This window comes from Ostrea edulis, chromosome 8 (genome assembly GCF_947568905.1).
Source record: "Ostrea edulis chromosome 8, xbOstEdul1.1, whole genome shotgun sequence".
In the NCBI taxonomy this organism is placed as follows: domain Eukaryota; kingdom Metazoa; phylum Mollusca; class Bivalvia; order Ostreida; family Ostreidae; genus Ostrea; species Ostrea edulis.
In genome coordinates, this window is record NC_079171.1 from 9015188 (window position 1) to 9087276 (window position 72089).

Here is a 72089-nt window from a genome sequence, read left to right on the forward strand (position 1 = left end):
TTGAATAGATGGCTGGGCGGTCTAGCGCGCTGTTCGCATGCTGCTAGGAGATATGGTTCCGCAGGTCGTGAGCCCAAGACTAATTAAAAAGAGTAACTACTCAATTTTACATCAAATCATGATACTATGCGCAAGTGTTTACTTACATTGATTTTTATTATTTATATTATCAATGTTTTATTATCATTATTATTACCCATGAATGACTCCCCAAACCTGAATTTGAAAAAGAAAAGCAAAAATACTTTACTTACTTAGTTTTATAAAAGTTTTTAATACAAAACGCTTGCTCAAATGATGAAGATACAAAATAACTGAAACTTTTAACCCGAATGGCTTTCCATACTTTCTTTTTTAACAACCGTAATTCCCCTTGTAAATTGACACTAATTCTTTAAGATTTCATTTATAATTGATTATTCATAACTTCTAAAGTAAATATTGTGTTTTATAATTAAAATTAATTCAGTAGAGGGTCAAACAAAATATTTTGAAGCTTTATTCGCGAAAGTTCCCCGGGAATGGAAGTCGGCAAAGAATATGAGATGCTGAGCAATATTGTATGTATATAGAAGGTCTTAAAATCACCTTTTTAATACAACTGTTTAGCTGTTTAATCGTGTTTTTTATTACATGCACTTTAGATCGTCGTGTATAACTTTATTCCGATGACTTTCACAGTTAAGTTACTCCCCTTTACGTGTACGGCGTGCCGTAAACACCACAAAATATCGATGGTTTACTAAAATATTTAAGTCAAAATTTTAAATATTTCCCATTGTCCGATTTTGTCCGATTTTTTGTATGTTGTTAATCACGCTTTTGTTTATTAAATTCCGTCGAGTTTGTTTCTGTTGCAATTACTTTGAGGTGATTTGCTAGATTGACTAGACTAATTGATCAAGTTGATACTAATGGCAAATGAAATTCTCTGACCTAAAATCTATAAGAGGCGCTCACCCATTCCTCGATTTCTTTTCTTTTTTTACGAAACCTCCGTCCCGGGGATCGGATTTTTCAGGAATTCAATACAAGGTATTGACAGCTTTCACATTTCGTCTTCCGGCTATATATAGTGAATATTGGTACTGGTAAATTGAAATTACTCTCTCTCTCTCTCTCTCTCTCTCTCTCTCTCTCTCTCTCTCTCTCTCTGGGGGATTTTTTGTATTTTTAGGTGTTTTAATATTTTATTTTCATTTTTCATTCCATGTGGGCCTATCTGTTCTCTTTCATACTTCTCCATCATGTCTAAGTTTTGAAGGGGCGTTAGCTGCGAGGGTAATGACAACCATTTTTTTTTCCTTTCAAAATCTCTCAATGGCATAGGAATATAATATCAATGAATAAAATAACATTTATTTTGTACAAAAAAAAAAGAAGAGAAACCTAATGCAACGACGTCAGATAACCCCTTTTAGTGTAAAGAAATGTGTAAGTAAGAACAGGGCCGTAAATTACATGGAGGCGGAGGAGGCAGCTGCCTCCTCCAACTTTTGAGCCAAAAAAAATTAAAATTTAAAGTTCATTAGAATTTATGTTGTTTCCAATAACTAAGAACATGATACCTCCCTTAAAAAGCATTCCAAATCTTTCTTTTAGAATGAGTTAGTCAAGTAACATCTTAGAAGGCCCTAGAATCAAGGATTTTGCACGAAACGTGTTCAGTGTGCACAAAATGTGCTCAGCGTCTGGGCGGCCCCCAGACCCCCGCCTAATTTCCTGCCTCCTCCAAATTGAAGATTAATTTACGGCCCTGTAAGAATCATAAACTTGTAAGACAATAATTATTTAATCACCAAAATCACATATTCATGTGCTTGTTTTGAGGGGGAAAAGTGTTTGAAATAATTATAAAATATAGTCCAGTCATTCTAGCCAAAAATAAAGCGTATAACCTCAAACTAATTGCAACAGAAATGTTTTTGTTTGACAAGGGATGCTCTGGCGTATATAAAAAAAATCGAGAGTACAAAACAAAGGGGAAAAGTGTATTTTGGGGGCAAAATCGTATATGTTGATAAAAAATCACCGAAAACCGGGATTTATCATTTATCTTCACACATGAAAGAAATAAAAGAAACACAATTGCTATAATCATCGGGAACGGTGTTAAGATTCACAAACTATTTTATTCATACCAAAATTTCAAATGAATGATTTTTTATGAGGCGTAAAGCCTTATTTTGGAAGAAAATCGATGAAAATGAGAAGAGTTAATGTGAAACTCGTAAACATTGATTCTGTCACAAAATGAGATACTATTTATATGAGACAGTTAAAGAAGTGATAATTAATTCATAAAAAATATTTAACAGTTTGAGATTTTAAAATCATGTGTGTACCAGTGGCGAATTTAAGGGGGCGCAGCCCCCCCCCCCCTTTAAATTTTCAAAATAAAGGTAAATCATGTTTTTTTTTCTTTAGAAAATTGTAAACGATAAAAGAAGCAATAATTTCTTCCACTCTCGAAGAAATAAATGACAAAATGTTTTGATTTATTTAATTACTTTTATTGGGAGAACTTGCATCCCCCCAACAAAAAACCTTGAAACTTGCGTCATTTTATGAATTTCACTTTTATCCTAAATGACAGAAAATAGTAAAAATAACTACCTAAGAAACATATTTTAAGCCCTATAAAATTTGTAAAATCCATGCAGGAGTTCAAGGCGGCCCCCAGACCCCCTGCCTCATAAACTCCCCCCCCCCCCCCCTCACTGCCTAACCGCAATTACTGGATCCGCCCCTGTGTATGATCCCGTAATCGTGTTTGCTCTGTTCGTTTGTTTGTCAGTCCGCAAAATGTTTAACTTTGGCCATAACATTTAAATGTAAATGAAAGTTTTTTTAATATTTAATATGTGTATTTTTGTGACAAAATCTTTTAGATAGTACCAAACATTTTGACATTTTAACGTTGATGATTGACCTACTTTTTGTGACCTTGGAAAAAAACTTTCTTAGGGTGTTGGATTTTGCTTACGAGTTAGAAAATTCACGCTACATGTTTAGTGATAAATTGAATCGGGTGCATCAAATTAGCCGGGACGAGGGTATTGTTTTTTACCATCCCTCATTTCTTTCTCTACAAATATCTATAAGTTTCTTTGAGAAATCTACAGTTCGGATAGAAAAGCCATTAACATCACGTTTCCTATCAGAGAATTTGCACAAAATATACAGTTTTTGTCGAAGTAAAAAGTAGGTGTTGTTTACGGAAGCATATTAGGGCCGCAGCAGTATCTTTTTTAAGTTTGTTATAACAGATTAATAATTTGTTATAACAGATTATTAATTTGTTATAACAGATTATTAATTTGTTATAACAAATTACTAATTTGTTATAACAAATTACTAATCTGTTATAACAAATTACTAATCTGTTATAACAAATTATTAATCTGTTATAACAAATTACTAATCTGTTATAACAAATTATTAATCTGTTATAACAAATTACTAATCTGTTATAACAAATTATTAATCTGTTGTAACAGATTACTAATCTGTTATAACAAATTATTAATCTGTTATAACAGATTACTAATCTGTTATAACAAAGTATTAATCTGTTATAACAAATTACTAATCTGTTATAACAAATTACTAATCTGTTATAACAAATTATCAATCTGTTATAACAAATTATCAATTTGTTATTTCAAGTTACTAAATTGCTATTTAAAATCATTAATTCAACAAGAGGCCCACATGCTTTATTGGTAACCTGAGCATTAGTTAAAAGTGTCACTACTGCAAAAGGCTATTGAATCGATACTAATTTTCCTGGTTGCATATCTGAGCTACATACAGGGCCGTAAATTACATGGAGGCGGAGGAGGCAGCTGCCTCCTCCAACTTTTGAGCCAAAAAAAAAATAAAAATCAAAATTTAAAGTTCATTAGAATTTATGTTGTTTCCAATAACTAAGAACATGATACCTCCCTTAAAAAGCATTCCAAATCTTTCTTTTAGAATAAGTTAGTCAAGTAACATCTTAGAAGGCCCTAGAATCAAGGATTTTGCACGAAACGCCCCGCATAATTTCCTGTCTCCTCCAAATTGAAGGTTAATTTACGGCCCTGACATATAATGTAAATTCTATTCATATTATATTTAGCTTTTGCAGATTAGCTCAGACTCAGGCCATCTTTAAGGCCCATGAATCTCTTGTTTTGCTTTATTGCCACTTTAGTTATACTGTGAATAATTGTAACTTAAAAAGCCTTCTAATACATGGTGCTAGATCTTATATTGAGCACATAACTTTCAGTTTGCAGGAAACCCATTTTGAAAATGTATGCCTGTTGGAAAGCGGTAAATGTAGTACGACCGAAAGCCGAAAGTCCCGAATAACGATTTTTGCATTATTTCTCTCTTAATAGTTGATAGAATGACATCAAACTTATTGTGATAACTGTTTGACATATTAAACAAGAATCGTATAACTTTTTCTGGGAATTCTATAAAGAAGATATTGAACCAGAGTTTTCGGATACCAAAAAGCGGTCAATCTAGTACGTTTTATAAATGTCGAAACCTGAACACGGTCGCCGATCTTGTGATCTACCGAAAGTCTGCGTTTTAGCATTATAGACAATATTGAATCAGACTGAGTTCTAGATATCTAAGGTAACTTAAATAAATCGCAATTGCATATGTGGTGCATTTATATGCGCATTTTTATGGAGCGCCAAATTAACATAAACTCAAATAATTGAAGATATCTTCAATTATTTAAAGATATCATCAATTCAATTATTGCTCTCTTTAATTGAATTAATGCGCGCATTAAATCATTTATTGCTCTCATCAAATGAAATAATGCGTGCTTCAATTCAATTATTGCTCTCATCATTTGAATTAATGCGCGCATCAATTGAATTAATGAGAGCAAAAATTGATTTAATGCGCGCATTAATTCAATTATTTCTCTCTTCAATTCAATTGATGAGAGCATCAATTTAGTAGAAATATTGCTCGCAATAATTAATTTAGAGCTCGGTATAAATAATTTGATGATCTCTTTAATTCAATTGAAGATATCTTTAATTATTTACGATGCTTTTGTATAAGGAATTAATGCGCGCATAAATTGTTTTAAAGAGAGCAACAATTCAATTAAAGAGATCATTAATTCAATTGTGGATATGTTGAATTGAAGATATCGTTAATTATATAGTTGCTCTCTCTAAAAGAATTATTGCTCTCTTCAAATGAATTAAAGATATCATTAATTCAATTGAAGAGAGCAATAATTGAATTAATGCACGCATTAAATCAATTTTTGCTCTCATCAAATGCATGAATGCGCGCATCAATTTAATTATTGCTCTCATCAATCGATTTAATGCGCACATTATATCAATTATTGCTCTCTTCAATTGAATTGTAGCGCGCATCAATTCAATTGTTGATATCATTAATTCATTTGAAGAGATCATTAATTCAATTAAAGCGCGCATCAATTCACCTGAAGAATTAATGCTATCATCAATTCATTTAATGCGCGCAATAATTCAGAATTGAAGATATCATTAATTATTTGAAGAGATCTTTAATTAAATTGTTGCGCACATCAAATGAATTGATGCTATCTTCAAATAATTGAAGATATCTTCAATTATTTGAGTTTATGTTAATTTGGCGCTCCATACATTTTATTGTGTCACCCTACATATTTTGTAATTATACATGTGTAGTACACGCAATCTTTTGCCATGCCAAGAAATTCCTAGCAAAATCTCCGGTATAGAAAAACCGTTATAAATCAGTGACCGCAATTAAGAGATAAGCGACGGCTACTATTAATCAGCATGTAATATGGTCCTATTGAAGCCAACGAATTCAGACCGGACGGGATTTCTTGGCAAGAATATTTCAATCCATTTTGATATATACACTATAAAAAGTGTGCTTCTTTTTAAACTTCGGTTATTGAAGCATATTCGTTATTGAACTAATTGAATAATTTTATAATTCAATTATTATTTTGATGTAGCGTAGGTTACTAATGCTTACGAAGTGTGATTTAAAGTAATTATAGGTAATTTATATGTAATTTATCGAAGAGAAATGACAAATTTTAACATTATCATTCCATCATCAAGACGATTAAAGACTGTACTATCATAATTCCCTTTTCTTTCTTAATCAAAATGACAAAATATTGTAAAAGCACACTTTTGGGGTTACATTATTTACTTTAGGGAGGATAGTTTCTTTACTTTCGCAGTTTTGATTTTTATTCAAAATAACATGACTGGGTGAATGGGGAACATTCGCGTGGCCAGAGCTGGGCAACAGAATCAATGTTTAATGTCATAATCATGACTAATTACCGACAGACATCCTCAACTATCGTTTTTCGCGTACGCTGTTTAGGTACGAATTTACCAAACTAAGGGGACCTACACTTGTTCCGATTAAAACAATATCACGATTACAAAATACAGCAGTTTTTATTATTCTGTGTTGGAAACATAAAACGTAGTCTTAATCAATATTTTTTGCATGAATAGGATTACTTAGAACCCAGTATTTACAAGGGGCTGTGGAAATCGGTCAGTGTCTTCGACTGTGTTTGGGTTCCGACATTTATAAAACGTACTAGATTTACCGCTTTTTGGCAGGTGAAAACTCTGGTTTGGTACTTTTGTAGAAGAATTCTCAGAAAAAGTTTATGTTTTTGATGTACCTAGGTTACAAACAGTAACCTCTGCAAATTATGTGTTATTAAATGCAGCATTAAGAGAGAAATCTCGAAAAAATCGCTATCCGGGACTTTCGGGTTTCGGCCGTACTACATTTATCGCTTACCATGCATGTTCTTGATTGAAAAGTTTTTACACCGGTGGTATTTCACATTTTTTCTTTAAAAATATTTATGAATAAATATACCTCCCCTTCCCAGAAAGGGGACATATTGTTTTAGTGTGAATTCTTCATCTTCTTCCGTTTCTCATACTAAGTTTGCCCGGGCCATAGCTTTCTTGTCTTTTCCTTTGATATGTGGAGACTATGGAGAAAATTCCACGATTGTCTATTATGATCTCTTGTCGTTGATATTGATGATCTGTTAAATTCGTTATAACAGATTAATAATTTGTTATAACTGATTAGTAATTGTTATTACAAATTAATAATCTGTTAAAACAAATTACTAATTTTTTATAATAAACTAAAAAAAGATACTGCTAATATGCTTCCGTAGTTGTTGAGCGAAGACCGCGACTTGATCATTCATGATTAAGACTTGTAGATTTAAACACCAAATTTCCTTTTTTAAAAGAAATATCATTGTGTTGGGGTTAGTGTAGTCACGGCGACACTTATTTTATAATATTTTGTAATATGTGCAGATACAATGCATGTTTGTATCAATCATTGGGAGTGATAAAACAATGTAACTGTAGAAACGTGTTTTATTAAGGAGGTTCGCTACACCAGAGAAATTTGATGTGGATGAAAAGTGGAGGATATGTACAACAATATTTTGAAGTTGAACATTTTCAAATTTACTTAATTTTGTCAAAAAATGCACTTCTAGTAGAAAGTAATTTGGAAAAAAAAATTAAAACCCCTGCTGGACTCGAACCTGCGACCTACAGTTCAGCAGTCGGTATTCAAACCTACTGAACTAGTCGGCTAGGTTTTGAAAAGGAAAAGTAAAATATTGCTGATATCGATTTTTTCATCCATGTTTTTACAAGAAGTCAGCCATTATGACGATGTAGAGTACGACCTTAAGGTTACTCTTTCTGATTTTAATATATAAAAAATCATCGTAAAAACTAACCCACGCCAGTGCCGTCTTGCAGTACTTTGATTCAAAATGCAGTAGATCTGGGTGTGTGTGTGGGGGGGGGGGGGGGGGGGGGGGGGGGGGGTAGCGATCCAACTTATCTAGGGGTAGTGATCCATTTATTTCAGTATATCCTATCTGAATGTGTTTGGCTTTTCTATTCAGATATTTGTCTTTGATAGGTTGTGTTGTACCCTCCCCCTAGCTTTTTATGCAGTCGCAAAATAAAACCCCTGCGGTTTCATAGCCTGGTTCCCGAGGCCTTCCGATGTGGAAGCATAGACTTGCACATTGTATCGGAAAATATCGGGAACCAGGCGAGTGCAGTTTCATAGTTATAGAGTTATCTTTCTTGACGAATCAGACGACAGATGCACGAGCGGCACAAAAATGGACGCTGGAAGTTGTGAAGTTGGCTAAAGTGGCCACCACTCAGGTAGTCTATATAATAACGCAATGTAAAGAATTGATTTACAGACATATTTTTAAACTGTAATGAAAAAAAAGTACATTCTGATCCACTCACTGCTATAAAATGCGATGTTGGCGGTCGAACGCAGTTAGATAGAATCACAGGAGTCGGCAATTTTATCAATAAAGTAGAAATATATGAGAAATGAGCTGAGCTTCGCGAGCTACGCTCGCGAAGCTCAGTGGTAGTATTCATGCCCATTTCTCATATATTTCTACTTTATTGATAAAATTGCGGACTCCTGTGATGGGACGAAGCCCCCCGGAAGCTCCTGGATTTTACAGATTTCATAGGGCTTGAAATATATCTCCTATTTAGTCTTTTGTATATTTTCTGTTATTTTTTATGAGGTGAAATGAAAAAAAATTACTCAAATTTTAAGGGTTTTTGGAAAAAAAGAGTTCTCCCCAAAAAGTAATTCAAGAAATCAATATATTTTGTCATTTATTTCTCCGAAAGTGGAAGAAGTTATTGCTTCCCCCTATATCCTCCGCTTCGCTGTTACACATGTGCACACTGTTACACATGTACACACACTGCACTGTTACATATGTACATACACTAATATACATGTACACACACTGTTACACATGTACACAGTTACACATGTACACACACTGTTACACATGTACACACACTGTTACACATGTACACACACTGTTACACATATATACATACACTGTTACACATGTACACACTGTTACATATGTACACACACTGTTACACATGTACACACACTGTTACACATATATACATACACTGTTTACACATGTACACACACTGTTACACATGTACATACACTGTTATACATGTACACACACTGTTACACAGGTACACACTGTTACACATATATACATACACTGCTACACATGTACACACACTGTTACACATATACACACACTGTTACACATGTACACACACTGTTACACAGGTACACACTGTTACACATGTACACACACTGTTACACATGTACACACACTGTTACACATGTACATACACTGTTATACATGTACACACACTGTTACACAGGTACACACTGTTACACATATATACATACACTGCTACACATGTACACACACTGTTACACATATACACACACTGTTACACATGTACACACACTGTTACACAGGTACACACTGTTACACATGTACACACACTGTTACACATGTACACACACTGTTACACATGTACATACACTGTTATACATGTACACACACTGTTACACAGGTACACACTGTTACACATATATACATACACTGCTACACATGTACACACACTGTTACACATATACACACACTGTTACACATGTACACACACTGTTACACAGGTACACACTGTTACACATGTACACACACTGTTACACATGTACACACACTGTTACACATGTACACACTGTTACACATGTACACTGTTACACATGTACACACACTGTTACACATATACATACACTGTTACACATGTACACACACTGTTACACATGTACACACACTATTACACATGTACACGCACTGTTATACATATACACACAGTTACACATGTACACACACATATACGTGTAACGCGTGTCAAATGAACACCTTAACTTCCCACCTGCAACTGAACACTTCTACAGTTATTGGTATTTTAGTACGAAAATTTACTATTTGGTACTAAAAACAACATAGAAGAGATTGCTGCGGTCAAAATTTGTGAAATATCGTTTTATTCACTCCTTGAATTTTTGCTTATCAAGTGAACACTTTCCTTTACACACGGTCAATTGAACACTTTCCTTTACACACAGGCAATTGAACACTTTCCTTTACACACGGGCAATTGAACACTTTCCTTTACACACGGGCAATTGAACACTTTCCTTTACACACGGTCAATTGAACACTTTCCTTTACACACAGGCAATTAAACACTCTGGCACACACGGGCAAATGAACACTCTGACACACACGTGTAACTGAACACTCTGACGCACATGGCCAATTAAATACTCTGATACACGCAGCCAGTTAAACACTCTGATACACACGGGCAATCAAACACTCTGAAACATCCAAACAATCATTATCACCACGCTAAATAAATAAGGCCAAATCTCTAAAGCTTACAAAAAAGCGTGAAACGATGACATAAATCGAAATTGGGATGTGATAGACAGGGAATCCACACATTTCGTTGAAATTATCGCCGCAAGAAAATAAAAAAAAAGGGGGGGGGGGTAGTATTGATTGGATGATTGATTATATATTTTACGTCCCGTCGAGAATATTTTATTCATATTGAGACGTAACCAGCTTTAAGCGGAGTACCACGAATTTAGACCTATCCAATGTATCCATAGGGTTCAGGGTCGTAGCAGTGAGGGTTCTTTGAAATATCGTGCCAACACCTACTACATGTACGACAAGGGATATACGTTTATAAGGTCACATCCAAAAGATCCGTGATTCTCACTTCTAAATGTCGAGCGTTTGGCGAAGGAGCAATTAACACTACCAATTTTAACGTCTTAGGTTTGACGCCTGAACAATTCTTGAACTCACGACCTCCCGGTTACGAAGCGAACGCTCTACCATTGAGCTACCGCGACCGGTCGGGGGGAGGGGTAGTAGTGTCCATAATGATGACTTTTAATGTAATAATAACTTATGATAATCATCATTATTATATATATATATACTTCTATGATTATAGACTCCCTCGTTTGCCAATGCATGCTGTACGGGCCAGACTCTGTAGTAATTCGACCAAAAAGTATGATAAATAAAATCAAAATTCTGTAATACAGTGCCTAAAGGATCTAAAACAAGTATTAATAATTATATACATTTTTTGTATCACTTTAAGTTTTTTGTTGACTTTTGACATGAATAAAAATTAGATATCTTTGTAAAGAAATGTTACGCGATATCTTAATTCCACTCTAAAAGGGAACATTTTCATGAACATTCTGTTTATATATGTAACTACATAGATGTGACCTTACAGAAAACTTTAATCAAACGTTGCAAAAACCATAAATTCTTTGAAAATCCGGTTTATAACACCAGTTTATATAACATAACTTCAGAATCAGGATTTGTTCCCGGTTCCTTTATATACTGTTACAAAAATATCTACATGTTTATGATATGTACATGCACATTATGTCAATTTTGACTATCATCTCACCTTGAAATATGAGGACAAAATTGTAATAGAGAACCCCCAAAAATCACGATTTTGCTTCATCTTAGATATTTTTGTTTAGAGATTTCGTGCCTTTGGCACTCATTACGCCCTTCCCTAAACGTGTTGGACACCCCCCCCCCCCACCCCCTCATTAACCACGTCTGAAACACACCGACAATTGAACCTGGTACATTGCGCATAACTTGAACTATTATAACGAAAGGTAAAATTCAAGTTACATATTTGTAAGTTTTATTGATGAACTTAGTTCAGTCTCGAAAGGCAAGTAGAGATTTAAAACATTCCCTGAACATTGGCAATTCGCGCCTTCGAATGAGAAATAATCTCCCTCATAAAAGTGATTTGGACCCCCACTCCTTTCCCTGCCGATCTGAGGACAGAGATGACCAATTGCAAATTCAAGGGAATATATTACCTTCTGTTTTTGTTCAAAAACTGGACGTGTCCTCTCATGACCTTTATAATACAAATTCACCAGGTTGATTTTTAAAATCTTATTAATGTTTTACATAAGCTCAAATTGAAGTCCAATAATATACGCGCATCAAATCAATTATCGCTCTCATTAATTCAATTGATGCGCACATCCATGTGGTGGAAATATTGCTCGCAAAAATTAATTTAGAGCTCTGTATGAATGACTTGATTATCTCCTTTAATTCAATGGAGGATCTTTTTAATTATATATACAAGGCTATTTCATAAGCAATTAATGCGCGCATCATTTTTATTTAAAAGAGCAACAATTCAATTAAAGAAATCATTCAATTGTGGATATCTTGAATTGAAGATTATATCTCAATTAGATAATCTCTCTAAAATAATTATTCCACGCATCAATTTAATTAATGATATCATTAATTCAATAGAAGAGAGCAATAATTCAATTATTATGCACATTAAGTGATGTTAGCATTAATGAATTATTGCTCTCTTCAGTTGAATTATAGCATGCATTAATTCTATTGTTGGTATCATTAAATTATAATTCATTTGAGGAGAGTAACAATTAAATTATTGCGTGCATCAATTCAGCAGAATAAATAATGATATCAATAATTCAATTCATGCTCGCAATATATATATAATGCAGAATTGAAGATATTAATTATTTGAAGAGATCTTTGATTGCAATGTTGCGTGCATGAAATGAATTGATAATATCTTCAAATAATTAAAGATATCTTCAAATATTTGAGTTTGTTAATTTGGCGCTCCATAGATCTAAAACTATTCCTAGTGGATTCTGGTGCTTTCTGACTCGAGACATCATAACAGCTCTTGCCACAAATGAATCTCGCCATACAAGTGATAAAAACACACTTGAATATGTTGCAGAAAAATAAAGATCAGGTGGGTCGCATATACCTATAGCCACCTCTCTTTTAATTTCTTCATAGGATTCATATACTTAAAGGGATTTTTCTCCTTGAAAAGGTGATATTTAAAAATATGTCACTTTTTAAGGAATTTTATAATCCCCCAATAGTATGTACCGGGGTAATTTCTAAATTGTTTGGTGAAAATGTTGACAAATAAGAATCAGTCACTGGTTATTCATGTGGAATTTAGCTATCTCATATGAATAAACTCTTGATTATTTTACTACAATGTACCATATTAACCAATTTCGGAAATAATTCCTTATTTGTCTTAAATTTTGATTTGATATAAAGAGCAAACTGAAATGATAAACCAAAGTTCACATTGAACACCAGTGAGGCAATTGTATACAAATATCAAATTCATATATTACAGAATTCATTAAGATATTTGAATTATTCTAATCTTTTAATGTTCCATGGTAGCAATGAAAACAGCAGGTCTTTTATTCTCAGTCATATATTTTATTATATTACAGGAGATGTTATATGTACAATTAGTATATATATATATACATTATATATGTAGTTGCATGTGCCAAAAAAATGTATACATATATGACTAATTCAACCACAGACATATCAATAAATTTGCATTTAATACATTGAATGTAATCCTTTGATTAAATAATCAACACAGATGCATCCATATGATAATACATGTATTTGTAAAAGAAAAAAAAAAGAGTTTCATTTCTCATACAAATGATATCTGTACAAATATCAAAATCAACAAGAGGCCCAGGGGCCACATCGCTCACCTGAGTCACCTTGGCCCTGCTGTTTTGATTTTTAAATGCTTTTTTATCAATCTTTATTCTCATGAATAATGTGACCCAAACCTACCTCTAAAGAACACAACATTACTAAAATGAAATCATATAACACAAAGATATGACAAGCATGATATTGCTGTTCTGGATAAGACCAAGGTATGAAGTCATAGGTCTTGGTATGATATGAAAGACTTTGCCATAAGTAATCTATATACAATACAATAGTCCTGGATATACTTAATAAGTTATACTTTCTTAAAAGTAGGTCAAACTCAGAGTTCAGGGTCACAAGGTCAAAGAACATAATATGATTGATTGTTTTAGCTGTTTTCCGCCACACTCAACAATTTTTCAGTTATCTGGTGGTGCTCAGTTTTTATTGGTGGAAGAGAGAACCCAGATACAATGTACCTGGGAAGAGACCACTGAGGCCAAAAATAAAAATATGTTTGTTTCCCCTCGCCCCGACCGGGTCAAAAAAAAGGGCCCGGGTCAAAAGTTTTTTTGCCAAAAAATTGCGATGGTTTTTTTTTTTATTTCCGTAAAAAAATATCGTGTCCGCTCCGTGTCGGTTCTAGACGTTATTTCTGCTTTTTTCGGAAGTTACCGGGATTTATCGATACTTGAAAAAATGGGTGACAGAATAGCGTTATCGTCTACTGTAAAGATAAAATACAAACACACATCTAAAGTTGTGCCCATAATAGTCAACAGACTCTACAGTTTCTCCAAACACTGTACATGGAATGAGGTTTTGAATGATTTGACAGCGGACGGCGACCATAACATAGACAAGTTGGACGAAGTAACTGTCACCGTGTCGGACAAACTTGCCAACGGTGTAACTTTTGAGCCAGATTTTGAAGAACAGATACAAGTGGTTCACAACTTTGATAAAAAATTGAAATATGTACAATTTGACGTGATAAGAGACTTAGAACCAAATAACAATGTACCAAAAGGTCAAAATCCTCCTACATGTCCTACAGCTTTCGATGTTTTGATGAGAAAGTCCAGCACACTGACAAAGCTCCCTCAAAAGATTGATGAAGCCTCTCCCAGATTTACAGGTAATTTATATGCATTATTATATTTCTATCAAGTAGGTTTGAGATGGTGTATGGCTCATGTCTTAAAGTTATAAATGAGTCTGTCCCACACCATTTCATTTCTTTCTTCAATGTTCCCAAACTTTTGGTCTGGGGAAATTTATGGTAGGGGGTGTAAAAACGGTAAATTCCTAGGGGAAGTGCTGCCCAAATTTTTTTCAACATTGGACAAACATAAACAACAATAGGAAAATGGGCAGTCAGACTTGGTACTGGCACTGATGCATGTATCTCATGAAAACAGACCAAAACTGCTAGGCTATATGAAATGAAAGACAATATTATAATTTTCACACAGTGGTAACAAATATGTCTGACAGTTGTGCTAAATTAGATCCTAATATCTTTCATGACTTGCATTAATATTTCAATATTTTTGCTTAATTTGTCCTCCAATATTCTAACATTTACACCTCTCCCTGGATTTAAGGTTTTGTTTAACATTACAATCTAGGTTGTCTTGTTCTACATTCAATGAATATATTTTAATTAGCATTTGATATCTAATCTTTTTCAGGGTTGTGAAAACAGAATGCTTGTTGCCCAGAATGTGAGATCTACAATAAAATGCACTGAATGTGACAAACCTAGATGCATTTATTCTAAGCTGAAGTTGAACCCTCGAGATTTAAGAGCCTTGAAGCACACAACAGATAAATATGACTACACTTGCGGGGCAATTTTAGCACCAGAAGGTTTGTATATTTATTGACAATATTGTGATTAAATGACACTAAATAAGACTGGCATTTCTGACAGAACCAAAGCACAAGTATGTTCATTTGTTTATCATCATGATGATCAATATCATAAACAATGGATACATGAACTAAGATGAATATTCACTGTTCAAATCTTTTTAATCAAATGACAAAATGTCAGAAGAACAGAAATTGGATTTGTGTGTTTGTCCACATTCAATCTGTATCCTTGCATTGTTAAAAAATTTAAATGCTTTTTGTAGGCCTTATATACATGTGCAGGATAAAACATGTTTGCATCTACCATGCATATTCCCCTTTTTCACTCTCCAAAAGGACATTCAGTATTAAATGCACAATCTGTGGAAATTATGTTTTTGGCAGCCTTTATATTTACAGTCATTGAATGATAACATCTTTATAATATTTGTATCATTGAAGTAATGGAAGTAGGGATGAATCTTTGAATTTAACCTTGGGTAATCTGAAAAAGAAAATAAAGAGCACAAAAACATTAAAATCAATTTTTTTCTCTGACAAGTGTTTTTTTTGGTCACTTTCAGGGGATGTTCTACATGGAAAAGTTTTCACAAGACTCCAGCTTGCATGTACCAGTCACATTGAATTTGCATACTACAGCTCGGATGTTGGCCGCAAAGACATATGTGCATATTGTGTTGCAACAGAGATCCAAAAGGACAAGGACTTGTGCAAAAACTTTAAAGTTGTGCTGCCAGTTTGTGACTTGTGTCGTTCCAAAAAATTGGAAGTCCCAAAGAGAAATCCAATTAAGAAATAGTTAATTCTAGTCTGACAATCAGTTAATTCTAGTCTGATATTCATCCTCTCTAAGTCATTCTTTTTAACATGTTGTTTATGATTTTTGTTTCTACTTGTTTCTAGTCAAGAATAAATGTTTTTTGTTTATTTTCATTTATTTCTTTAAATAATGTTTTTTAAAGAAATGTCGGAGTAAAGAAAACAGAAATTACACATCCAGAGCATTCATATTAGCATACAGATTCAACGCCAGCAAGCCATTCCAGGATTTTAATACATAAAACATTGAAGCTCAACCAATCCTCAACATAGTAGTATAAATGTTCTCTTCTCCAGATGTTAAGCATTGAAGACAATCAGTGCCCTGTTTGACAGATCTGCTTTTTTTCCGACAATACATATAAAATTATATGAATTTAAAAAAAAAAAAATATCACCTGCCTGCCTGGTCAGTTTCAAAAACTAGACCCGGGGGAGGGGAAACAAACATTCTTTTAATTGTGGCCTGACCTTCCGAGAGTAAACTGGGAAACTTTCTCACTTACCGGTGCAAGCAGGATTCGAACCCACGCCAACCACTGAAGAGACATTATTTGTCGAAATGCGCATCTGGTGCATCAAAATTGGTACCGTATAAGTTTTACCTTAAACACAATGTAGTTCAGGACACACTGAATAGGTCAGATTTGTTTTGCCATAAAAATTGTATATTCAAGATATGAAAGCTCTAGCTTAAATAGTTCAAGAGATATCTTTAAAGATTTTTCCTTTAAATATATCAGCATATAAAACTTTGATCCCCTATTGTTACCACACCATACCTCCCGGGAAATGATTTTAACAAACTTGAATATGCACTATGTCAGGAAGGTTTAATGTAAATTTGTGTGCTTCATACTAAATTTGAAAAGAATTCTGTTATTCGAATCGTAGATTGATCGCTGTTCGTTATCTTCACCTTTCAGTTATAGAATTTAGTTAAAAATATTCAATTGTTAACATCGACGGACTACAACGGATGCAGACCAATAGCAATATGTCATCTGAGTTTACTCAAGTGACCTAAAATTGTATAATTTTTCTAAAGCTTTTGAAAATTGATAATGCTATTAAAGCCTAGTCTGATGCCTTACACTCCATTTCAATAGTTAAGCGTAAAAAACAGACTGGAGTGGATGTGGACCAAACTTAAGAAAGCTGTGAGATTAGTTCAATATTCAAACCTACAGTTTTTGAATAATAAGTATTTAACCCAACTGGGATGATTTCATCCAAAATATTTCACTAAAAATATTTGTGGGGATATTAGTTCACACAGACATTATGTTTCAAAATGAGTACGAGTATGGAAATGAACTGGGGTTCAAATTGACTGGCTACGTATACCTAACATGGCTACATCAACAAAGAAAATCACTTGAAGCTGTGAGTTTTTAGGTTATATGTGGGTTTAAGGAATATTTGAAAGTATGCTTGGAAACAAGTATAGTGGGAAAATATGTTAGGAATTATTTAATATTAAATTTATGAGACAACGATGCAGGAATGCAGTGATAGAGGGACTTAACCATGCACTTTTTTTCTGTGCCGTAAATTGAAGATTTTTAATAAGGGGTTCATCTGAAGCTCTAGCGCTCTGACTTGCCCCAATATCTTCTCAAAGAGCTACGATTTTGGGTTTAGTTCTGCATCTAGTTTTTTAGGAGAAGATTTTAAAAAGATTTTCCTTGTATATATTTCACATATAAAACTTAGATCCCCTATTGTGACCCCACTCTACCCCTGTGAGCCATGACCTTTAACAAACTTGAGTCTGTACTATATATGAATGTAAAACTTTGATCCTCGATTGTGACCTCACCCTACCCCCGGATACCATGATTGCACAAAACAGGAACCTTTTATGTGAATTCAACTTTCCTGGTCCAGTGGTTCTTGAAAAGGTTTTTTAAATGACCCCACCCTATTTTTGCATATCCTTTATCTATTGATGATGCATACCAAGTTTGATTGAAACTGGCCCAGTGGTTCACTCTGGAGAAGAAAATGGAAATGTGAAAAGTTTACAGAGAGACAGACGACAGGCAAAGGTGATCAGAAAAGCTCATTTGAGCCTTTGGCTCAGGTGAGCTAAAAAAGTATATAAACATGTTCAATGTTAAACCTGTTTGTTGTATTGCTTAACAGCTCCATTGCCAGCATCTACCCTTACTGAGCTTACAGTGTCAGACCTTGATATCATCATCACTCATTTTGACTATCCAGGCCAAATTAATATTTTTGCAAGATTGAGGCCTGGCTGTCCTGTCGAGGTTGAAGTTTGTACTTCCACACTTGGCGACCCAGTGGATTGATCCTATCCAATCCTCTAAACTCTAGGTCTCGTTTTAGGATCTCATCCCATGTCAGCTTTGGTCTACCTGTGAAGTTCTTTTCTGTTGATCATGATGCATAACATTCTGACAAATCTGCAAAAATATTTAGAGAAGTGATTAGTAAAAGGTCTTCGTAAAAGGTAGCAAGAAATGTACAATTAGATCAAAATCATAATTTCTATTTCTACAAAGTAAGTGTTTATCAAATGATCAGCTGTAAATATTAATTCACATATCAATTATCATTTTTAAAGATTCAAAGTGATACAGATATCATAAACATTTTATGACAAATATATCATAACTTCAGATTGTTTTTATGAAAAACAAATGTATCCCCAGCTCCCCAAATTGGAAGTGCTCCAAATGAAACCTCCAACCCCTTAATGTACTGCATGGTATGGAAGATAAAGCATGAGCAGGAACATAGACATTATGAACTCCAATAATTAAGCCACATAGGAGAAGGGTTCACAAACTATTTTACACCCTCCACCCCTACAATCCACTATATTAGGGACAACATTTGGATCTTTGATCTGTCCCTGCAATATGCACATCGCAAATGGCATTGAAGTATTCTACAAAATTTCAAGTCTACCGGATAAGCCGTATAGGAGAAGTATTCACAAGCTATTTTAACATCCTCCACACCTCTTAGATCTACTATTAACTTTTAGAAAAATAATTGGACCCTCCTGTCCCGACAATATGCACATCTACAAATGGCAATGAAGCATTGTACAAAGTTTCAAATCTATCCAATAAGCCATATAGGAGGAGAAGTGTTGACAAGGTATTTTACATCCTCCACCCCTCTTAGATCTACTATTAACTTTTAGGAAAATAATTGGATCCTTCCGTCCCACCAATATACACATCTACAAATGGCAATGAAGCATTGTACAAAGTTTCAAGTCTATCCGATAAGCCATATAGGAGAAGTGTTCACAAGATTTTGTGGCAGACGGACAGAAAGTACAAAAACAATATGTCTCCCCTGAAAGAGGGGACACATATTTACAGTACTGCAGCAATATTTTCACTGTATTTCAGTTGGAGGCTGTCAAAATACAAATTATCAATATACTCTTAAGGTGCAAATCAAAACTTGTATATATATATATATACCTTTTCTCAATACATTTTAATGAGTTTTATTTCATCTCTAGTGGACTCTCTTTAGGACTGGCTCATTTTGCTGGGAATATGGGCATCTAGCTATCCTGGTGCCATGCTCTTTTTAATGAATATTGTATTTTCTAGGTTATGTCAAAGCCACTTTTTCTCTTTGATGCAAAATTATGTTTGACTGAAATTAAAGTGAAGGTTATTTAACAAGAAATCTAGTAGACACATTCAAGCAATACCTGTTCCCTACCACTACTAACTATATATTTATTCAACATATGTTCAAATTCAATGGAACCACTGGATTTCATATACTATTTTGTCAAAATGCACAGTATTAATGAAGAGGGTGTTACAACTTACATATACCAGATAAGACGTATCATCAATGTTCTACCTAATATATTAATATCTGCTCTAGAACCTGATTTTCATGCACCCATGTTATGATGGATTGTATTATGGTATTTATCAAGCTCTTTCATCTGTCTGTTAGCTTTTTTAAAAATTCAAAATCTTAGTTTATCAATCCTTATACCCACTCAAGTGATCTAATCAGTAATTAAAAAAACTGAAAATCTTTTTGAACATCATATCTAGCAAAGATACTTACATACATATGTAACTTTAAAATGATACTTATGCCTTGTTCAAACAGCGGTTTTAATGCATATTTTGAATTAAAATTTTCAAACTTTAATGCGCATCAAATATACTTCGTAGAATAGATATAGGCCCCTGCATAATGACAAATTTGGGTCACATGCATCATACCCCTGGTTAGCTATAGATTTATATTTATGCTAATTTTGATTGAAAAACTAATTTTAAAAAACTTAATTGATCGCTAAAAATAGTGAACATTAAGTAATTAGAAAATGCCAGATGTAGATCTGTGCTCTGCAGAGACATACTGGGTCATATATGCATAAAGAAGAAAAAAACTATAAAAACAATTCTCTTTGATCCACTGTAAATTGTAGGAAAATATTCGATCCCTGGGTCAGAAGAACGTGAACAACATTAAATGATACTGAAGTATTGTACACAATGGCCTTCATTTTTGCAGTTACTGCCATTACATCGGAAGTAGGGGGCGTGCTTACTGATGGGGTCCCCCCCCAATTGTGGCCCCATCCTACCCCTGGGGGCCATGATTTGAACAAACTTGAATCTGCACTATGTCAGATAGTTTTCATGTAAAAATCAGTTTTTCTGGCTCAGTGGTTCTTGAGAAGATGTTTAAAGATTTTTCATATATATTTGTATGTAAAACTTTGATCCCCTATTGTGGCCCCATCCAACCCCTGGGGCCCATGATTTGAACAAACTTGAATCTGCATTATGTCAGGAAGCTTTCATGTAAATCTCAGGCCATCATTAAAAATATTTTTGTTTGATGTACTCTGACTCACATTTTTCAAGGTGGGTCGGTAGGTAGGGTTTTTTTTTTGGTTTTTTTTTTAACGTCATGAAAATTTGTAATATTTTCTTTTAGAATAAGGAGAATTTTCTATTTTTCAAGGGACCCCCCCCCCAAAAGTTTTAAATTGCTGGAAAAAATGGTCGGGTAGGAGCAAATTTGATTGGTCGGTCGGAGTACATCAAACAAATCAATTTTTATTTTTGGCCTCAGCTTTTCTGGCTTAGTGGTTCTTGAGAAGAAGATTTTTAAAGTTTTTCCCTATATATTTGTATGTAAAACTTTGATCCCCCCTTGTGGCCCCATCCTACCCCCGGGGGCCATGATTTGAATAAACTTGAATCTGCAATATGTCAGGAAGCTTTCAGGTAAATTTCAGCTCTTCTGGCCCAGTGGTTCTTGAGAAGAAGATTTTTAAATGACCCCACCCTATTTTTGTGATTATCTCCCCTTTGAAAGGGACATGGCCCTTCATTTGAACAAACTTGAAAGCCCTTCACCCAAGGATGCTTTTGGCCAAGTTTGGTTGAAATTGGCCCAGTGGTTCTGGAGAAGAAGTCGAAAATGTGAAAAGTTTACAGACGGACAGACAGACAGACGGATAGACGACAGACAAAATGTGATCAGAAAAGCTCACTTGAACCTTTGGTTCAGGTGAGCTAAAAATCAATTAAAATATGCAAATTCATTTTTGGGTTGAATGTATTAATTGTTACACAAATTTACTACATGTATATGTATCTATAGTTTACAAATCATTACATTTTGCTAAATGATATAATTATTCTACATATATCATCTAAGATTTTAATTATACAAAATAAGATCATATAAAATCTGTAAATAAATTATGGATCAACAAAATTGTTAAATCTGCTTTCATATTTACTGTACTTAAGGCCACATAGAATTTCATATTTACAGATTATCATCCACGCCCACCCCTCTCAAAATCCACCCCATTGTTTTTTATTCTACCTTATTTTTTTCAAAAAGGAGTTGAGAACAAATATTTGGCTTGTATATCAAACATTTAGAGCATTTCAATGACTGACCCTAACATTTTGGCATGTTGTGGTTATATTTGACATGTTTCTATTATAAGGGTACCCAAAGATGTGGTAGTTGTGAAGGACTGTTGCAATGTGATATGCATTTGGTCAAGTGACTGCACATGTATGCCTTGTTAAAATTGATTAATGGAGATGCTATTGAATGTGAAAGTATGCGATACCATGCCATTTCCCAATTCTGTGTTTGGAACTTTTATTATTGAGTGTGCGTGTCTTAGACTAGAAGAAGATGATGGCAAACTGAATTGAATAATGTTAAGCAAAAGAACTACAGTACAGTGACTGTTGCTTTGTGGTACAATGATGGTAATTATGACTCATTAATTAGCGGATACGGCAATGGCATATCCTGATCCTGCATAAACTGCATATTCAAACAAGAGGCCCATGGGCCACATCGCTCACCTGATTCACCTTGGCCCATATTTAAAGATTTGTTCAACATATTCGCTTCTAAAACTTTGATCCCTATTTAAGTATTGTGGCCCAACCTACTCACGGGGCCATGATTTCTCCTACCTAAAATCTAACTCCAAAAAACCCCACACAAACATAGCTTGTAAAGGGGATAGGAGGACGTGCCTGGTGTTTAATAATTCAATGTGTACAGGCATTAGAAAAATGTGTATATGCAAAAACATACTTTAAATTGTATGCAAAATGATACCCATGTCTAGTCCTATTATAACATTGGAAGGAAAATTTGATCTGGCCACCATTGCTACACGACATTTTAAGTTACGAAAAATAAAAAATTTACATATGAACACCTAGGCTGTGTCAAGCTGAGTGAGCAAGTTTGTGCAGAACGAACAAAAATTACACCAAACACAGCGACACCTTTTCGAAATTTTATTTTTACAAATTTGAATCTGCACTACAGAGCTGTATGTCAGGAAGCTTTCATGTAAATTATGTAAACTGCTCTGGCCTAATGGTTCTTGAGAAGAAGATTTTTATGGCCCCATTCTACCCCAGGGGGTCATGATTTTAACAAACCTGAATCTGCACTACGTCAGGAAGTTTTTATGTAAATTTGTACTTTCCTAGCCCAGTGTTTCTAGAGAAGATGATTTTTAAAGATTTTCCCTTTATATTTGTATGTAAAATATTTGATCCCCTATTGTGGCTCCATCCTACCTATGGGGGTCATGATTTGAACAAACTTCAATCTACACTATGTCAGGAAGCTTTCATGTAAATTTCAGCTCTTCTGGCCCAGTGGTTCTTTAGGAGAAAATTTTTAAATGACCCAACCCTATTTTTGCAATTTTGTAATTATATCTTCCCTTTGAAAGGGGGTGTGGTCCTTTATTTGAACAAACTTGAAAGCCCTTCACAAAGGATGCTTTTTGTCAAGTTTGGTTGAAATTGGCCCAGTGGTTCTTGAGAAGAAGTCAGAAATGTGAAAGTTTACAGACAGACGGACAACAGGGGATTGGAAAAGCTCATTTAAACTTTCAGCTCAGGTGAGCTAAAAATTACTATTATTCAAAAAAGCGCAAAAGAATGTTCAACTTCAGTGTTACATGAAAATGTACTTCAAAATCACTTAAAAACAATTATAATATTGCTGTATGAAAATTTTCTGTCCAAAGAAAACAATGTAAAAAAAAAAATGAAGTAATCTACACTCTACAGCAACATGCGAGTATAATAAACGGGAAATATATATTCTGAAAAATAAAAAATACACCACCTGCCCCATTTTTTTCCAAGCAAGGATGGAAATCTAAAAAATAATTTTATGACTATGTGGCCTAAAATATTTTGTATACTTACTAATTTCAAAACTCGAAAAGGAAATGTTATCCATGTGAAGCACTCTGTTCATCCTCTGGGGAAGACAATCTTTGATTTGCAGTTTGTGTCATGACTACACCATGATATCTTCTAATCTCGTCATACTATCAGAAAGTAGTTTTGGCAGTTGGCAAGTGTATCAATGGTGTAACTTCTTCATGATCAGATCTTCTATATTGTGTCATATTCAGCATAAAGTAACAAGGGCTATCATCTAGTTCTGAGGTACTGAGGAAGGGCTGTTTTTCTCAACACAGCCTTTCTTCTGGTATTCTTAGGGATACTTTACTCATCTTTTAATTACATTTCCTTCTTGGAGATTAAAAGTTGAAGACCACTGAAAGAAAAAGAAGTGATTTAATGAGTTCCATGTACAACTGTAGTTTATCGAATGTGCTGACCAGAATATTATCTAACTGTAGCCCCCCTCCCCGATCAAGCATGCAATGTCATACATGTATCTGAAATCAATACTTATAAAAATTAATTAAATTAAAATGTTCAAATCTACAATCTTGTTACACATCTCCTATATTTTTTACTTATCATAACTTTGAATTTTTAATAAGTGTGTCCTTTTGTCCACAAACTTTAACAACCCCTCATAAACAATTTACAAATATGATATCAGAAATAATAATCTAAAAACATTATCCTGTTGTTCATAGATGCCATCAACACTAAGAGTATAACAAATAACAAAAGCTCTCCTGACATTGTCCCATTCTGAAAGAAATGATGTGCTTATATCCCCAAAGGCAGGGGGTTACCCAGAATTGTGTCTAGAGAGAGGAATAATATTTATGGAATTAACCAAAAAATTAGTTATAAATTTTTAAATTTTTTAGCTATGAATTCATGTTAAAAAATTGGTAGCTCAGTGGTAACAGAGCATTTGCTTCATGATGAAGAAATCATGGTTTCGAGCCATGCTAATGTACTTTATTTAGGGTGTAAATGTAGGTAGTGAGGTGAATGCTCCATCGTCATATTTAGCATTCAAAAGAGAAAGTTGCTGGTCTTTCAGATGAGACCTTCAAACACCACATGCATGCGTCTAAATGTGTCGCACTTCATATTACTGAAATATTCTCTACAGGTATTATACTAAAATCAAACAAACACATATAATCATATACATGTTAAAAATCTTAATTTTAGAAATTTCTTCTTCTGACAAAATGATGCGCAAGCATATAAATGGAAGCTATGCCACTATATGTCATGACACTGTACAGCTTGATCAGTTTATACATCACATAAACAATCACAGATGTAAACAATCAAGAAAAACTCAGTACACAACATCATCCCTTAATTTTGTATTGTAGCTGAAGATCATTCTTCCAAGATCGAAATGCAGCTTGGAAATGATTAGCGAGGGTTGAATTATTCTTAAAAAGTTGATTGAAAACAAAAGGTAACTGCAAAAGTTACCAGGAGACAATATTTCCATACATCGTTCGAATTTCCTCCACTGCCACCTAAAGTGCACGTGTAAACCACGCGTGTGACACCACAGGCCGACAGGCTACATTGTAAACAAGTAAAATGCATTCAGAGTAATAGTTTTACATATCATATTCTGTTTGGTTTTATAGTCTTAGTAGTTACATACCTATGCGGTACGCCTGTACCATGTACGTACTGCAAGCAGTGCGGCGTAATGTACATTTGCATCCTCAGGGATTTCAACCCGGACAAAGTGGAACATGCCAATCCGAATACATATACATCTTTCTTTTTTATTTTTGCATTTTTATTTATTTATCTATTTATTTATGTCATGGCGTTGGAAAAAACTTCAAAGTAGGGAGACAGATGTAAAGGGGTATACATTCCAATCAACCAAAAAATGTGCCGTGTGGGGGGTGGGGTAGGGGGGTTGATTCCTAAGGACCTGGCGCAAATCTTTTTGTGAAATTCTATCCAAAATCAATATGAATTCTTAGTATACAGAGTACATTAACTGCAAAGATTATATTTCAAAAAGAAAAAAACCCCAAACAGTTCACACAGATTTATCACTTTTATCATCGAAATTTTCAGTAACTCGGGTACTCTGTCGCTTGTACATAACACGATCGGTATGAAACACCATTTAATCAGTCTATGTAATAAAAAACCCATTGATAATATGCAAAAAATTTCTTTCAACCGTGTTTACTTACCTCAGATGGGCCAACTTCTTTCCCTGGAAAACTCCATTATGATGATATCACAAATGACGTCATTTAAAACAGAGCATGCGCACTTCGAAAGTGTGTAAGCCATGCTCTAGTCTCGCTTTCCCCAGACTCTCGCCCTCGAGACTTTGCACGAGCGAGAGTCTGGTACGATAGTCTTGCTTTCCCCAGACTCTCGCCCTCGAGACTTTGCACGAGCGAGAGTCTGGTACGATAGCTATTTAATTTTTGCAACCAGTAGAGGGCGCTAAACAAAGAAAATAATGACAACAACAATGGCGACTCCCAAGAAAGAACATGACCGGATTTACTTTTCTAATAAGGATATTTGCGTTTGTTGTTCCTCAAAAAGCAAACAGAGATATTTCGTTGTGAAGATTGACAAAAGTAAAGGTCCGGCATTTGATTTAGTTAGTTACTTCTACCAGAAAGACATTAGCTTGGAAGAAAACATCGGGAACTTCACCTGTATATCATGCTTCAAGTTGCTGGAGCGAATCAAAGATATGGACTGCAGGCGCTCACATTTACATAATAAAGTTATGTCAGCCTCTCAAACTTTCAAAGTGATTACGGTGAAGAAACGTACTATTAATGAAAAAGAAGGTCACACGCCTCGGATGTCAAAGCTTCCGGATCTGAAATCCACCCAGTCTATTGTCAGAGACTTGAAGTTGAACTGCCAGGTAGGCTAATCTACACTGATACAAAATGATATAATTTATCGTAGTTATAACATATTTCAGGAATGTAGACTATGATTTGAAGAGCGATGTTTTGTAACATTCATTACTTTGGATATTGCCAAGTTCATTGAATTTATTTGCTCTTAATTTTCAGTATCCCCCCTATTACAGAACCATATGATAACATTGGTTAGTAGTATGATGTCCATGGCACTATACTAAAGGTTTAGGCAGAGTCAATATGGCCACATGCTGAAAATTTACTTTACATTCATGAGAAAAACTGAAATGCATGGTTTTGCTGTCCCGGCTCATGGGTCAGGGGTTCGTACCAGGGTTGGGCGGTTAAAACCGCCCCTGGTTTTAACCGTCACGGTCAATACTCCCCAAGTGATCAATACTGGTCAATAATGGTCAATTGTGATTTAAACTGTCCATTTTCCTATTTTTGTACATTTCTTGCAAAGATATAGATAAATTAAGTCTTTTGCATTATATGGATCAATTGTTGATTATTAATATTTTTCATTAGATAATCAAATGTAATTTCATAATTTAATATATTTGGTTTGCTGAAACTGACCGAAATATCTACAGTACCTACCAGAGGGTCACAGTTCTATAGCATAGCTTGACAATTTGGAGACAGACCTCTTAATACATGTACCTGGACAGATTAAGAATAAAGGTAGCTGGGCATTACCTGAGCACAGGAAGCAGAGTAGACAGGTGTTAATAAGCATAGGCTGGGACCAGTGTGCCTGTTATTGTTATGAAAACATCACCAACCCACCCCCTCAAATCTTTATTCAACAGTTAAAATGAAGATTGATGAAACAAAACTTATAGGTAGTTCTTGTTAAACTAAGGAATTAGAACAGAAACTTTGACATCATCCCTAATTCAACAGTCATTTGTACATTATTTATTTAATATTATGACTTATAAGTATATTATAAACTGATAGTGCATGTTATGAATTACAATAGTTACCATAATGGTCACTTTATTTAAAATAAATAACACAGACTATAATGACAAAATAATTTTCAATCGACCTGTAGTGACCGGTTATAACCACCTGCCCTGTCAATACTCATATTGACCACTTTTTTGCCAACCCTGGTCCGTACCTGGGGGGGGGGGGGTGTTGTTGTAAAAAAAAAACCAGTGTCTGTAGTGTTGGTAAAATTTAATGTCCCCTTTCTCCATATGAAAAAAGTAAATCATGTCCTTTTCTTTTTCAGGCTCTCTTAAAAAAACACCCAAACCACCAGCTAGGAGTAAGCTTGCGTCAAGGACATTATTTTCTCCCACTACAAAGAAAGAAACAGATAGTCTTGCTGTGCCTCTCTCACCTTTAAGGAGCAAACAAGTACATGATAAAAAGAACGTGCAGATTTCTGGTAAAGCAAAACTCAAACATACAGTGTCATTTCGTTCATCAAATCTTGTTGAACAGCTGCTGCCAGTTACAAAGGCTCTGGCCAATGGTAGTATCAGAAAGGCGTGTGCCTTACTTTTGAATTCTGATGATAAAGCAGTGAAAGAAAGTGCACAAAAGGCATTTCAAATTGTGATAGATAGAGAGTGTAGTAGCTTTTCTAAGCATGATATGGACATTAACCTCAAGAAGACAGAAACCAGTGATTTGGAGACTTTTGACTTGAAGAAACTTCAACAAGATTTTGAAATCCATGCACCCTTTTTATGGGCTTGTGCTTCTCAGGCAGGAACATCACAATACAGCAAATCATTTGACTGTGTTAAAGTTTGTGCAGCTTTGTGTGTCCTGATTCAGGGGAGATCAAGAATTTTGAATTCTCTTCAACATGCTGTAGCCATAGCAATGTATAACAATCAGTTGCAAAAAAATGGATTCTTAGTGTTATCAAAATTAGGATTTTCTGTATCGCATGCAACAATGAATACAAAGTTGAATCTTGCTAAAACACAAAATGAGAAACTTATGAAAACTTATAAAGGAAGTTTGGAGAACTCTGTTGTATGCAAGAGCAATGTTGATAGGATTGTAGCTGAGCACACATATGCAACTGAAAGCTCATCAACTAGTGGAGTGAATGAACATTCATATGCAATGTACAATGTAGAACCACAGGAAGACAGTGCACCTCTGGGTTACAGATTCAATCTTGATAATCTGGACTTTCATATCCAAGTTCGAGAAATGACAAAAGAGCATCAAAATGTTTCTCGACATTATACACAAATTATGGCCTTGGTAGATCGGGTAAACTGTGAACATTTGTCAGATGAGCCAGTTGGAGATTTGTTGAATGTGGACAACAGTGAATTTTTTCCCACAGTGGAAGATAACTACACCTTGAGAAAAGACATGATACATGTTGTTTCAAACATTCTTGTGGAAAATCTACCATCCTTTGAAGTGTTTAAGAACATTTACCCTACACACTTCTCGCACATTTATTCCAACGAAATGGCAAAGAAATCAACAGTGGTATATCCCTCACTAAACATTTTTGTTGAAAGTTCATTTAGTTCATTATTTACAAGATTTGAATTCGTTTTGATGTTGTAATATAATTGGTAAATAAAAACACATATATTTTTACATTCATTGTATTTCTCATCATTGAAATACATTGGAAATCTACACGAGTAATACACTCGAAATCTTGTCACAGCGTATGAATACACAACAGTAGTCTGCTACATGTAAACACTGTAAATAGAAAATACATGAAGTTAAAATGGATGATGGATTCCAACCTGATTTCATTTCAAATTTTGAGGATATGGACACCTTAGAGCTGTTATCTGAAACAGATTTTGATTCCTTGCTGGTGAAATTACCAAAAAGCAGTAACTTTTAAATATGTAAATCTACATGTAGAAGAAAAACCTTAATTGCCTGAAATACCCAATTCCTCTGATCAGCCACAAGCAAAATTACAATTAAAAGTATCTTACTTCGATTTAAATCTTTTGAGAGTGAAACAGTCTAACACCATTATCAGACACTTTCATTCCATAATTTTAAAATTTTCCTTTTCCAACTTTTTGAATAGAGAATGTAAGTGAAAATGAATTGAAATGTAATTAAAGATACTTGACTTTTTAAATTTAGTAAAGATGCATTAAATTACTTGTAATCCCCCCTACCATCTCATTATACATACTTGTAATTGAAAGCAAAGTCAGTTATAAATATATTCAATTACTTTTTTAATTAACCCATCCCTGTTCATGTTTGCTGTGGTTTAATTAGAAATCAGTCCTTTCCTAACCCTGAGTAGTTAATTACTAACATATTGAGATGTCTAATACAAAATATTTGTTATTTTGCAGTATTTTGATGCATGTTTTTGTTAAAATGTTTCTTGTTCCTTGTTGCAGTTCCTTTCTTTTTTTTGATGTAGAATCAGCAGTGTTTTATTGCAGTACTTCTTGCATTCAGTTAGTAACATGCAGTCGGTAAGCATTTATAGTTAAGAAGTTTCAATGTAAGTACTATTATGGGTACACTCAAAATGTATATTGACACATCCATCAAAATAAAACTTAATTCAACTGTTTCATCATTATTAATGTAAGTTATTAATTTCATTTTACAAACTTAATGTAAACATGGTAATTTAAGGAATATTTTGCTTAACATTTACTGCTAACTGTTGATTTCATTTTTTAATATTAACTTTATGGAATTTGTAGATTCCACTGGGCATCTTGCTTAAGAATGAAAATAAAACCAATGATATGATTGAGATCCTTGAGCACCTGCAACAGTATGTCCCTGGAGCCAGATCAGATGCTGAAATGGAACATATTCATGAAAGGTTAATGGTTTTGTTTTTAACATGTTTAATAATGTGGGAAAAATTTATTAGCATGCAGTAAGTATTTATATTTTATGACAAATTGATAATTGGTTTTCAGAGAGGACAGGAATCCCCAAATGCGGGCAATTCCAGTTGGAGGTGACCAACTAACTTGTGAGAGGATAAGAGGTGCTCATATGGCCCGTCTTGATGCTGATAGCCAAGAGGAAAGATTGGAGGGATTGATAACGATGGTTGAAGACTTTCATGAGAAGATAAACTTTCTACAGGTAATGCAATGAAATTTAAAGGTGCAATCATATGTCTTTTTCATTTGAAACATGTCTTTCACTTTGCTGATACTGCATAAAAGCTAAATGAATATGTTGTAAAAGCAGAATGGGCTGCACCGAAATTGTGAATTTTGCAACCCAAGGGTTCTGACTTGAATGCAGGACCAGAATTGTTATATAATGTTGATATAACTTATATACAAAGGTAATATTAGGATTTAGCTTTGATATGTACAACAGGAAATTTTTTTATAGGAATTTCTTGCTTAAAACATTACATTTTTTCAGGCAATGATGGATAGATTCTACAAAACAGCCAGTGCAAGAGAAGCAGGAACGTTATACCAACTAAGAAATACCATCAATAGGAGAAATGTGGTCAAAAACGTGAGTGCCGATTATCATGCTGTTGGATCTTTCATTGATTTAGTGACAAGTGCACATGTGATTGCAGCAGCTTTGAAAGCATTTGGCATGTCAAATATTGAAGACCCATGTCCAAAAATCCCTATGTTTACTGATCAAGCTGATGAAGGTTCAAGGAAGAGACTTTTGGATAAAATAGTTGGGGATATGGTGGACACGTTTTTCTTGAACAGCCTAGCAGTAACAGTGAATAGAATTGAGGGTAATGAGAATGACATTGAGGGGCCAGTTACTGATGATGGTGTGTATAATTATGCAACAAATGTAACCAAATACGGACTTTTGAGAAAAATTTCTGTTTTGGCCACCAGAAGCGGAGATGGCATTCGACAAATAAGGCACTGGAAATATGCCCTGTTAGTGTATGACCTATCACACAAGATAAAATACAGACTTGAATCATTCCTTCTTTTAGCTGGTGTGAATGCAGTCTTCACAGAAAAGCAAAGACATCAGGTTATTTGGAACCGTTTTGTAAATTTGTCTGGTGGAAAGGATAAAAATCTAGATGGCGATTACGTGATGGAGTTGCTCAACAAGTACGCAGAAGGCCGAGTTAAATTACTAGGACCAAATCAAACACCGGAAGTTGTAGACAGAATAAGCAAAACCATGATGTTTTGTCATAATGTGAATGAAAAGCTGGAAAGAGAAATTGGTGTCCATCCAGGAGGAACTGCTCATGCACAAAGAGATAAAACACAAGATATCAGAGCTGTTGTGAACCAGTTAAAAAATGCGGACGTATTTTCTGTTATTAGTGGTAGGCGACATAACTCTTTCAATGAACAGTTTGACATGTTCCACAATGTAGATTCACAAGTCCTTCATAAGTGGTTAAATGACAAGAAACTGGAGTATTCAAATGGAAAGTATGCATTTTAACTGACTTGATACATGTAAATGTGCTGAACACTAGCGAAAAATTGTGTAGAATTATTTTTTCACTTTAGAGTAAAATTAGCTCTAAACATGTTAACTCTGAGAAGTTTGCTTTGCTGTAAAAATATGCTCTTATGAAAAAGAATGGCTGTATATCCACAATACATTTTGTTCTTTTGTATGGGTAAATAAGTTTGCATATTTAAATGCCTTGCTGATGTTTGTTCTAAAATTATGTCCGGGTCTGGAGATAATATAAAACTTGTACCATACTCATACTCAGCCATGTTTGTTTTGAGTACACTTCCTGTATACTTGAACAAATTTGAGCATGACTCCATTTGAGTATGATTTTATAATTTTTTTTTATAACTTTCACTTTTGAGTACGATTTAGAGCACTGAGTTTGAGCTTGAGTATGAAAATGTGCTCCAAAATGTTTTATAACCTCCAGGCCAGATCAAACTATGTACGAACCCAATATAAGGAATGTAAGCCTCTCAAACAATACACAGACATTTTTTGATAAGAATGTTTATTGAGACAGTGCTTTGTGTCACATGTATGAAAATGGGGTGTACAATCAGGAATAATACCTGAAGTTATGAAAATCATCAATGTTACTTCTCTGTTTACTGTATACATATATATCAGAGATAAAGACCTTCTAAAGCACTTTGAATCAACATCTACTTGGACCCTTTACATATTAATCTGGAATAAATGTAGACCAGTTATTTCATCATCATGTATTAAATGTTGGGGCCAGATGAAAATGAAACTATGGTAAATAAATCAATCATCAAGTATTTCATCAATAATATCCATCACTGATCTTGCAAGATGTCTGTCAAATATGTACTCTGACAATAAATCGTCAACACTACCTATATAGTGAACATTATTTACAATGGAATCAATTAATGAATTGCTCAGTCCAGTTAGAATGCCAACATTCAGTAAAGATGGAACATTATCCTCTAGACAGGTTTCTCTATACTCCTTAAGTTGTGCATGTATTTGGATGCGCTGCGATTCAGCCACAGTACGACAAATCACTAAGTCACATTTTGAGGCTACGGAACACAAAGCATTATCATCTTCCAAGTCAGAAAGAAGGGCATCATGCAGTGTTGGACAATTTAAACAATCACATGTACGAAAACAAATATCACAGCACAAATGTTTTGGAAGTACTGGTAAAGTTTTGGCAACATCAGGTGTGAAGTATTCTTCCAATAGAGCTCTCCTACATGTGTCAGCAGTTGCATATGACCTCATTTTATCATCTGTTGCAGTTTTGCTGATGTCCATTCCATGGTAATATAAAATGGACATGGCTTCCCTACCATCCCGACCACCTCTCCCAAATTCTTGCATAAACTCCTCAATAGACCTTGGTGCTCCCCAGTTTATTACCATATCTATATCAGGAACATTAACTCCCAAGCCAAAAGCAGATGTACAAACAACTACCCTAATCTTACTCTCAGGTTTTGGGAATTCACTCATGACTATTTTCTTGCATTTGTTTGACGTTGAATGGTGATACATAGCAAATAGTCTGTTTTTAGCACATTTAACACCACAATATGCATTGTCTTTCAGAAGATCATCGAAAAGTTTGAACAACACTGAACATGACTTAATACTGCGACAATAAATCACAGTCTTTGGGCATTGTTGCTTTTGAATCTTCAGGCATTCAATTAGCCACGAAAAAGCAGTTTTCCCTTCGCGAGGTGCTTTAACACAATTCAGAAGTATGTTTTTCCTGTCACAATTTCCAACGATGACATTTGCTTTCTCCATGCAAAGTTTTTTCATTATTGACAACCTGGAACTTGGTGAAGCTGTTGCTGTCAATGCAAGCATGTTAGCAGATGGCAAAATGCTCCTTAGCTCTGCTAACCTCCCATAATCTGTGCGAAACTCATCTCCCCTGTAATAAAAGAGGGAAGCATTGAATGATCAAGATGAATTGTGGAAAGCTGACAAAACACTATTCCAAAATCTACATAGATATAAAGTAAAACGGCTAGTTGTATGAAATTACCTAACATATCCTCATTCTTTATGTTTATAACATTACCAAAGAATTATTTATCAAAGTAAATACATGAATTCCACATTTAAGAATAATTAGTTTCAGTTACCATTGTTCCACGCAATGTGCTTCGTCCACAACAATGGCTGCTACTCTGGATTGGTATATGTCAGTGGAAAATAGCTGTCTCCATTCCCCATGAAAAAGAGACTCCGGGCTCATCATGATGATATGAACTGTTCCACTTTCCAGTTCTTTCAGAGTTTCTGAAATATCAATTCAAGTATACATTCTAAACTGATAAAAGTCTAGTGTGATTTTTTAAAAAAAAATGAGGCAAAGCATATTTAATTGATTTTACATTTTATACAGTCTGGGTGATTTTACATATACAGTATAATCTGTCTAAACCGGCTATGTGTGGTTCCAAAGAAATTGGCCGGTTTGCACAGAGTCCGGAGTGCAGAATGTTGACAAGAATGAAAGTTGCTTCCCTTGTATTCACTATCTATACATACGTGTGTAATGATTGCTAACGTTTTAATATATCGCAAAAGAATTCAAAATGTAAAAATATAAATGTCAGTGTTTTATGGTCGTGCTCATTTGAAAAAGTTGACAGGTTGGTCATCGTGGGGTGGCTGGTTTAAATGCGATAATTAGAGCTAATTACGAGCAGTTGGGACCTTGTGTACACCGAATACAATTGACCGCAACAATTAGGGTGGTGTATCATCGAGGGGCCGATTTACACAGGATAATTAAAGTTAATTGATAGCAGTTGGGACTGTGTAAGCCGGCCGATATACAGAATACGCAGTATCCGGAGTACAGGGAATTATTAATAAAGGATTTGTTAAAGAAATGTTAGGGACTATATTTTATGGCCGGAATTGACAGAGCGCCGGAGTACTCAGAGGCCGGTTTGGACAAATTATACTGTACCATAACTTGTGTAATGATGTTGTGTGTGTTTCAAAAATCTAAGAGATATCAATAAAAAAAACACCCCAATAATTTAGTGTCCCAAAATGTTGATAAAATTGTCAGGAGTGAAACACAATTTGTGGATTGGCAATCAGGTTACACATTGTAAAATCATCATACTTTTCTATGCTTCAACACACACAGGGACGCTGACAGGGTAGTAGACAGTGAACAACAAAAAGGAATTCTCTTTTCATGAGAAATCTTAAAATGTGGTATTGTAACGTGTAGCGGTCACCCAGCCAAGTGCTGATCACGAGACATTCTACCACATTACTAGAAAAGCTAGCTTACTAACGAGGTAGTACAAGTTCCCTCTTATACTGTCCGCTACAGTATTGTTATGAACTCTAATTAAAAAATGTTGTTGTGGTTACTTCAAGTATAAAGTTTAAACACATTCAAAAGTAATGCAACTTTTTGGCTTTACTACTGCACTTCAAATTCAACCTAGAGTTGCAATCAAGCTATTTTAAATAGCTTAATAAAGCTATATAGCTAAATCAAGAGATTGTGCTGGACCTGTGAGATGTTCACAATGATTCAATGTACATCATAAATTGTTCAACACAGAATTGAACTCATTGAGGAGAAATTTATTCAGTTATGGAAAGATTTATTCACAATAATATCAAAAAGTTCTCATAATGAGGAGGAAAGAAGTGTTTTTAATTATATGAATTGGTGAATAACTGCTGTAAGAAATTTTGTAACATTAATAATGATAAAAAGTTGATATGGCCCATGACAAATGAAAATGCACAAATACTCAAACAAATCGGTAAAATGATTTTAAAAACAGGAATATAGAATACTAAGGATTGTATAACTATACTTCTGTGTGTAATTTACTCCTTGTCGATTTCAAATAAACACATCTAGAAATAAGCTGTCTCGAATACTTAGGGTACAAGACTGTCAATCTGATTGACTTGGCAAAGGCACCGTCCCTTGGTACTCCCTGTATTCGTGACAACATTTTATAATATTGTTTTATTTTCCTACCCATATAACATGATCCTTGTTGTACAGCGCATTTTCAATCAGTATTATAAGCCAACTCCAAGACCAACATCAATGTAGAAACCCTTAACATGTATATATAGTATACATCTGTATATTGTATTGTGTAGTTCTATTTTACTGTATACAATACTGTAAGTAAGCTGTTTTGAATATTTAACATGTGTATATGGTATGCATGTGTACATATTGTGGTATCATGTATTTATTTTTGTGTATGTACTATAAATAAACTGTCTTAAACACTTAGGGTACAAGACTGTCAGTCTGATCGACTTGGCTCAGGCACTGTCCCTAAGTATGTAAACTCTGTGTTTGTGACAACATATCTTTTATAATAATGTTTTACTTTACTTCCCATATAGCAAACTTGTTGTACAGCACATTTTCAATCAGTATTGTGATGAGAACTCAAGGCCTATGTCAATGTAGAAACCCTTAACATGTGTATATGGTACACATGTGTAAACTGTATCATGAAGTTATAATGTTTAATTGTTAAAATTGCATATGCCCCCTAAGGGCTCTTGATTGGTGAATAAATAAATATAATCTATCTATCTATCTATCTGTATGTGTGTGTGTGTGTGTGTAGATGAGATGTTTAGTTTTTAAATACATGATTAAATTTATGAATACCCATAATAATAGGGTGTTAGCCACTAACAGGTGAAATAAAGTGTTCTGATTTTTACCATAGTCCATACATATGATTCTACTCTCAATTTCAATAAGGATAATCAGCAAAATCTACTATGTAGACATCCCGCTGATGACAACACACACACTGCACTCTAGTCATAATAATAAAGGCCTATTTGTGTAACACTCACCTTGCGTTTGTGCATTGCCAGCGTACACACAGCGTATCCCACTCTCTTCAATGTTGACAACCTGATCCTCCATCAGCGCTACCAGTGGCGAAATAACAATGACCACTGTGCATGAAACGTCTTTGAACTCGTCGACAAGAGTTGGTATGAGAGAATAAACAATTGTCTTTCCGTATCCTGTTGGTAATACCGCTAGTACGTCTTTGTTGTATACAACGATGTCTTTTAGTATCGATAACTGAAGAGTTTTCAGTTGAAAATTCAAGTTTCGCCTTTGTAAACACACTTTCACAGCTTCTCCAAACTTCTGTTCCTCCATTTTTCTCAATCAGCCAATCAGAAACGATACCGAATTTTCGGTAGGCTTCGATTTGAAATCACAAAAATTAAATAGCTATCGTACCAGTAGTCTCGCTTTCCCCAGACTCTCGCCCTCGAGACTTTGCACGAGCGAGAGTCTGGTACGATAGCTATTTAATTTTTGTGATTTCAAATTGAGGCCTACCGAAAATTCGGTGATTTATTGTCGCAGTATTAAGTCATGTTCAGTGTTGTTCAAACTTTTCGATGATCTTCTGAAAGACAATGCATATTGTGGTGTTAAATGTGCTAAAAACAGACTATTTGCTATGTATCACCATTCAACGTCAAACAAATGCAAGAAAATAGTCATGAGTGAATTCCCAAAACCTGAGAGTAAGATTAGGGTAGTTGTTTGTACATCTGCTTTTGGCTTGGGAGTTAATGTTCCTGATATAGATATGGTAATAAACTGGGGAGCACCAAGGTCTATTGAGGAGTTTATGCAAGAATTTGGGAGAGGTGGTCGGGATGGTAGGGAAGCCATGTCCATTTTATATTACCATGGAATGGACATCAGCAAAACTGCAACAGATGATAAAATGAGGTCATATGCAACTGCTGACACATGTAGGAGAGCTCTATTGGAAGAATACTTCACACCTGATGTTGCCAAAACTTTACCAGTACTTCCAAAACATTTGTGCTGTGATATTTGTTTTCGTACATGTGATTGTTTAAATTGTCCAACACTGTATGATGCCCTTCTTTCTGACTTGGAAGATGATAATGCTTTGTGTTCCGTAGCCTCAAAATGTGACTTAGTGATTTGTCGTACTGTGGCTGAATCGCAGCGCATCCAAATACATGCACAACTTAAGGAGTATAGAGAAACCTGTCTAGAGGATAATGTTCCATCTTTACTGAATGTTGGCATTCTAACTGGACTGAGCAATTCATTAATTGATTCCATTGTAAATAATGTTCACTATATAGGTAGTGTTGACGATTTATTGTCAGAGTACATATTTGACAGACATCTTGCAAGATCAGTGATGGATATTATTGATGAAATACTTGATGATTGATTTATTTACCATAGTTTAATTTCATCTGGCCCCAACATTTAATACATGATGATGAAATAACTGGTCTACATTTATTCCAGATTAATATGTAAAGGGTCCAAGTAGATGTTGATTCAAAGTGCTTTAGAAGGTCTTTATCTCTGATATATATGTATACAGTAAACAGAGAAGTAACATTGATGATTTTCATAACTTCAGGTATTATTCCTGATTGTACACCCCATTTTCATACATGTGAAACAAAGCACTGTCTCAATAAACATTCTTATCAAAAAATGTCTGTGTTTGAGAGGCTTACATTCCTTATATTGGGTTCGTACATAGTTTGATCTGGCCTGGAGGTTATAAAACATTTTGGAGCACATTTTCATACTCAAGCTCAAACTCAGTGCTCTAAATCGTACTCAAAAGTGAAAGTTATAAAAAAAAATTATAAAATCATACTCAAATGGAGTCATGCTCAAATTTGTTCAAGTATACAGGAAGTGTACTCAAAACAAACATGGCTGAGTATGAGTATGGTACAAGTTTTATATTATCTCCAGACCCGGACATAATTTTAGAACAAACATCAGCAAGGCATTTAAATATGCAAACTTATTTACCCATACAAAAGAACAAAATGTATTGTGGATATACAGCCATTCTTTTTCATAAGAGCATATTTTTACAGCAAAGCAAAATTCTCAGAGTTAACATGTTTAGAGCTAATTTTACTCTAAAGTGAAAAAATAATTCTACACAATTTTTCACTAGTGTTCAGCACATTTACATGTATCAAGTCAGTTAAAATGCATACTTTCCATTTGAATACTCCAGTTTCTTGTCATTTAACCACTTATGAAGGACTTGTGAATCTACATTGTGGAACATGTCAAACTGTTCATTGAAAGAGTTATGTCGCCTACCACTAATAACAGAAAATACGTCCGCATTTTTTAACTGGTTCACAACAGCTCTGATATCTTGTGTTTTATCTCTTTGTGCATGAGCAGTTCCTCCTGGATGGACACCAATTTCTCTTTCCAGCTTTTCATTCACATTATGACAAAACATCATGGTTTTGCCTATTCTGTCTACAACTTCCGGTGTTTGATTTGGTCCTAGTAATTTAACTCGGCCTTTTGCGTACTTGTTGAGCAACTCCATCACGTAATCGCCATCTAGATTTTTATCCTTTCCACCAGACAAATTTACAAAACGGTTCCAAATAACCTGATGTCTTTGCTTTTCTGTGAAGACTGCATTCACACCAGCTAAAAGAAGGAATGATTCAAGTCTGTATTTTATCTTGTGTGATAGGTCATACACTAACAGGGCATATTTCCAGTGCCTTATTTGTCGAATGCCATCTCCGCTTCTGGTGGCCAAAACAGAAATTTTTCTCAAAAGTCCGTATTTGGTTACATTTGTTGCATAATTATACACACCATCATCAGTAACTGGCCCCTCAATGTCATTCTCATTACCCTCAATTCTATTCACTGTTACTGCTAGGCTGTTCAAGAAAAACGTGTCCACCATATCCCCAACTATTTTATCCAAAAGTCTCTTCCTTGAACCTTCATCAGCTTGATCAGTAAACATAGGGATTTTTGGACATGGGTCTTCAATATTTGACATGCCAAATGCTTTCAAAGCTGCTGCAATCACATGTGCACTTGTCACTAAATCAATGAAAGATCCAACAGCATGATAATCGGCACTCACGTTTTTGACCACATTTCTCCTATTGATGGTATTTCTTAGTTGGTATAACGTTCCTGCTTCTCTTGCACTGGCTGTTTTGTAGAATCTATCCATCATTGCCTGAAAAAATGTAATGTTTTAAGCAAGAAATTCCTATAAAAAAATTTCCTGTTGTACATATCAAAGCTAAATCCTAATATTACCTTTGTATATAAGTTATATCAACATTATATAACAATTCTGGTCCTGCATTCAAGTCAGAACCCTTGGGTTGCAAAATTCACAATTTCGGTGCAGCCCATTCTGCTTTTACAACATATTCATTTAGCTTTTATGCAGTATCAGCAAAGTGAAAGACATGTTTCAAATGAAAAAGACATATGATTGCACCTTTAAATTTCATTGCATTACCTGTAGAAAGTTTATCTTCTCATGAAAGTCTTCAACCATCGTTATCAATCCCTCCAATCTTTCCTCTTGGCTATCAGCATCAAGACGGGCCATATGAGCACCTCTTATCCTCTCACAAGTTAGTTGGTCACCTCCAACTGGAATTGCCCGCATTTGGGGATTTCTGTCCTCTCTGAAAACCAATTATCAATTTGTCATAAAATATAAATACTTACTGCATGCTAATAAATTTTTCCCACATTATTAAACATGTTAAAAACAAAACCATTAACCTTTCATGAATATGTTCCATTTCAGCATCTGATCTGGCTCCAGGGACATACTGTTGCAGGTGCTCAAGGATCTCAATCATATCATTGGTTTTATTTTCATTCTTAAGCAAGATGCCCAGTGGAATCTACAAATTCCATAAAGTTAATATTAAAAAATGAAATCAACAGTTAGCAGTAAATGTTAAGCAAAATATTCCTTAAATTACCATGTTTACATTAAGTTTGTAAAATGAAATTAATAACTTACATTAATAATGATGAAACAGTTGAATTAAGTTTTATTTTGATGGATGTGTCAATATACATTTTGAGTGTACCCATAATAGTACTTACATTGAAACTTCTTAACTATAAATGCTTACCGACTGCATGTTACTAACTGAATGCAAGAAGTACTGCAATAAAACACTGCTGATTCTACATCAAAAAAAAAGAAAGGAACTGCAACAAGGAACAAGAAACATTTTAACAAAAACATGCATCAAAATACTGCAAAATAACAAATATTTTGTATTAGACATCTCAATATGTTAGTAATTAACTACTCAGGGTTAGGAAAGGACTGATTTCTAATTAAACCACAGCAAACATGAACAGGGATGGGTTAATTAAAAAAGTAATTGAATATATTTATAACTGACTTTGCTTTCAATTACAAGTATGTATAATGAGATGGTAGGGGGGATTACAAGTAATTTAATGCATCTTTACTAAATTTAAAAAGTCAAGTATCTTTAATTACATTTCAATTCATTTTCACTTACATTCTCTATTCAAAAAGTTGGAAAAGGAAAATTTTAAAATTATGGAATGAAAGTGTCTGATAATGGTGTTAGACTGTTTCACTCTCAAAAGATTTAAATCGAAGTAAGATACTTTTAATTGTAATTTTGCTTGTGGCTGATCAGAGGAATTGGGTATTTCAGGCAATTAAGGTTTTTCTTCTACATGTAGATTTACATATTTAAAAGTTGCTGCTTTTTGGTAATTTCACCAGCAAGGAATCAAAATCTGTTTCAGATAACAGCTCTAAGGTGTCCATATCCTCAAAATTTGAAATGAAATCAGGTTGGAATCCATCATCCATTTTAACTTCATGTATTTTCTATTTACAGTGTTTACATGTAGCAGACTACTGTTGTGTATTCATACGCTGTGACAAGATTTCGAGTGTATTACTCGTGTAGATTTCCAATGTATTTCAATGATGAGAAATACAATGAATGTAAAAATATATGTGTTTTTATTTACCAATTATATTACAACATCAAAACGAATTCAAATCTTGTAAATAATGAACTAAATGAACTTTCAACAAAAATGTTTAGTGAGGGATATACCACTGTTGATTTCTTTGCCATTTCGTTGGAATAAATGTGCGAGAAGTGTGTAGGGTAAATGTTCTTAAACACTTCAAAGGATGGTAGATTTTCCACAAGAATGTTTGAAACAACATGTATCATGTCTTTTCTCAAGGTGTAGTTATCTTCCACTGTGGGAAAAAATTCACTGTTGTCCACATTCAACAAATCTCCAACTGGCTCATCTGACAAATGTTCACAGTTTACCCGATCTACCAAGGCCATAATTTGTGTATAATGTCGAGAAACATTTTGATGCTCTTTTGTCATTTCTCGAACTTGGATATGAAAGTCCAGATTATCAAGATTGAATCTGTAACCCAGAGGTGCACTGTCTTCCTGTGGTTCTACATTGTACATTGCATATGAATGTTCATTCACTCCACTAGTTGATGAGCTTTCAGTTGCATATGTGTGCTCAGCTACAATCCTATCAACATTGCTCTTGCATACAACAGAGTTCTCCAAACTTCCTTTATAAGTTTTCATAAGTTTCTCATTTTGTGTTTTAGCAAGATTCAACTTTGTATTCATTGTTGCATGCGATACAGAAAATCCTAATTTTGATAACACTAAGAATCCGTTTTTTTGCAACTGATTGTTATACATTGCTATGGCTACAGCATGTTGAAGAGAATTCAAAATTCTTGATCTCCCCTGAATCAGGACACACAAAGCTGCACAAACTTTAACACAGTCAAATGATTTGCTGTATTGTGATGTTCCTGCCTGAGAAGCACAAGCCCATAAAAAGGGTGCATGGATTTCAAAATCTTGTTGAAGTTTCTTCAAGTCAAAAGTCTCCAAATCACTGGTTTCTGTCTTCTTGAGGTTAATGTCCATATCATGCTTAGAAAAGCTACTACACTCTCTATCTATCACAATTTGAAATGCCTTTTGTGCACTTTCTTTCACTGCTTTATCATCAGAATTCAAAAGTAAGGCACACGCCTTTCTGATACTACCATTGGCCAGAGCCTTTGTAACTGGCAGCAGCTGTTCAACAAGATTTGATGAACGAAATGACACTGTATGTTTGAGTTTTGCTTTACCAGAAATCTGCACGTTCTTTTTATCATGTACTTGTTTGCTCCTTAAAGGTGAGAGAGGCACAGCAAGACTATCTGTTTCTTTCTTTGTAGTGGGAGAAAATAATGACCTTGACGCAAGCTTACTCCTAGCTGGTGGTTTGGGTGTTTTTTTAAGAGAGCCTGAAAAAGAAAAGGACATAATTTACTTTTTTCATATGGAGAAAGGGGACATTAAATTTTACCAACACTACAGACACTGTTTTTTTTTTTTACAACAACACCCCCCCCCCAGGTACGGACCAGGGTTGGCAAAAAAGTGGTCAATATGAGTATTGACAGGGCAGGTGGTTATAACCGGTCACTACAGGTCGATTGAAAATTATTTTGTCATTATAGTCTGTGTTATTTATTTTAAATAAAGTGACCATTATGGTAACTATTGTAATTCATAACATGCACTATCAGTTTATAATATACTTATAAGTCATAATATTAAATAAATAATGTACAAATGACTGTTGAATTAGGGATGATGTCAAAGTTTCTGTTCTAATTCCTTAGTTTAACAAGAACTACCTATAAGTTTTGTTTCATCAATCTTCATTTTAACTGTTGAATAAAGATTTGAGGGGGTGGGTTGGTGATGTTTTCATAACAATAACAGGCACACTGGTCCCAGCCTATGCTTATTAACACCTGTCTACTCTGCTTCCTGTGCTCAGGTAATGCCCAGCTACCTTTATTCTTAATCTGTCCAGGTACATGTATTAAGAGGTCTGTCTCCAAATTGTCAAGCTATGCTATAGAACTGTGACCCTCTGGTAGGTACTGTAGATATTTCGGTCAGTTTCAGCAAACCAAATATATTAAATTATGAAATTACATTTGATTATCTAATGAAAAATATTAATAATCAACAATTGATCCATATAATGCAAAAGACTTAATTTATCTATATCTTTGCAAGAAATGTACAAAAATAGGAAAATGGACAGTTTAAATCACAATTGACCATTATTGACCAGTATTGATCACTTGGGGAGTATTGACCGTGACGGTTAAAACCAGGGGCGGTTTTAACCGCCCAACCCTGGTACGAACCCCTGACCCATGAGCCGGGACAGCAAAACCATGCATTTCAGTTTTTCCCATGAATGTAAAGTAAATTTTCAGCATGTGGCCATATTGACTCTGCCTAAACCTTTAGTATAGTGCCATGGACATCATACTACTAACCAATGTTATCATATGGTTCTGTAATAGGGGGGATACTGAAAATTAAGAGCAAATAAATTCAATGAACTTGGCAATATCCAAAGTAATGAATGTTACAAAACATCGCTCTTCAAATCATAGTCTACATTCCTGAAATATGTTATAACTACGATAAATTATATCATTTTGTATCAGTGTAGATTAGCCTACCTGGCAGTTCAACTTCAAGTCTCTGACAATAGACTGGGGTGGATTTCAGATCCGGAAGCTTTGACATCCGAGGCGTGTGACCTTCTTTTTCATTAATAGTACGTTTCTTCACCGTAATCACTTTGAAAGTTTGAGAGGCTGACATAACTTTATTATGTAAATGTGAGCGCCTGCAGTCCATATCTTTGATTCGCTCCAGCAACTTGAAGCATGATATACAGGTGAAGTTCCCGATGTTTTCTTCCAAGCTAATGTCTTTCTGGTAGAAGTAACTAACTAAATCAAATGCCGGACCTTTACTTTTGTCAATCTTCACAACGAAATATCTCTGTTTGCTTTTTGAGGAACAACAAACGCAAATATCCTTATTAGAAAAGTAAATCCGGTCATGTTCTTTCTTGGGAGTCGCCATTGTTGTTGTCATTATTTTCTTTGTTTAGCGCCCTCTACTGGTTGCAAAAATTAAATAGCTATCGTACCAGACTCTCGCTCGTGCAAAGTCTCGAGGGCGAGAGTCTGGCGAAAGCGAGACTAGCCATGCTCGCAAGGAAAAAAGATGGACAAGTGCTAAATCTTTACACACCTGTTACACACATCTCATAAATCCTGTTAAGTAAACACTTCTGGATTTTGATGGTAGATGACCAATTTAATGATTTTATGCTGATTTTTATAAAAATCCAACTGAACACCACCATTTCCGTGTTCCTTTGGCCGACCCCGTGTTGATTTACACGTGTGCCTTCTTATTCACTGGTTCAATTGACAGGGCTTACAAACACTGTTACACATGTACACACACTGTTACACATGTACACACAGTTAAACATGTACACACACTGTTACACATATACATACACTGTTACACATGTACACACACTGTTATACATATACACACACTGTTACACATATACATACACTGCTACACATGTACACACACTGTTACACATGTACACACACTGTTACACATGTACACCCACTGTTACACATGTACACACACTGTTACACATGTACACACACTGTTACACATATACACACACTGTTATACATGTACACATACTGTTACACATGTACACACACTGTTACACATGTACACACACTGTTACACATATACACACACTGTTATACATATACACACACTGTTATACATGTACACACACTGTTACACATGTACACACACTGTTACACATATACACACACTGTTACACATATACATACACTGCTACACATGTACACACACTGTTACACATGTACATACACTGTTACACATGTACACACACTGTTACACATGTACACACACTGTTACACATGTACACCCACTGTTACACATGTACACACACTGTTACACATGTACACACACTGTTACACATGTACACACATTGTTACACATGTACACACACTGTTACACATATACACACACTGTTATACATGTACACATACTGTTACACATGTACACGCACTGTTATACATGTACACACACTGTTATACATATACACACACTGTTATACATGTACACATACTGTTACACATGTACACGCACTGTTATACATGTACACACACTGTTACACATATACACACACTGTTATACATGTACACATACTGTTACACATGTACACGCACTGTTATACATGTACACACACTGTTATACATATACACACACTGCTACACATGTACACACACTGTTATACATGTACACACACTGTTACACACACTGTTATACATGTACACACACTGTTATACATATACACACACTGCTACACATGTACACACAGTTAAACATGTACACACACTGTTACACATATACATGCACTGTTATACATGTACACACACTGTTACACATGTACACACACTGTTACACATGTACACGCACTGTTATACATGTACACACACTGTTATACATATACACACACTGCTACACATGTACACACACTGTTACACATGTACACACACTGTTACACATGTACATACACTGCTACACATGTACACATACTGTTACACATGTACACATACTGTTACACATACTGTTACACATACTGTTACACATGTACACACACTGTTACACATATACACACACTGTTAAACATGTACACACACTGTTACACATGTACACACACTGTTACACATGTACACACACTGTTACACATGTACACACACTTTGTTACACATGTACATATAGTTTTTCCCTAAGACTATTAGTAAATGGAGACCGAATGTGTTCCATAAACGATGACGTAATGTCTGTTCAACAAGCGGAGGATCAGAACTTGTCTATCGGGAGTCTACCTAAGATTACATTGGGATTGGATTCACTCGATATGACCATGTATTCCGTTGTATTAGATTGGCAATAAATGATATATTGACTGTATTTAGATTGATGATTGATATCATAGATGATGAAATTGATTGATTGGCGATAAATGATTTATTGACTGTCGTGTAATTTTAAAACTAGTGAATTAATGACAACCAAGATATTGATATTAGATTGATGATTAATTAGATATTAATAGTGATTATATTGATGATCAATTAGATATTGACTGATTAGATTGATGATAAATGATGGATCGACTGTCTGTAACTAAATTGATGATTGATTATATATTGACTGTGATTAGATTGATGATTGATTATATATTGACTGTGATTAGATTGATGATTGATCATATATTGACTGTGAGTAGATTGATGATCGATTATATATTGACTGTGATTAGATTGATGATTGATTATATATTGACTGTGAGTAGATTGATGATTGATTATATATTGACTGTGATTAGATTGATGATTGATTATATATTGACTGTGAGTAGATTGATGATTGATTATATATTGACTGTGTGTAGATTGATGATTGATTACATATTGACTGTGAATAGATTGATGATTGATTATATATTGACTGTGATTAGATTGATGATTGATTACATATTGACTGTGAATAGATTGATGATTGATTATATATTGACTGTGATTAGATTGATGATTGATTATATATTGACTGTGAGTAGATTGATGATAAAAGATGAATTAACTGTGATTAATAGATTATGTATCTACTGCATGGACTTGAATTTCTTGAATCATGATATTTTCTCTTCTTATAGAACTGCCTCCAAAATGAACTCATCCTCAGTGGTGTGACATATTGAAAGGTTCTCCCACATACCCCGGGACTACTCGTGTGGTCAACAGTGAACTCATCAAGTAAGTGATCATGTTTTAAGCGAAGATTTTGCAACCTGTTTTATGTATTCGGGTGTTTAGCTCACATAGGCTCAAGTGAACTTTTCTGATTAAAATTTGTCCATTGTCTGTCATCGGTGTCAGCGTAAACTTTTCACATTTTCATCATCTCCAGAATCACTGGGTCAATTTCAACCAAACTTGGCACAAAGCTACATTCAGTAAAGGACTTTCAAGTTCTTTCAAATGAAGGGTCATGCCCCCTTCAAAGGGGTGATAATTACAAATATGCGAAAATGGGTGGTGTCATTTAAAAATTCTTCTCTAGAACCACTGGGCCAGAGGAACTGAAATTTACATAAAAGCTTTCTGACATCGTGCAGATTCAAGTTTGTTCAAATCATGGTACCCGGGGGTAGGATGGGGCCACAACAGGGGATCAAAGTTTTGCATACAAATATATATTACATGATATAGGGATAAAATGTTTGAAAATCTTCTTCTCAAGAACCATTGAACTAGGAAAGTACAAATTCACATGGAAGCCTCCTGACATAGTGCAGATTCAGGTTTAATAAAATTATGGCCTCCAGGGGTAGGACAGAACTACATAAGGGGATCAAAATTTTACATACTAATATAGAGAAAATCTTTAAAAACCTTTTTCTCAAAAAACATTGGCCCAAATAAGTGTACATCTATATGGAAGCCTCCTGGCATAGTGCAGATTCAAGTTTGTAAAAATAATGGTCCACGGGTGTAGGTTGGGGCCACAATAGGAACCAAAGTTTTACATGCAAATATATATGGAGAATCTTTAGATATGAGCCAAGGTGACTCAGGTGAGCGATGTGGCCCATGAACCTCTTTTTGTGTAACAGTCTCACCCCTACCCTCCGAGTACAGAGAGTTAATGTACATGTTATGACTTGAAACAGTGATGACACATGGGGACTTGTTTCCCTGGGAACATTGTTCTGAATTAACGTTGACCAGCTAATAACACCTCATGATGTACATTCTCAATTTTGTCATGACTTTATAATAAAATTAAATAGATTGCTGGATTCTTGTAGGAGCTTGTCTGAAGAAAGAGTGAAAACATTTCTCAGCCCATCATCACCTAAGGAGCTCGACTCAGGCCAACCTGTGAACTATGACAGCTTGTCTATCTATATATTGTCTAAATTTCAAACATATTGTCACTCTGGACAATATAATCTCATCCGAGTTGGTCCCAGATCAGTGTTCCAGTACAGCCTCTCAATAGCCAGATCCCAGGTCAGTGTTCTAGTACAGCTTGACCTACCCAGCTGGTGAAGGCTGAACATCTCATTAATCTGCAGGCTTACCTGAGTGTAGATATCTATGGGAGTCCTCGTTTACTCTAAGAAGAGTTGGAGAAGTATTCAGTTTTCTTGAGAAAGTTTAAAGAGAATGGTAGATATAACAGTTATCTCCCTTAGACTAGACGAATTACCATAAAACAATCATGTAATTTTAGATATTGGTTTTGAAATGCTTCAAATCTGGTCATTTGTCAAAAGCGTGACTTGTATCTCCACCCCTCACTTTATATACATTCTACGTTTTGTCGGCGTGGGTTAGGATCCCAGTTTACTTTCGGAAGGTCGGTGGTCTCTTCCCAGGTACATTGTATCTGGGTTCTCTCTTCCACCAATAAAAACTGGGCGCCACCATATAACTGAAAAAATGTTGAGTGTGGCGGGAAAAAATCAATCCTTCTACATTTAGCAGCAGTTACCTGAACACTAGTGATGTAATTGATTGACAGTCATTGAATTACACTAAATCTTGTCTTAATTCTGATCATTCCAGCACTCATTGTCACATGCATTTTTCAGTGTTCTTGGCCTCAAGAGATGTTGGCACCCGGACCACAGAAGCAGTAGTGTCTTTAAGAATTGAGGGATCGTCTCTTACCATCTGATCCATTTCTGGAGACCACCTTTTGTATGCAGTCGGTAATTAAGTCTCCCCTCTCTCAGGGACATATTGTTTTTAGCTCACCTCAGCCAAAGGCTCAAGTGAGTTTTTTTTACCAAAATTTTTCTATTGTCTGTCGTCAGTGTCGGTGGCGTAAGCCTCGTCTTCGTTGTAAACTTTTCACATTTTTATCTTCTTTTCCAGAACCACTGGATCAATTTCAACCAAACTTGACACAAGGAAGCCTTGGGTGAAAGGCTTTCACGTTTGTTCAAATGAATGGTCATGCCCCTTTGAAAGGGGAGATAATCACAAAAATGCAAAATAAGTGTAGGGTCAAATCGTCATTTAAAAAGCTTCTTAACAAGGACTGGGCCAGAGGAGCTGACATTTACATGAAAACTTCCTGATATAGTGCATATATATCATGGCCCCCGGGGTAGGTTTGGACCACAATAGGGGATCAAAGTTTAACTTAGAAATATATAGGGAAAATCATTAAAAATCTTCTTCTTAAGAACGATTGCACCAAAGAAGTTTACATTTACATGAAAGCTTTCTGACATAATGCAGATTCAACTTTATAAAAATCATGGCCTCCATGGGTAGATTGGGGCCACAATATAGAATACAGTTTTACATTCAAATATATATATGGGAAGTCTTCAGATATGGGTCAAGGTGACTCAGGTGAGCGATTTGGCTGATGAACATCTTGTTGGATTGTCTGTTCATCTGTCTGTATGTCCGTCCGATCTGTCTGTCACAGAATCCTCCTTTATGACTTGTTGGATAAACTTGTGGATATCATTAGGACATGATGATCCAATAACTTTCCTTAAATTCATAGTGGGTCTAAGAGGGATGAAAAATGTAACGTAGATTGTGAAGACTTTTACTCCTATATGCCTTATCAGATAGCCTTTAATGTTTATGCAGTACTTCATTATCATTAGATAATATTCACATTGTTCTGATTCTGGGATATAGCAATACCCTACAATTTAGAGCTGATCAAAGAGGAATGTTATATAAGTTTTTTTGTACCGGGGTATGTTGACTTTCCTACTGGTACTTCAGCGTAATAGTCATTAGTTTTGTATCATTACAATTAATGACATCAGTCACATCGAGATAGAATCTGTTCACTATCTTTTTCCCCAATGCACAAAGCGCAGTTCATAATGCATACGTTCCTACTCATGCTTTCTCCATACCATGCAGTGCATTAAAGGGGGTGTGTAATTTGGAGCAATTCATTTTGGGGAGCTGGGGAGACATTTATTTTTAGATGACCTAATTTCTTTGGAATCCGTCCGTCAGTTTATCAGTCTGTCAGTTCCTTTCTTGTCAGCGCAACTCCTCTGAGACCGCTCAACAGAATTTCGTAAAACTTTGTAGTTAATAGGGACGTATTGTGTAGATATGCATAGTCCCTGGAATTTCTGATTCATTAATTTTTCTTTGAGTTATGCCCCTTTTGAACTTCTTGTCAGCACAACTCCTCTTAGACCACTTACATGTAACAGAATTTCATGAATCGTTGTAGTTTATAATGGAACACTGTGTAGATGTGCATATTAACTGGGAATTCTGAATTAATCATTTTCTGGGAGTTATGCCTTTTTTGAACTTAGAATTTCGAGTCCATTTGTCCTGTTCTTGTCAGCACATTTCCTCTGAGACCTCTTACATGTAACAGAATTTCATGAAACTTTGTAGTTAATAAGGACACACTGTGTAGATGTGCATATTCCATTGAAATTCTGATTCAATGTTTTTTTCTGGGGGTTATGCCCCTTTTGAATTTAGAATTTCGAGCCTATTTGTCCTGTTCTTGTCAGTCCAACTCCTTTGAAATTGCTCAACAGAATGTTGTTAAACTTCGTAGTTAATAAGGACATACTGTGTAGATGTGCACATTCCGTAGAAATTCTGATTCAAAATTTTTTTTGGGAGTCATGCCCCTTTTGAAATTAGAATTTCGAGCCCATACTCCTGTTCTTGTCAATGCAAGTCCTCTGAGACGACTAAGTGGAATTTCGTGAAACTTTGTCTACTACACAGGAGAGCTCTTATCTCAAAACTGGCGTATTGATTTTGAGGTCACGTGGTCTAAGGCGAAGGGTCAAACTGGTCATAGGAATATACTGTCTGCTCAATTTTTTTGAGTATCCTTTGCTTGCCAGGCATCAAACGTAGTTACACTGTTACATCGTAATGAGTAGATGACCCCTATTGTTTTTCAGGTCACATGATCCAATGTCAAACTGGACATAAGCACATACCGTCCGCTTAATGTCTTGAGAACCATTTGCTTGACAGCTATCAAACTTGGTACACAGGCACAGTGTAAGAAGCAGATGACCCTCAATGAGTTTGAGGTCACATTTCCACAGGTCAAGGATCAGTGTATTCTAGACATAGGAAGATGTTGTATTATCAATGTCTTCATAACCCTTTGCTTGACAGATATTAAATTTGGTACACTGGTACATCATAAGGAGTAAATGACCCCTATACATTTTGGGTTCACATGGTCAAAGGTCAAGGGTTAAACTAGATATATTGATATATTGTCTCCTATATTTTAAGAATCATGTGTTTGATGACACCAAACTTGGTACACTGGTACATTCTAAGGAATACGACTACCCCTATTCATTTTAGGTCACATGTTCAGTTTCAAATACCAAGGGTCAATCCACTCTGGACATAGGAAGATATTTTCCGCACAATATCTTGAATTATTTCCACACTACTATCATCTAAATGATGGATGTGTATAACCCTTTTTAATTTGGCACCATGGGGGGCTTTCTCTTTTACAAACATTTGTTTGTATACAGGTACATGTACAGTAGAGCTTCGTTATGGCAGATCTTGTATTTCATACAATGATCTATGACTTTGTTACCTTATGTCACAGATATGACGAGAGCCGTTGGGGCTAGGTTGGGGACACAATGTGGGTTCTAAACTTGTCATGGAAATAAAGAATGAAAAATAAAAATATTTTAAAAATCACAACAGTGCCAAAGTGACTTAGGTGAGCAATGTGGCCTATGTCCTTAGTTTGCCATTACAACCTGTCATTGGGTGACATGTTGCCTTACATGTTTCATACCGATAGTTAGGCTGCACTTGTCACACTGATTTTGCCTACGGATTACTCCGTTTACCTGATTAAGACCTGGAGCTCACGACGTGTGTGACTAGTCGACAGGCATGCTTACCCCTCCTAGGCCTCTGATCCCACCTCTGGTGTGTCCATGGGTCTGTGTTTTCGCAACTCATTATTTTGTATTCCTGATAGGAGTTATAAGATTCATTACTGTTCATTATCTTCACCTCTTATTTTATCTTCTTCATAATGCCTAGACAAGTAGTTACCAAACTGAGTACAAAAACATTAGCGAGGTCAGGGACGGCTTTACAATTTATACCATGATCACACATTCTCTTGACTTCTCGACATCACATAACCAGATTGCGTACATAATAATGAAGATATAACTATCTACCAAACTTGTAAAATTCATTGCCCCTGGGTGAGACTGCAGTGTGTTTCGTAGTTGTGATTTATAGCACGATTTATATACTAGTGAGCCTACTGAAGCTCATGTATGGATCTAATGTAACTATGACAGACAGTGACACTAAACTTTGACTACTCGACCAAGATCAGGGTCACTGTTAAAAAGTTTGAAATATTTGTCATGCACTTAACTTTCAAAAGGGAAACGTTAAATACATGCATGTCACTTTCAATCAACCAGTCGCAGTAGTTCAATAGTAGTACCTTCAAATCTTAACTGTGAGGTCATGTGTTCAAACTCCTCTTGTGCCAAGGTCATGAAACCTAAGACATAAACATAGGCATTGATCGCTCCTTTGCCAAACATACTGTTAGCTTGATATAATCTTTAAAATGGAGGTCCCATGTTGTGTCATGCATGAACACGTTAAAGATTCCTCACTGATACAGCCCTGCGCACTATGCAAAGGTCTTAATTTGTTTTACTTCATCTAAAGCTCGTGGCGTTTCAATATGAGTGAAAGATTCTCATAGGTACTAAAAACAAGAACGCACTTTTAATCGCATAAATTGAAGCTTTGGTTTTCTGAGTTTGCACCAGGAACATTCAAAGTTTTTATGCCCCCCGAGATCGAAGATAGGGGGGCATATTGTTTTTGTCCTGTCTGTAATTGTGTCATTCTGTAATTCTGTCTGAAACTTTAACCTTGCTAATAACTTTTGAATAGTAAGTGATAGAGCTTTGATATTTCACATGAGTATTCCTTGTGACAAGACCTTTTCTTGGGTACCAACAATTTTGACCATGTGACCTTGACCTTGGGTTTGACCTACTTTTTGAAAATTTTAACCTTGCTTATAACTTTTGAACAGTAAGTGATAGAGCTTTGATATTTCACATGAGTATTTCTTGTTACACCTTTCCGTTGGTATTATTATATAATTAAACTTTTTGACCTTGACATTTAATTTACTTTTAATTTTTTTTACATTGGTTATAACTTCTAAATGGTAAATATTGGAGCTTTCATATTATACGTGAGCATTTCTTTTGACAAGATCTTTCTAATGGTACCAAGATATTTGTCCTTTTGACCTTAGCCATCTTTGGAATTGGCCATTATCGGGGGCATTTGTGTTTCATAAACACATCTTGTTTATAGATGCAAAGCAAGCACAATTATTTGAGGATTTGTATCATCTAACATTATTTTTATTTGTAAATTTCTTTTGATAGATGGTCAAACTGGACTGGTCTAAGAAATAGTGGAATAATATAGGGAGATGATTGGATGAATGGAGTTCTTCTCATATCTCAGGATTTCAACAGATTCTGATCAACAACTTGATCATTCAACTAGACTGGTGGGCAGCCTGGGTCTGACAATGGGTTAGTCAAATTGTGAGTCTCCAAAGGGCGGTGTGGAGTACTCAAGCTTTCTGTGTAAACCGTATATTGTCTTTTCTTTGTTAGCTCACCTGAGCTGAAAGCTTAAGTAGGCTTTTCTGATCGCTTGTTGTCCATCATCTGTCTGGCTCTCTGTCTGTCTGTCTGTCCATCTGTAAACTTTTTACATTTTCCAGTTTCCACTTCTTATCCAGAACTGTTGGGCCAAACTTGACAAAAAGCATCCTTGCGGGAAGGGTTTTCAGGTTTGTTCAAATGAAGGACCATACCACCTCCAAAGAGGAGATAATCACAAAAATGTACCAATAGGGTGGGCCAATTAAAAAATCAGAAGTGCTGAAATTTATTTAAAAGCTCCCTGACATAGTTTAAATTCAAGTTTTTTACAATCATGACCTCCGGGGATAGGATGGGGCCACAATAGGGGATCAAAGTTTTACATACAAATATATCAGGAAAATCATTTAATATAAGATCTTCTTCTCGAGAGCCACTGGGCTAGAAAAGTACAATTTTACAATATAGCTTTCTGACATTGTGCAGATTTAAGTTTGTTGAAATAATGGTCCCCGGGGTAGGATGAGGTCACAATGGGGGATACAACTTTTACATACAGATTTAGAGGGAAATTTTTAAAAGTCTTATTCTCAAGAACTACTGAGCCAGAAAAGTTAACAATTACATATAAGCTTTTTGACATAGTGCATGTTCACGTGTTTTTTTAATCATGACCCTAAGGGTAGGGTTAGGTCAAAATAGGGGGTCAAAGTTTTACATGCAAATACATATAGAAAATCTTTACAAATCTTTTTCTCAAGAACATATGGCTAGAGAAGTTTACATTTACACAAAAGCTTCCTGACATAGTGCAGATTCAAGTTTGTTCAAATCATGACCCCTGGATGTTAGATGGGGCCACAATAGGGGATCAAAGTTTTACATACAAATATATCTGATAAATCTTTAAAAATGTTCTTCTCAAGAACCACTGGGCCATAAAAGCTGAAATTTACATGAAAGCTTCCTGATATAATGCAGATTCAAGTTTGTTCAAATTATGACCGCCGGGGATAAGATGGGGCCACAATAGGGGATCAAAGTATTACATACTAGTATATAGGGAATATCTTTAAAAATCTTCTCAAGAACCACTGCGCCAAAACAGTTGAGATTTACATGAAAGTTTCCTGACATAATGCAGATTCAAGTTTGTTCAAATCATGGTCCCCGGGGGTAGGATGGGGGCACAGCCAGTTTTCGGTGTTGACACATGTCTCTATATCCAAATACGACTTCTCGTCCTCAAGGAAAGATGCGCCAACAGAAAAAAGAAACAAAGCAGGGCTTATGAAATAGAAATTTAAAAATAAAACGGTTGAGGTCAATTTGTTTTAACAAATGGACTAACGAATTTCTGTGCCGGGTAGAATCTAAAGAAACAGAAAATGCGTTTGAAAATAAGAGCATCAAATTGAATGATGAGACTTAAGATTTTTTTGAGACAAATAAATACTTTTTATTTCAAACTAAACGTTTGTCATTTGAATTAGGGATTTAAATATGAAGAGACCATCAGGTTTTTTTTTTCTGGAAAGTTGGTCAGGGCTAGTGGACGTAAGACCAGGTCTAGTAAAAATCATTTGAAGTAGCCCAGGTGGTCTAGTGCTCAAAAAAGTAAATGTTATACCTTGTGTATTTTATTATACTGGTGGAAGGCCGATCTCTAAAGCTTACAAAAAGCGGGAAGAAATTACATGATTCGTAAGAGGGATGATGTAGACTGGAAATTAACACACTTCAGAGAAATTATTGCCACCCCAAAAAAAATTATTATGAAAGGGGGGTTAGTAATATCCATACTACAGGTGCCTGTGCTAAAAAAAACCCAATGAAAACAAATTAAGCAGAGTAGCCTAATTGTTCATAAATCTTCTTCACAGTCCCACAGATTACAATTTGTGCTTCAGATTGTTAAGTTAACTTAATTTTCTGACCTCTGCATATTTGAATGAGGTAAACTTTCTAATTCTTTTCAAATTTGGTATGGAACATCATTGGGACAAGGGGGGGCATAAATTGTATTAAATGTGCGAACAATAACTTCTTCTTGATAACTATCATTCCAATTCTTTTCAAATTTAATATGAAACATACTTAGAACAAGGGGAATATAAATTGTAAATTTCAGGACTCCAGCACCCCTGGGGCCATAGGGGCGGGGCAAAAACTGTCCAAAAATGACCAATTTTCAAACATCTTCTTCTCAAGAACCACACACATGTAAGAAAAACTAAATGCATAGTGATGTAGAGCAACAAGGCCTCTACCACAACTGTAAATTTCATGATCCCAGGGGTAGGACCGAACTTGTTATATAGTGTTTATGTGTAAAGCACTTAAATTACATCTTCTTTAATGCTATTGATACTAAATTGATAGTAAATAGATATTTAGAAAGAACAGGTAGTCCTTTACCAAAATTGTAAATTTGATGATCACAGGGGTAGGGTTTGGTATCAGGGTGGGGCCAAACTGGTCAGCTATTAAATGTGTGAACGATAGACATTTTTAGCTCCTTCTTGATAACTGTCATTCCAATTCTTTTGAAATTTGATATGAAACATACTTAGAACAAGGGAAATATAAATTGTAAATTTCAGGACTCCAGCACTCCTGGGGCCCTAGGGGTGGGGCAAAAACTGTTCAAAATTACCAATTTTCAAAAATCTTCTTCTCAAGAACCACACACATGTAAGAAAAACTAAATGCATAATGATGTAGAGCAGGAAGGCGTCTACTAAAATTGTAAATTTCATGATCCCAGGGGTAGGGGTTCTAACCCCAGGGTGGGGCCAAATTTGTATATAGTGTTTATGTGTAAAACACTTAAATAACATCTTCTTTAGTGCTATTGATACTAAATTGAAAGTAAATAGATATTTAGAAAGAACAGGTAGTCATTTGCCAAAATTGTAAATTTGATTATTCCAGGTGTAGGAGCTTTGGTATCAGGTCGGGGCCAAACTGGTCAGGTATTAAATGTGTGAACAATAGACATTTTTAATTTCTTCTTGATAACTATCATTCCAATTCTTTTCAAATTTGGTATGAAGCATATTTGGAACAAAGGGAACATAAATTGTAAATTTCAGGATTCCTGCACCCCTGGGGCCTTAGGGGCGGGGCAAAAACTGTCCAAAAATGACCAATTTTCAAAATCTTCTCAAGAACCACACACATGTAAGAAAAACTAAATGCATGCTAATGGCACACTGATTTTGACTGCGGATAACTCCGTTTACCTGATCAGGATATAGGGCTCACGGCGGGTGTGACCGGTCAACAGGGGATGCTTACTCCTGCTAGGCACCTGATCCCACCTCTGGTGTGTCCAGGGGTCCGTGTTTGCCCAACTATCTATTTTGTATTGCTTGTAGGAGTTATGAGATTGATCACTGTTCGTTATCTTCACCTTGTATGTAGAGCAGGAGAGCCTCTACCAAAATTGTAAATTTCATGATCCCCGGGGTAGGGGTTCTGACCCCAGGGCGGGGCCAAACTTGTTATATAGTGTCTATGTGTAAAACACTTAAATATCATTTTCTTTAGTGCTTTTGATACTAAATTGAAACTAAATGGATAGAACAGGTAGTCTTTTACCAAAATTGTAAATTTGATTTTCTTCAGAGTAAGGGTTTTGACCCCAGGGTGGGGCTAAACTTAGTATATAGTATTTATGTGTAAGTTTGCTGATACTGTATAAATTTTAAATGCATACTTAGGAATAGCAGAAAAGGATGTACAAAAAATGGTGAATTTCACAACCCAGGGTTATGACTTGACCAAATTAGTCATGCCTGTTGATGTTTTTATGTTAATACACCTATTATTTAAAGCCTTTCATCAGTGTATGTACTTTTAAGGGCATTGAAATTTTAAGAACACATCTTGTTTTATACTGTTGCTGAACATTAGAATTTAGTTTAGATATTCAAAACAGGAACTTTTTTCTAGATTTCAGAGCCCATGGAAGCAGTGATACTTTTCCACTAGTATTCAGGTGACCGATAAGGGCTGTGGGCCTCTTATCTATTCTTGAAGAAGGGTGTTGCTGTTTACTTGAACAAATTATCTTAATCCCTTTGATATAAGGATGGTTTTTGCCAAGTTTGGTTGAAATTTGCTCAGTGGTTTTGGAGACAAAGTAAAGATGTAGAAACTTTACAGACATATGGACTGACAGACAGACAATGTTTAAAGTGTGTAAAAATGATAAAAGTGGGTCAAATTCCAAGGCCAAGGTCACAAGGAAAACATGCTCATGTCATCAAATGAAAGGAATTATCATTAGGAATTTATACACAAAATATGAATGTTCCATTTTTAATGATTCAGGTAATATTGTTTAGGTGCAGTATGTGTTAAAAGTAGGTCAAACTCCAAGGTGAAGTCCATGACATCAAAAATCATAGCATCAAGTGAAAGATTTGGTCATAAGAAACCTACATATAAAATGTAAAATTCCATCCTTCAGTAGGTCGGGAGGAATTACCTAGATTAGCTTTTGTTAAAAGTAGGACAAATGTCAAGGTCACAAACTTTTGTATGAAAAGAAAGATTGTATATATGGGATATGAAAACCTTATCTCTCATCATTCAAAGGTTATGAACTAAGTGAAAGCTTCGGACAGACAAACAGACAGGATGAAACTTATAACCCCCACCCCACTTTAGTCGTTGTGTTATTATAAAATACCACTAAACACTTTTCGTCAACCTGTTTACAAAATGGTTAATTCTTACAGATTATTCATCAGTCATATGAAAATGAATATCATCATAGTGGGAAGCGTCACAAAAGGGTCTCGCTTTGTACCATTATTTGCTAAGGTCAAGGTCCAAAACTCTAGGAAAAATAGGTCAAGAGAGCCCAAGTGCATGCATCAATTTTCAATTCAATGGCTACAGGGATATCCCAAAAACTAGAGAAAACTTACAATGTACAGACACACAGGCTGATCACTATAGGGCTCCCACCTATATAACAGGGGCCCTAATTAATCGTTGTAACGGACTAAGCCCAGTCAATGTACAGACACACAGGCTGATCACTATAGGGCTCCCGTCTATATAACAGGGACCCTAATTAATTGTTGTAATGGACTAAGCCCAGTCAATGTACAGACACACAGGCTGATCACTATAGGGTTCCCGTCTATATAACAAGGGTTCTAATTAATTGTTGTAACGGACTAAGCCCAGTCAATGTACAGACACACAGGCTGATCACTATAGGGCCCCCGTCTATATAACAGGGGCCCTAATTAATTGTTGTAATGGACTAAGTCTGGCCTTTTGTAAAGAGTAATTACAATTTAATTACAAGAGATTCAGTTTGTCATGATTTTAATTTGTGAGTGTTTATTTTGTAGAATTGTGGAGATTTAGATTCGTGATGTTTATTGACGTGATAAACAGAAGACTGAGACCTTGTATCTGAAGATCTGTGAAGGAGGTCGGACGTTTGTGGTCACTCTCTGTTACAGTACTACATATCTAAGTAAGTACTCAGTAATAATGTAAGACTGTAATTAAATCATGTTTATCTATCTGTACTGACGGTAATAATGTAAGACTGTACACTAAATCATGTGTATCTATCTGTACTGACAGAAATAATGTAAGACTGTACACTAAATCATGTGTATCTATCTGTACTGACAGTAAGAATGTAAGACTGTACACTAAATCATGTTTATCTATAATATATACATTGAAACATAACACAGATAACAAACAAAATAAAGTTCAATCAAACACTCATAAACAAACACACATTTAATGTCAATGCAGGCGTTAAATACAAATCTCAAACACTGGTGTAATTAACACAGCTGTAATCAACACAGGACTGTAATTAACATCGTGTTTATTAGGGTAATCAACACAGAACTTTGTACATGTGTAATTAATACTGGAGATGTGAAATTAACACCATTTTGATAGATGTAATTAACACTGTAGAGCTGTGTAATTAACACTGTGTTGATAGATATTGGATTTTCTTCACTTTAGCAGTGACAGGGTCAGCCACAAAGAGATTGTCTCTGATGTCCACACATAAACAGTATGGATACCCTAAATCACAGTGAATGTAACGGAGGAACTGTCCGTCCTGATCTAGGATGTGGATACGGTGATTGTTAGTGTCTGCTGTCAGGATGTGACTCTGGCTGTCTGTAGTGATGCCGGCTGGACTAAATGATTGCTCGGTATTAGAGGGATGACCAGTGTATCTAAATCGGAGTTTTCCTGACTGATTGACCACCACTACTGCACTAGCTTTACTGTCAGCCACACAGATATCCAGGTTCTTGTTCTCACTGAGGTATTTATTGTAAGCATCAGATGAGTAGAGAGGACGACCCTGATCATCAAACTGAATGCTTTGTGTCTCTGTGGAGCCGGAGTAACGCACGACTTTGGATTGTTCTCCATCATCACTGTCCATGGTAACCAGGAGATTGTTATCCGCGGTACAGCAGACAGAGAGAGGTCTCCACCCCTGTAGTGTGATCACGGTCTGTATCTTTTTATTCTTAATTAAGTTCACGGTGTTATTACTATAGTCAGTATAAACAAGATCTCCGTCCCGTGTCACTGCTATGTCCCGTGGCCACTTCCCTGACTTGGTTTGTATTGATGTCAGTAGTTTACTCTGGAGGTTGAGCAGCTTCATGGTTTCGCTATCCCCGCGTGTCCAGACTTGATCTTCACTCAGACAGCTAACACTGGATAGTGTGTTATACCCAGTGTCTATGGCGGCGGTAAGTCGCGGTTCAGCTAGCAGTGGTTTGACTGTTGTAACGGAGAGTGAGGTTAATGAACCAAACATCTCGTTAAGTGTTTCTGTGTTAATTGTTGGAGTAGATAAGCTTGGTAATGTAACTTTGATTGTAGGAGGCAGTTTATTGAATTCATCATTTCTAGATTTGTAAGTTGATGTTAAGGAGATGTCGTTGGTGTCCAGGATGTTTTTCATTTCTAGAATGACCTGGTTGATTTCAGTCATTCTGTGCGTGATTTCATCTGTTTGTTTATCTAATAGAGAGAGATGTTTAGTTTTTGTCTCTGCAATATCTGCTTTCCGTTTGTTGACAATGGCGGTGACCTCGCGGTGCAAGACTTCTCCTTGTTGGTCAGCAGTTGTGGCTAGTTTTCCGTAATTCGTTTGTACTTCGGCTTTCTCAGTTTGGACAGCGGAGGAAATTTTCGTATATCGGGGGTAAATCTTCTCCTCGAGTTCTTCTAAATCTTTTTGTATGCGTTGTTTTTTAGAGCCGAGTTTTTCCAGAATATCTGATATATCGTGGCCTTTGTGTTTACCTGAGGAGATGCAGGTAGAACAGACAGGAATGTGACAGCTCTCACAGTACATTTCGCAATCTTTGTCGGCGTGTTTCAGACATTTTGAGTATTTAGGAGTAAACTTTCTGTGTAAATGATAGGGTGCGATTTTGTGTTTTTTAGAGGAATCTGAGAGATGTTTACTGGCACAGTCAGTACAAAGATTGATATCGCAATGTTCACAGAGATACTGTAGGGGGTCAGTTTCACAGAGGTCACACAATAGGACGTCCTGAGCACGCGGGTCCATCTCTGGGGTCAGGGGTCACCAGTAGTTTACTGTCAATGAAAAAAATGAACTTTAATATTAAAATGAACAGATTATAAGAATGTACTTACATTACTGATGTATGTTAGAAATGAATATTACGTCAAGGTTTTTATCTCCATTAAAGCACGCATCTTTAAATTTGACTTTAAAACTTTATACATGTATTACACATAATCAGAAAACAATGTCTAAGTTTCAGAATTCTTGTTTGTATCATACAGGAAATATACACAACAGAAGAATGGGTTAATTTCTACAGAAGTGACGAGACTTAACTCCAATGTAAAATAATTACACAGGTATAGAAAGCCTGACTGTTTTATTTGAAATGTTAAATATATGAAGATCATGAAATGTATAATATGGATAAATATACCCCCTCCACTGCGTTCTGAATTAAATGAAATTAAAATACTAACTGTAAGCATATCTATGTCAGTTTTAATAAATATACTCATTCAAAACAATTTTCCCATACATTTCTAACAATTTAGAGAAAGAGCAATGTGTATTGTAAAATAATGATGTCTAACCTGTAAATATCCAAAATGTCCTCTGTACAGGCGCCTCTTCCTGGTATGTCGACCTGATGATGATGAGTGAATTTAATGTGCGGGGCCCAGCCACACTATATATGTAGACAATCCGTCCTGTCACGTGCTTTAAACGGGAAATGCGATCATTTATCCAAATAAACCAAACTTCATTTACATAGCCACACAAACTTAACAATTCATACATATATAACGGAAGGGGTATATATGAAATACATATATATAGAACTAATTTGTATTTAGACCAACAAATCAATTATCTATTTAAGAGAGGATCAAAAAGGGTTTAGGTGGTGGTAGCTGCTACCCAAGTTTCCCCATTAGATCCGCCACCGCTATTTACTTGACCTTCTCATAATTAATACTCTGTGAATTTCAGTTTCGACTTGAAAAGGCCAACAGATGTAAAACTAATATTTTCAGATATCGGAAAATTTACACCAGTTTCGTGTCCCACTCGGGTCGTTGTTTAGCGGTATATAACAATGAATTGATCTAGGAAAAAAATCTTCTATGTAAATGTGCGTATGTATAACTACAACGGCTGTTGTTTGTAAATTACCAATTTTTCACAATTGTAAATTAATGTATTGAAATGTAAATGTGTTTGTCAACTGATACATAAGGGAAGTTTTCTCCATCGCGTGACGGTTAGTTTTTCACATTCTAGAAGGGGGGGGGGGGGGTATTGTAATTTTAAACACTTTTTATCTACAAACCCAGACACTGCTGTTTGGTGTGATTTGATCTCTAAGGCGTTTTCTAGGAGAAATAATTATCGGTTTATTTTCAGAAAGATGTAGGTTAAGAGAAACTTTTTGTAGAATAATGTCAGATGTGGAGTCTGCAGATACAGGACATTGGGGAGTCTGACCCCACCCCTCTGCTTGTTTTCTTCTTTTATTAAGATGAGTAACAGATTATCTCCATTAAGGATTAATTGATTGATTGTATCGTCCCTCTCGATTATTTTTCAATCGTATGGAGACGTCAAGAAAACCTGTGAAGGGCTTAAAATTTAGGTCTATGTTGGGCTAACGGCCATTGAGCAGTGAGGGTTCTTTAGCGTGCCACACCTACTGTGACACGGAACATCTGTTTTTAAGGTCATCTCCGAGGACCCGTGACATTCACACCTCAAGCCGAGCATTTGGCGGTGTAACTGTCACAACCTGTTTTAACGACTTAGGTATGTCGTGGCCGGGATTCGAACCCCGACCTTCCACATGAGGGGCGAACGCTCTATTCTCTACAGACCACCGCGGCGGTTCCATTTAGGAGCCCTGAACAAATTTAGAAAAAGGGGGGTGTAAAACGGTATATGTATTTAAATCACATCCTGTCTAGAGATACTGGAAATGATCATTAATACAGTAATTATTGATAATTCTCTTGTTCTTTTTCAGGAATCCTGATTTTGGGATGAATGTCTTCTGAGTGTTACGTGACAAAACTCTCACCCTACATACCAGTACACAAAGAACGGGAGAAACCTCTAACATTATAGAATCATTGAAATAAAGAAATATATAATTCCCAGACTAGATGAATACTTTTGTATCAACGTCATATTTTGTTATTATCCAGCTGATCACGTGGCCGCAGCGGTCAGAGTTGATTCATGACAGGGAGTCGTGAGTTCGAACTTTTCTCCTGTTGTGGTCAGGTCAAACCTAAGACGTTAACATAGGTAGTGATTGCTCTTTCACCAAACGCTTGGCATTTACAAATGAAATTATTGAGGTCTTTAATGCACCTCATATCTCATAATTTATAGTTTCCATTGTAATTAAGAATATATGATTTACATCCGCTATATACATGTTTACATGTAGTGTAGAAATATCACAAATTGTACATTTTTGGGAGTTGAACTATGTTCAATCTCCCTGGGTCATCACGCACTTTTCTGCGCAGTAATTTGTATTGATTTGTATAGTGGTCGTCAGCGGGGGTTCTGTGTCAGCTGATTTACTCCTAGGTAAATCAACATAAACTTTTATAAACATCCGCCATTAAATAATCCATGTGACTTTTCTGAATTAATCTAATTTTGATAATTGACATGTAAATAAATGCAATGATATTGTATTCAAATCAATTTGAATACAAGATTTCGATCAAATTGATACTGATAGACATAGAAAAATAAAAGATAAGGTTGAAAATTGTCCTTTGTAGCGCAGCGTCACCTATAAACATTGATAGGGAAACGAACGACAACTGCACACAAGCCCTATTGACACCGTGGCGCGAAATATCGAATATGGTGCGAAACCTCAGAAAATTTACAAGAAATAACTCTACAACATTGTGTATGTGTATATATTTGTTTTTTTTTAATGTGATATAAAAAATGCTTACATGTTACATGTAGATTGAATTAAAACACGTAATTCCCAGTCAACAACTTTCGATTGGGATCGGAATACGAAATAAAATTTCTTATATCCGGTGGCAAAGTGAAACTGCTTCATGCTTCAAGTTATTGAATTACGTAGTAATTGCACGTTACACATTAGAGAACTGTTCCTTTTAATAAAGAAAGTCACAAAATAGATACAAAATGAGTGTACCTTATTCATTACTGTTACCGAGCTTTCGTCGACTATAATCTCGAAATGGCGTGTTTCGCTGCGCTTGATGACGGTAAGGTCCACATGTTCTACGTGAGTAGTGTGGTATTTGTTTATGAATTTTTCGCGCATACATGGTATGTCTCGGCTAGGAATAATGGAAACTTTCTCACCTATGTATGTAAAGACATATAATCTCTATTTTTAAAAATGTAGAACACTTTTATCAAATGACTATGTTTGAAAACGCTTAGAGCCCCGATGTCAGAATTTCCTTTTCCAAGACATCAATATGTCAAATTCATTATCCTTTTTGAATAGTATGTACCATATTTTGTACCAGTTATCCATTTTGAATCCCCTATTACAATGGGATTTTGCTGCACTCTGTAATGTTTGAGTGGATGTCATGAGTGTGTGTCAAACAGAAATTTTAAGAGCATGGGATAAGGTGCTGCCATGTATTACTTCACTATCAAAGTTTAACCCAGTTGCCACAATGTTGAATTTATGCTGCAAAAAGGATTGGAAATTGTTCTGGTCAAAACACATTGTTTATTTGTCTACAGATGAAAGAGACATGAGGATTCTCCCTCACAAACTGAAAAAAAAATAGTTATGGATCTTGTACATGTATAGTTTATTAATCACTATAGATTTCCAGCATCACAAGTCTGATTCCACTATATGCTTTCCATACTGTCAGGTTCATTCACCCCCTGTTTGAGCCACAGTATAATATCCCAAATACCTTGGCAATAAATAACATTATTTGACTAGTGTTTCATTTTTAGCGGAGTTGCGATGAAGTCGAACTCGGCTTATGATCTGATGAAGTGCCTTTGGGCGGGCAGGCGGGCACGCATCAACATTTCATTTCCGCACCATAGCTCTTGAGCAAATTATAGGATGTCATTCAAACTTAGATGGATTGTCACCCTCAGTAAGATGAGGAAGCCTATCAATTCTGGGGTCACTAGGTCAAAGGTCAAGGTCACTGGCTATAAATAGACTGAAATTTGGAGAAAATTTTGTTTTCCGCACCATAGCTCTTGAACGAATTATAGGATCTCAATCAAACTTAGATCGATTAAGTAAGACAAGAAGCCTATCGATACCGGGGTCACAAGGTCAAAGTCACAGTGGCTATAAATAGACTGAAATTTGGAGAAAATTTTGTTTTCTGCACTATAATTTTTTAACAAATTATAGGATCTCAATTAAACTTAGATGGATTATCGCCCTTGATGAGACAAAGAAGCCTATTGATTTTGGTCAAGGGTTAAAGGTCAAGGTCACAAAGGATTTAAGTCGGCTGAAATTTATGTACGCAAAATTTTGCTCCCTGCTTGATAATTCTTGAAAACTTTTCTGCCGGTTCCCTCTATGCCCATTCCTTGCGCAACTCGGCTTGTGCATTTCCGATGCCCGACAATTTTTATTTTTTTTGCATTTCATTTATTTTGAGTTATTATAAAATTATTTACCATTCCATTGATCCTCTACAGGACTGTAGTATACTCAGGTGACAGTTTAGCATATTGGACTACCTTTTCAAGTAATGAATCCTTAGAATTAGCTATAACTAGGATTAAACTTGAATGTATATATACAGGGGGAAAACTTCTTCATAACTGCAAGGCATTGATAACCATATTGATTTGAATGTTTGGGCCATAATATGTGGTCACATTTCTCATGAGAATATAAAGGGGTGAAATTCTAGAAAACAACAACACGACTTCAGTTACTCGAGGAGCGTTGTGGCCCATGGGCCTTCCATTATCCATGTTTGTTGTTGTAACGCTTTGAAAAACAACAACAGTTGATTTGTATCTAAAATCATAATAATATTCAGTCATTTATCCCCCTACCCTTCCAGTACTATCTTTTCTAACTGAATTTCCACGATGTTCAACTCCCACGAGTACTTTAAGTACTTTGATTAACTTCTTACTGTGGTTATCAGTTAATGTAAGTTTGAATTTAAAATGCGAAAGTTGTATCGTTTATTCAGTGACTCGCGACATAATTCGTCTTTTGTATGGATGTTGCAAAACGAAAAAGTTTTTGGTCAGTTATAGCATCGAAAACGGAGACTAAAATCATCTTCGCTAGCCAAGGGTTCTGGGTCCACCTTGCCCTTCATGAACTGAATACCCTTGGATGCGGACGATGGGGGGAAAAGTGCTTAGGTATGTCGCGGCTGGGATTCGAACCCCGACCTTCCACACGCGGGGCGAACACTCTAACTTCTATAGGCCATTGCGTCGATTCCATTTAGGAGCCCTGAACAAATTTAGAAGGGGGGGGGGGGGGTGTTGTAAAACGGTATATGTATTTAAGTCACATCCTTGCAATGAAGTTGTAGCAGGGAATGAAGCCCTCGGAAGCTCCTGGATTTTATAGGGCTTGAAATGGATCTGTGTAGTTATTTTTACTATTTTCTGTCATTTTTGACAAGGTGAAATTAATAAAATGTAACAAATTTTAATAGTGTAAGTTATCCCAATAAAAGTAATTCAATTAATCAGAATATTCATTTACTTCTCTGAGAGTGGAAGAATTTATTGTTTATTTTATCGTTTGTTTTTTCTCAACAAAAGATCACAATTTACCTTCAATTTGAAAATTGTAGCCTCTTAAATCCGCCATTGCGGATTTCAATTGCTTTCGTAAAATTATTATTAAATATCCGACACGAAGAGAAATCATTTGATTTGGACCTCCAAGTGAATTCCTAATGATACAGTTTTATTTACTGTATATGATATCAATAGATATAACAAACCTAATGCACCTATTATTCATAAATTGTTGTCCAATTAAAGATGCCTCTCATTCAATATGTGTGCGCAAACACGCATTATAAAGTCTTTCCTCAGCAATATCTGATTTCCTTCGCTTGCACAGGGCTTTATCTACTCTCTCTCTCTCTCTCTCTCTCTCTCTCTCACACACAATGAATACGATTCAGTAGGGCTTTCATTATTCTAATACATTTAAATTAAAAATGATTTAATGTAGAAACTAGGAATGGTAATAATCGATAGCGTATATGGATAGAGACGACTTAGGTAAATGCAAGTTGTTGAATTATTTTTGTCTATAAAAATGTAGAATTCAATCAATGCAGCGATCACAGCACGATATTTGAAATTGGGAGGGGGTGAGTCAGAATGCATGAAGACTAATACCCCCACCCCCTCCGTCACACACATACGTACAAGATTTAGGATTTCGAAGATCAGACATTTTAAACAACAACTTGTTTGATTTTTTGTTGTTTTTTTTAGTCGGGTCGCGAAGCAAGATGCTCCTTGTTGTTAACGGCGTGCGGATTTATCGCGGCTTACAAACTTTCTGTTCATTCTTGCACCGATAGAAAATAAATCCCGCGCACAAAGATCTTCAAAAAAAATATGAACAACTTCATTAGGTGTTGAAGACGTATCATACATGTATGTTGACATTCTGATAACAATGTAATTTAAATCCCTCAATAAGTTTAAAGAAACTTTATACATAGTGTCCGTTACGGAAGCCGATATGGGGTATGTAGGGTATAGAATGTTTATTTAACTGGCGGCCGCCACTCAATTTAAATCATTTATATGGTTGTCGCCAGTTATTCAACCCTTCTCTTTCTTTCTCTCTCAAAAAGAACGGAGAGCAATCTCTCCCCAATGCTTAGTATTATGTAGTTGATATATATATATATATATACATACATATATATATATATATACATACATGTATATATATACATACATGTATATATATATATATATATATATATATATATATATATATATATATATACATGTATGTATATATATATATATATATATATATAATATATATATATATACACAATTAAGAACATTGAATTATTGTTTTTCGATTGTACTGTTAAATACGTAGAACCACGGGACTGGCCCTCCATTTTTTGACAACGTTCAATTTCTGTTATTTTCACATGCAAACTAAATTATTTTCACATGTGAAATAAGATTAATTGGCGGATTAGCACCCACCCTACCCTTTTGGTGGAAGAAATGAATGGTAGGAATGTAATAATGAATGAACTGATAAATTGAAGGAAGAACGGAGCCCCCTCCCTCCAATTTAGGAATACGAAGTTTGAGCAAAAGAGACAATTTAGGTTCCTTTTTCAGCTGGTCAACAATTGTAGAAGACAACTTTTCCTCCGATTGCCACTACACACTTTGAAAAGCGATGCTGCGTGTTTGCGTACTTTTCTAAATATTTCCAAAATAATCACTCAGCGATACGAATTACATTGTTTTTGCAATTGGCAGCCGCCATGTGTAAATTGAGTGGCGGTCACCAGATAAAATAACTGGCGGTCGCCAGATAATGAGTGGCGGCCGCCAGTTAATTTATATGGCGGCCGTCTGATAATAAGTGGCGGCCGCCAGTTAGATTAAAGGACACATCGCATGTTTTTAAACTTTTTAATTTTTTCAGCAAAATTAATTCATTTCATGCCTAAAACTACTTTACATGTGTTTTAAATAAAACATTTTGCGTAGTTTTCGAGTTTGAAAGCGATGAAATTCAAATTTTGCGATATGCATATTTTCTTCGATAATTTACGCGCCATTATCTGTGACGTCATATGCGACCTCGAGCGAGAAGATTTGAAAACAGTTGTTAGCCATTTCATAAACATATTAGATTTAATTGACAAACAAACAATTATCACATTAACATCTTGTAAATAACACTGCATTAGGGTGTTTTGTGCCGTTTAAGGGTGCACTTGCAGTCAGTAGAGAGGCTTTGAACTGTGTTTTTTTCAATTTTCGAAGAAAGGTATGAGGGACAAGACGTGAATATTTTTTGTCGGCACAACGACTTTGCCATAAAAAAACCAGTAGAATTTGTCCCTGTACTTTTTTAAACAAGCACTTGGACAAAGACGTAGATAAACTGCGAGAAAATGGTTCTATCGAAGCTACGCACTGTTACATATAGGGCTACGGCTTATGCTTTCCGTTCTGCTTTCAAATTCAATACACACTCGCACCAACTGACCTTCACCTTGTAACAACATAAAGGCAGAACTTCGCTAGCAGTGTCTGCCAACTGGTAGTTTTAAAAAAAAGAAATTTAAAGATAAAAGTTAATTGAACTTTCAATTATAAATAATAAAATATGATATTTCCCAACTTTGAATTGAATTATAATGCTTTCATTTTTTTAGGGACCGCGTACGTGTTTACAACAACAGCATGCCGCGCTCCCACTTCCTAAGTAACAACGTGTAGATAACAAAAAAATAAGGATTAATAAAATTGCTTGAATAAAATAATATAAAAGTATTGGGATTTTCACCATAAGTTTGATCATTTTTCTTTTCTTTTCGAAATGCACCCGTGAAAGTAGGCCTAGTTGTCAATGATACATAATCGTATCATAATTTAGGTCTATCTAACTTCTCCAAAAATAAATTTAATAATATTTGCACTGTTTATTTTCAAAAAGCAACAACGCTAATTACAGTTGTTTACAGAAATGACATTACCAAATAGTGTTTAGACAGTGATCCCAAGTAAACATTATTTACTCGCAGATTTCATACTCGCTTTCCTCGCTACATTTGGGTCGCTATTTGTGTGCACTGGTGGCTAAAAGATATAAGACTCGGGAAATTTGTCAACATCGAAATAAATGTTATCCATGGTAAATAAATTAGGGCCCTAAAGCCCGAGTTTTTAAAAATATCTAACACTACTTTTACAACAAGTTGATCGAACGAAGGTCGCATATGACGTCACTGTACCACGTGACTACCTATCTAATTAACTAGGCTTTTTGAAATCGGGGCTTAGATTTAAGTCCGTATTGTGGCTGATTATCGCAATACTTCAGCGAACGAACTATTACAATTAATTTCTATTAGCATAAGGAAGACAAAATGCATATAATTTTGTATACTTTGAAAACACGATATGTGTCCTTTAAGTGGCGGCCGCTTATTAAACAAATATTAATTCTATACCCTGGCACCTATCGGCTTCCATATCCCATGAATACATGCATGTTGTAAGCAAATTAAGTCAATAAGTGTTGCAGGCGATTGTTCATTAAACATGCGACGTGCGTGTGTATAAATATATCAACTACAAAATAGATTCGTAAACATGAAACAAATAACTTGTAAGTAAATATTTTAGAGGACAGAAAGTAATACCTCTCTTTCTTAGGTTGGAAAAAAACATAGTAAAGATTTGAAAATGGTATTGGCCTATTACGACCGATCATACTTCCCTTCGAGGCCTCTTTGAAATTGTGTCAGATCCTGAACCATGCGACTTTTTGCGGGAATCTGCCGGGGTGAGACGAGGAACGCACGTTCAGTTTGTCATGTGTTCGCTTTCAGACTACATAGATAATAAAATTCACCGTATT

At 35.4% G+C, this 72089-nt stretch overlaps 8 protein-coding genes and 1 long non-coding RNA gene across 13 annotated transcripts in view; 3 read left to right on the forward strand and 6 right to left on the reverse strand.

The window, feature by feature from the left end:
* Nucleotides 1-14265: 14265 nt before the first annotated feature.
* Nucleotides 14266-16366, forward strand: LOC125673923 (uncharacterized). The gene is made up of 3 exons (XM_056148134.1): nucleotides 14266-14693; nucleotides 15250-15427; nucleotides 15997-16366. Exons 1-3 carry the CDS (start codon nucleotides 14670-14672, stop codon nucleotides 16230-16232), a joined length of 438 nt encoding a protein of 145 aa, XP_056004109.1. The 5' UTR covers nucleotides 14266-14669; the 3' UTR covers nucleotides 16233-16366.
* A 1907-nt stretch (nucleotides 16367-18273) lies between these two features.
* Nucleotides 18274-24498, reverse strand: LOC130049902 (uncharacterized). Its single transcript, XR_008798254.1, has 3 exons — nucleotides 23998-24498; nucleotides 19720-19900; nucleotides 18274-18681 (listed from the first exon to the last, which is right to left on the reverse strand). It is a non-coding gene; the product is annotated as an uncharacterized LOC130049902 (long non-coding RNA).
* Nucleotides 24499-26380: 1882 nt separating this feature from the next.
* LOC130049900 (uncharacterized) lies at nucleotides 26381-30741 on the forward strand. Of its 5 annotated transcripts, XR_008798253.1 has the most exons (4): nucleotides 26381-26890; nucleotides 28138-29369; nucleotides 30269-30346; nucleotides 30584-30728. XR_008798253.1 is itself a non-coding variant. In XM_056148130.1 (3 exons), the coding sequence occupies exons 1-2, from the start codon at nucleotides 28119-28121 to the stop codon at nucleotides 30331-30333; spliced, it is 1293 nt and encodes a 430-aa protein (XP_056004105.1). In that variant the 5' UTR covers nucleotides 28063-28118; the 3' UTR covers nucleotides 30334-30346; nucleotides 30584-30728. The 5 variants fall into 5 exon arrangements, 3 of the variants coding, with proteins under 3 accessions (XP_056004105.1, XP_056004106.1, XP_056004107.1); XM_056148130.1 differs by lacking the exon at nucleotides 26381-26890 and having other exon boundaries at nucleotides 28063-29369; nucleotides 30292-30346; XR_008798252.1 differs by lacking the exon at nucleotides 26381-26890 and having other exon boundaries at nucleotides 28064-29369.
* A 73-nt stretch (nucleotides 30742-30814) lies between these two features.
* Nucleotides 30815-33177, forward strand: LOC130049901 (uncharacterized). The gene is made up of 2 exons (XM_056148133.1): nucleotides 30815-30980; nucleotides 31272-33177. The coding sequence occupies exons 1-2, from the start codon at nucleotides 30828-30830 to the stop codon at nucleotides 32292-32294; spliced, it is 1176 nt and encodes a 391-aa protein (XP_056004108.1). The 5' UTR covers nucleotides 30815-30827; the 3' UTR covers nucleotides 32295-33177.
* On the reverse strand, nucleotides 32399-37572 carry LOC125676413 (uncharacterized). The gene is made up of 3 exons (XM_048914279.2): nucleotides 37182-37572; nucleotides 34448-34604; nucleotides 32399-34233 (listed from the first exon to the last, which is right to left on the reverse strand). Exons 1-3 carry the CDS (start codon nucleotides 37498-37500, stop codon nucleotides 33087-33089), a joined length of 1623 nt encoding a protein of 540 aa, XP_048770236.2. The 5' UTR covers nucleotides 37501-37572; the 3' UTR covers nucleotides 32399-33086.
* Nucleotides 37573-38474: 902 nt separating this feature from the next.
* Nucleotides 38475-41895, reverse strand: LOC130049899 (uncharacterized). Its single transcript, XM_056148129.1, has 4 exons — nucleotides 41304-41895; nucleotides 40942-41066; nucleotides 40670-40841; nucleotides 38475-40378 (listed from the first exon to the last, which is right to left on the reverse strand). The coding sequence occupies exons 1-4, from the start codon at nucleotides 41310-41312 to the stop codon at nucleotides 39356-39358; spliced, it is 1329 nt and encodes a 442-aa protein (XP_056004104.1). The 5' UTR covers nucleotides 41313-41895; the 3' UTR covers nucleotides 38475-39355.
* Nucleotides 41896-42165: 270 nt separating this feature from the next.
* LOC125656405 (uncharacterized) lies at nucleotides 42166-45252 on the reverse strand. The gene is made up of 2 exons (XM_048887010.2): nucleotides 44759-45252; nucleotides 42166-43513 (listed from the first exon to the last, which is right to left on the reverse strand). Exons 1-2 carry the CDS (start codon nucleotides 45180-45182, stop codon nucleotides 42201-42203), a joined length of 1737 nt encoding a protein of 578 aa, XP_048742967.2. The 5' UTR covers nucleotides 45183-45252; the 3' UTR covers nucleotides 42166-42200.
* A 15333-nt stretch (nucleotides 45253-60585) lies between these two features.
* Nucleotides 60586-62500, reverse strand: LOC125662084 (uncharacterized). The gene has a single exon (XM_048894270.2). It carries the CDS (start codon nucleotides 62498-62500, stop codon nucleotides 60878-60880), a length of 1623 nt encoding a protein of 540 aa, XP_048750227.2. The 3' UTR covers nucleotides 60586-60877.
* The window catches only part of LOC125661075 (uncharacterized), a 277053-nt gene continuing 265549 nt past the window's right edge, over nucleotides 60586-72089 (reverse strand). Inside the window, exon 3 of the mRNA XM_056148126.1 lies at nucleotides 60586-60871. The gene's annotated coding sequence lies outside the window, so the exon portion shown is untranslated. The remainder of the gene's footprint in view (nucleotides 60872-72089) is intronic.

Coding starts and splice junctions, on each gene's coding strand:
- LOC125673923 (XM_056148134.1), top strand. CDS start 14,670: ATGAAGCCTCTCCCAGATTTACAG. Junction 14,694..15,249: donor AGCCTCTCCCAGATTTACAG/GTAATTTATATG, acceptor AATCTTTTTCAG/GGTTGTGAAAACAGAATGCT. Junction 15,428..15,996: donor GGCAATTTTAGCACCAGAAG/GTTTGTATATTT, acceptor GGTCACTTTCAG/GGGATGTTCTACATGGAAAA.
- LOC130049900 (XM_056148131.1), top strand. CDS start 28,119: ATGTCCTTTTCTTTTTCAGGCTCTCTTAAAAAAACACCCAAACCACCA. Junction 29,370..30,291: donor TGGCAAAGAAATCAACAGTG/GTATATCCCTCA, acceptor TTTTTGATGTAG/AATCAGCAGTGTTTTATTGC.
- LOC130049901 (XM_056148133.1), top strand. CDS start 30,828: ATGCGGGCAATTCCAGTTGGAGGTGACCAACTAACTTGTGAGAGGATA. Junction 30,981..31,271: donor AGAAGATAAACTTTCTACAG/GTAATGCAATGA, acceptor ACATTTTTTCAG/GCAATGATGGATAGATTCTA.
- LOC125676413 (XM_048914279.2), bottom strand. CDS start 37,500: ATGGAGGAACAGAAGTTTGGAGAAGCTGTGAAAGTGTGTTTACAAAGG. Junction 34,605..37,181: donor TGGCAATGCACAAACGCAAG/GTGAGTGTTACA, acceptor TTGATATTTCAG/AAACTCTGAAAGAACTGGAA. Junction 34,234..34,447: donor GCACATTGCGTGGAACAATG/GTAACTGAAACT, acceptor CTTTTATTACAG/GGGAGATGAGTTTCGCACAG.
- LOC130049899 (XM_056148129.1), bottom strand. Junction 40,842..40,941: donor ATGGAACATATTCATGAAAG/GTTAATGGTTTT, acceptor ATTGGTTTTCAG/AGAGGACAGAAATCCCCAAA. Junction 40,379..40,669: donor AGAAGATAAACTTTCTACAG/GTAATGCAATGA, acceptor ACATTTTTTCAG/GCAATGATGGATAGATTCTA.
- LOC125656405 (XM_048887010.2), bottom strand. CDS start 45,182: ATGACAACAACAATGGCGACTCCCAAGAAAGAACATGACCGGATTTAC. Junction 43,514..44,758: donor ACTTGAAGTTGAACTGCCAG/GTAGGCTAATCT, acceptor TTTCTTTTTCAG/GCTCTCTTAAAAAAACACCC.
- LOC125662084 (XM_048894270.2), bottom strand. CDS start 62,500: ATGGACCCGCGTGCTCAGGACGTCCTATTGTGTGACCTCTGTGAAACT.